At 46.6% G+C, this 54302-nt stretch overlaps 2 protein-coding genes across 5 annotated transcripts; one reads left to right on the forward strand and one right to left on the reverse strand.

Moving 5' to 3' along the window:
- Positions 1-5902: 5902 nt before the first annotated feature.
- On the forward strand, positions 5903-35809 carry LOC115316337 (UDP-xylose and UDP-N-acetylglucosamine transporter). Of its 4 annotated transcripts, none has more exons than XM_029975731.4 (12): positions 5912-6176; positions 8587-8653; positions 9078-9166; positions 9792-9905; positions 11690-11792; positions 13260-13309; positions 15148-15229; positions 16071-16122; positions 16413-16522; positions 26586-26661; positions 31661-31733; positions 35030-35809. In XM_029975731.4, the coding sequence occupies exons 3-12, from the start codon at positions 9090-9092 to the stop codon at positions 35265-35267; spliced, it is 975 nt and encodes a 324-aa protein (XP_029831591.3). In that variant the 5' UTR covers positions 5912-6176; positions 8587-8653; positions 9078-9089; the 3' UTR covers positions 35268-35809. The 4 variants fall into 4 exon arrangements, with proteins under 4 accessions (XP_029831590.3, XP_029831592.3, XP_029831591.3 ...); XM_040214626.3 differs by having other exon boundaries at positions 5912-6049; XM_029975730.4 differs by lacking the exon at positions 8587-8653 and having other exon boundaries at positions 5903-6176.
- A 1885-nt stretch (positions 35810-37694) lies between these two features.
- LOC115317108 lies at positions 37695-53415 on the reverse strand. Its single transcript, XM_029976658.4, has 9 exons — positions 53234-53415; positions 52272-52356; positions 51375-52166; positions 47497-47765; positions 45916-46015; positions 44602-44771; positions 43580-43709; positions 39722-39934; positions 37695-37979 (listed from the first exon to the last, which is right to left on the reverse strand). The coding sequence occupies exons 2-9, from the start codon at positions 52290-52292 to the stop codon at positions 37842-37844; spliced, it is 1833 nt and encodes a 610-aa protein (XP_029832518.3). The 5' UTR covers positions 52293-52356; positions 53234-53415; the 3' UTR covers positions 37695-37841.
- Between the last annotated feature and the right edge of the window lie 887 nt (positions 53416-54302).

Here is a 54302-nt window from a genome sequence, read left to right on the forward strand (position 1 = left end):
TTTTCCCATAGGAATGCACAGGAGCACCGCAAAAGTAGACTGGTTGCTGTCTGCTTCAATTTGCGTCACGGAAGTCGCATAGACACTAGCGCCAGTTGAACCTCTAGCGTACATTATAATAACTCTATGGTTCAGACCCAGTTCCTCAAAATCTTTCACCGGCTCCAGAGTCAGTTCAGCGTCCGTGCAGAAGCAGACGACAAGAGCAGACGGCGATAGAAGACGACACTCCTCGTCCGTCTCTGCTCGCGGTGCCATTTTTCGCGGCTCTTGCTCAAATGTCTGCGATGTTTAACAATAACGCCGATACGGACGTTGCATTTCCTCCCAATTATGATAATTACGTACCCGCGGTGGAAGCGGGATTGAGATCATAAGGAGTTTGATTGATTATGATATTCTGAAAGCGTTTTAGGCACCTGCTCGTGTAGGTTTGGCTCCCTGTGGTAAGTGTTGAAATACTGGATCACGTAAATTGTTTGTTTTTGATGCTATGTGGGGATGCACAGTGTTGATATTCTTACTTACAGACACGAGAAAGGTATTGCACTCTTGATTGTCCCCGCCTTCAGTTATTCTTGGATGCGTACTGACGACTCCGATACATTGCAGAGGTCTGGGATTTAGTACATTGGCCCTCGCATGCCCCGTAGCTGAGGATAATACTACGTGCTTTGTCCGCTGGTATCTGGACGCCCAATAACGTGCCTGGGAAAAACGACGCCGAGAATCGGGATTGGCTTGGTAGTTCCATGCAGTGCTTTCTTGAGAATCAGCATAAACGCTGTAGCTTGACGCCATAGTTTCGGTCGATAACTGTCTTGGCCAAAACGCTATCGTCAGGCCTTCGTCTTCGAGGTGACCGCTACCGACAGCGCGCTGCCGCCAGTGACTCCCGACGCAAAAACATCCCGATGCCGCGAATATATCGTAGAAATGCGACACTCGAGAGACTAGGAATGAATCTAGTATTGCTAAATGAATGTGAAGGACACGAACGGTTATGGAAATGAGAGAAACCGAACGGCCGTTAAAAATGCAGACAGAAACACATTTCGTGCAGAAAACGTTTTTAGTACGCGAATAAAAAATAATCACAGAAAAGGTTCCGTTATTATACTTTAAAGCTAAGGAAACACGAATTGTCTCATCAACCCACGAACAAATAAATATAGCATACAACTTGGCGTTTAGAAACAAGAGCCAACAGATGCAGACGACACCCAGCGCTTCCGCTCGGAAAGCCGATCACAGCGCCAGTCCTAGCGCGGCGGCTGCACTGGTTCTGCGCCTCCGCTGCACGACTCCTGCACTCCTCTGAACTCGGACAGAACTAGTTCAGAACTTTCTGGCCAAATCGAACAGACCTATTGAGTAACAGTCTAATTGGTTAAATATTGATTTTCAAGGTAAGGCGTATGTATTCATCCGTCTTAGATTATTTCTAGAGCGCAGCTCTTAGGCGCAAGTTTCCGGGTTGAGCGGCGTCGCCATCGACGTTGCCGTCGGCGTAACCGCGCGTTGCATTATGGGACGTTTCCTATAATGACGTCACGCGTGACGTCACGTGTAATGTCACGAGAGTTATCCTTGTGAGGGTTACGGGGGTTACCCCTACGAGGTTCACGAGGGTTACCCTCACAAGGGTTACCCCGCGAGGGTCACGAGAGCTACCCTCACGAGGATTACGAGGGTTACTCTCACGAGGGTCACAAGGGTAGCGTCAGTGCGGTGACTTCACGAGGGTAAAATTTTCCTGCTAAATTTAGCGGAAAAATTTTCTTGCTAATTTTTGGGGGGAAGACAAAGGGCCATACCCTCCTCTCCGTACCTTCCCCTCCTCCTCCTCAAGAGCTGCGCTCTAATTCGGCCTTACAGAAAATTGTAAACGCCTTTCATTTTTTTACCTAACTTTTAATTTAGTAATTTATATGCTTATATGCTGATGTGAAAACTTGAAATAAATGTTAGTAAGCAGGAGACAATAGAGTGACCGCTCCGAAGCAGCGCGTTACCGCTGCTGTTATACACGCGGTGCGTTCATGAATTTTCTGAACCACCGAACACTCGACGACAGCTGAAAATAGGCTGGAACTTTCCAAAGAGTACAGATTAAAGAGAAGCTGAAGAAGTTCTTTAAAAAAAAACGAATGAGAGGTGAATTTTAGAGCATTTTTACCCCGTAAATCCAAATATCACGTTCGTTTTTTGTTTTTTTTTTCGAAGATGTAACTGAACAGGATAAAATACGAATAACATCCGACCAGTCGTTACGTCATAAAAGGATCTTTCGGCGGCCAAGCGCGCGTGTCCCTCGAGTGGTTAGCGCGTGCAATTGCAGCACTGACAACACTCGTGATGTCTCTTCTCTTTGTTTTTTTTTTGTTTTTTTTTTAACAGCAAGAGTGGGCGTGCACAGCTTTGGTAGGCACTGAAGCTGCGCGAGAGCGGAGATTCCGAAAACTTCTTTTATGACGTAACGCTCCAGGAAGGAGGGGCTTCAGAGGTACTTTGAAAATTATTTTCTGCAGCCTCCGTGCTCCAAATTAAAAAAATAATCTCGATGTTCGTGATCCTGGAGGCCAAATACATACGATTTAAGGGTTTTTACTCGAATACAGAACCACTTCAGCTTCCCTTTAAAAAAAGAAAGAGACGTGCCGAGTGGGGTTTGAACTCCGCTCGTCTTCGTGCCGTCCACGTGCCTTACCAACGCCGTCACGCAAGCGGCAATATTTATTTAGTTTTTGGAGCGCAGCTCTCAAGAAGGGAACACATGATCGCCAAAAACGGGCGCCGCGTGGCAGTTTTCATGGCAATTTGCGCGCGTGCTATGACGTGGCGGCTTGGCGTAGGTCCCCATCACAGCGTCCTGGGCTGCAATTGCTATGGGAATCAGCGCACGGCGCCTGTTTTTGCCGCTCATGGGTTCCTTGCTTAAAGGCCGACGACCAGACTCGAGATTCTGCAAGGCAGAAGATCCTTCTCATCATGGGGGAGGAGGAAACAGGCGACGGTGGACAGGGTGAAAGGGGGAAAGGAGGAAGAGAGGGAGACGTGGAAAGCGCGAACTGGTCGTCGGCCTTTAAAGAGCCACTGAAAAGAAGAATAAAAAATGAAAGCCGTTTACAACGTCCTGTAACGCCGATTTAGAGCGCAGCTCTTGAGGAGGAGGTGGGGAGGGTACTGAGGGGAAGGTATGCCCCTTCTCCTCATTCGTACCCTCTCCTCCCCTCCTCATTCTTTCACGCGCGAAACGCGCATCGCCACGCGACGTTTCAGCGCGGTGCCGAAACGTTACGTGACGTTTCGGCACGGTACCCGACGTTTCGGCGCGGTGCATTATGGGACGTTTCCCGTAATGCACCGCGTGGTTACGCCGACGCCGCTCAAGCCGGAAACAGGCGCCTAAGAGCTGTGCTCTAAAATATTTTTGTTTTTAAACAGTCTGGTTGGGACAAGCGTAACGAGAAATAAATTTTATGTGAAAAAAAAAAATGTTTAGAACAATATTTACGGCGCGAGACTCGATAGTCGGTAGTCACCTCCTTTCCACTTGTTTGCTCTCTCGGCATTTCGAGTGCGTGGAGGAAGGGTGGGTCGGCTTGGCCATCACGTTGAGGTGGAGAGAGTGTATGACCATCTCGTTGAGGTGGAAAGAGTGTATGACCATTCCGTGGCGTCATGGAGTTTTTGAAGTAAATTTCGCGCCATCAATATTGTTCTAACAAATATTTTTTTTCGCATAAATTTTATTTTTTGAGACGCGAGTCCACACTAAACTGTTTAAAACTGTTTGTTTTGCCCTGAATTACGCGTCCGGGTCGTTACGCACCGTAATCTGTGACTCCAAGCCGGCCATTCTCAGCTTCAGCTCAGGTCGCGTCTCTCGATCGGCAATAAAGCTCCTAACATTCAAATTATCCATCATTCCTCCAATCACACACCCAATCACATTAATCTGGTCTCCGGCTCACGAGGGGGTCGGCGCTAACGAGGCGGCCCACGCCGCGGCCTGAGATGCGACTCGCTGGGCCGGGTCGGCGTAGCCATTCCGATTGCTAACGAGCCGAGGGATCTCCCATGGTATAAGGTACCACTTCGTGGTTTCCATGACATTACACAGCACTACAGATTACAGTGCCAGATATACCCACCACCACATAAGTCACTCATACAGACGCCAACAAGTATTATGGCGCCAACTTCAGACGAATACCCTCCCTAACCCCGCGATACTCAGACACCACCTCCCGAACCTATACAAGGCCCGATGCACCAAGTGCTACGATCCAACAAAGGACGCCGACGAACACAACAAGGCCACGATCGAACATATATTCTGGTCCTGTTCCGGCCGATCCCCCACCCTCTTCCCTCACAAGACACTTGACACAACGAGACATTCAGTGGACGGCCCTGCTGCTCAGCTCCCACTGCGTTATCCAACTCGCTGCGGTCACAAGAGCCGAGCAAGTCGCCGCCCGGTCCAGTCCGCCCGGCCACTCTGCAGGGGAGGCACCACGCCGGCCGTAAGAGAAGGAACCCAACGTTCTGAATCTTGTTAGGCTTTTATAAAGTTTATTGTTTCTCTCTTTCTTTTCCGCGTTTCGCGGCGTTGCCGTTGGCGTAACCAACCCGCTAAATTTAGCGGGAAATTTTATTGGTCTTAAAGTCACGTGACGTCGATTTTCCTGCTAAATCTAGCGTAGAAACTGAATTTGTTCATGGGTGACGTGACACAATGTCTTGTAACGTCATTTTCCCCGCTAAATTTAATGGGTAAACTGAATTGGTGTTGAGGCCATGTGACGTCAATTTCTCCCTAAATTTAGCAGGTTGAGTTTCCCCGCTAAGTTCAGCGGGGAAATTGACCTCAGTGACCTCAACACCAATTCAATTTCCCCGCTAAATTTAGCGGGGAAAATGACGTCACATGACTTCCTGTCACATCACTCATGAACAAATTCAGCGGGAGGTGTAGAGGAGGAGGAGGGTCATACGTTCCCCTCCGCACCCTCCCCTCCCCCTCCTCAACAGCTACTTTCTAGTTTCGCATTACAAATATTTGTAAACGTCTTTTTTTTTTTTTTTTTTTTTTTTTTTACAGCGGAGCTGTTAAGGGCTAGTTTCCTCAGTTTCGTGTCCGGTACCAACAAATGTCGACACCAACCTCTGGACAGCTACCGCCATGTATGAGCGACGGCGGCAACCAGACAATTAGTCTGGTTGCCGCCATCGCTCATAGATGGCGGCAACCTTTCCAGCGCAGCTATCATAAAGGAATGGATAGTTGAGGCGAGTCGGTGGGAATTCATCGCAGGAAATAGCGCGCAAAACAGACGAGGACGAAAAAGAAACACAAGGGACGAGCGTACAGCTTCGTTGATCTTCCTTCTCCACCAAAGTAAAGAACTATTTTTTTTTAGTTATATTTGTTTATTTATATTCCAACCCTCGAGACAGCGACATATCCCCCATCTCGCCCCTTATTAGCCAAGAACTTTGGGGACTCCTAGTTTACAGCTTCTGTTTTCCGCGCCATTGGCCGTTTAATACTACTACAGTTGCCTAGATTTCATATGTTCTCTAGATGGTGATAATCGCTGCAATTTCGCGATGAAAGTACGGGCCTCAGCGGACGCTTATATTTCAATAGTAACCACTCGTGCCGATTTTCATCTAGCGTCAAAATACTAAAGCAGTAAAATCGAAACTAAAACTAAAGCATACAATTTTTAGTAATAAATGTATAAATATTATTCTAATTGTTATATTCCATTATATATATTTGTTATGTTTAGATATATGCCTTTAAGAGTCATTCGAGGGGGTTAAAAATAAAAATGAACGAAAAAAAAAAGGATCTATACAGTTTAGCCGGTCTAGCTTCTAGCCCGGCAACATTGTTTCCCATATACACGTTTGTTTTGCCGCGTTTGCCGCGTTCGCTTGTCGCATGCTAATTCATTTCTGGGTCTCCAGCTAATTCAAAGACAAAGGACATTACCTGGAATGACAGAGCACAATCAGCGTGAGGAAAGAAAGGGTGCGTTGCAGTTTCTAAGGTCTGCGTCGCATCGTAGCGAGCAGCAATAGTGCTGATGTGTCGCCCGTGACGTCGTCTTCGCCGTGGTCAGCTGTGATCCGCTCGTTTGGAACCGACTCCCAAACTCGTACGTGAATGGCTCATTTATGTATTTTTATTTATTTATTTGTCCGCTAGCGCTCGTATCTATGACGTTTGAATTGGTTTGAGTTTTGTCATTTCCTATGAAAGCTTGTAATCGATGTTTTTGGTGCGACTGTTTTTGACGCCACGTAAAACGTTTGCCTGTGTCGCTTTTTGATTTCATTTTAAACGGAATATTTGGTTCTTATTGGAAGTGTGTAAGCGCTGAACGGAAAGACGAGCGCGATTGTGCCGTTTCGAAGAACGCTGGCGTTGCACAAGCACGCGCATGCAGTGGACGCGTGTGTTCCAAAAGACGCTCTCTCTGCATTCATCCTCTAACTTCAAGAACAACTATGGCTTCCTTGAATTAATTTAAACTTTTTCTTCCTGGAAATATCTGGTTGTGTTGCTTGAGTGCCCACCCTTATGCAGGAGCTTTTGTCTTCCCGGCTGTGTTTCACTTGTGTCGTTTATACGCTGCGAAAGCAGGAGAAACCAAAGCGCATATTTCCACAATGCCATACGGATCTCGCAGGTTACATCAATAAAACAACAAATAAGCAATCTTTTTGTGACAACTTTAAGTTTTTAGATGTCTCTCGTAATCGAATTATTTTTCTGCTTCGGTTGCGCGTGGTGTCATTCCTGTTAAAAGATTTGAAGGCGAGTATAGCTTTACTCTTTGGAGTATAAAGTAAGTAATAAACCTTATCCCTATTCCAGTCTAAAAGTTACAGTCACGATGTTCACCTTTCACCAGCTCGCATTAATTTTATCCTTATGTTTCTTTTATGTGAACCATCACAGAAAATGCATCCTTCCAAATGAAATATCTGAAAAAATGACAGCGAGTAGTTTAGTAGATGCACAGTCTCAAACAAAAGAAAAGCGAACGACGGCACGACAGCCCCTGGCGCTTGAAGGGCCACTGAGTGGTCGTCAGAGGAAGCTCTAGCAGAGCATGTGGTGCGTTTCAAGAGTGGTGACGATGCCCAGTGGCCTGCCCTTTCAGTAAATAGAATTTGCACCGATTTGCTTGAGCTTATCACAACCTGAGGCCTTTGTCATGTTGACAGTGTGGCACAGGCAGTTCAAATTCACCGTGATGATACACAAAAATAATCTTTTATCAGTCGCACACTTCTGTGCAAATCGTGATGTTACTGTAACGTCATCTAGGGCCGATCTTGGGCATTCGAAACACGCATGCCGCATCGTGAACTTCGCACTTAGCACCGGATGTGGTGAAAGACTGAAGAAAATTGCTTTGTATCTCATTTCTCAAAATGGCCGGCCACTTGGCACAATCGCTACTCTCGAAGCACGTCTCAAGCTGCGTGAGAGACAAACAACCGTCGAGGGACGTGAAGAGGATGAGACGCTGTCGCTCCGTCCTTCACACTTTTTTTTTTTTTTGTTAGGGACTGTATCTATAGGAAGGCATTCAGACCTGACCACTAAAAGGGCATTGCAAGAGCTTGAGCTGCAAAAATGTTAGGTCTGAACTCCTAGACTCTTCTCAGTACTTTGCAGAACATCGAAGAGCAACTCCCAAATGAACGCAGGGTCTTCGGACCACGATTTAGGGACCCCCGCCTTAGCTGTTCAACTCAGTGCATTAGTTGTACTGACGAAAATGATCCCCGGAGAAGAGGGACAAAGGGACAAACACAAATCTCCAAACACAGCTAGGTGACTGGTGTGCTACCGAAAAAATTTGCCTGGTCCGGGTATCGAACCTGGGACCTCTCCATTTCCAGTAAAGTGCTCTACCAACTGAGCTAACCAGGTGTTAGACGTCAGTAGAGCAAACGGGTTTTATCAGCTGCCACCAGTCTAACACCAACAAGGCTGAAAGGCTTGCACTTTAAGGCTATAATTATAATGCAATTAAATGCAAAGGTGCAAGCGAGCTGGACAAGAATTACGAAAATAATCCCTGGAGAAGAGAGACAAAGGACAAACGCAAATCTCCAAACACAACTAGGTGACAGGTGGGCGACCAAAAAAATCCGCCTGGTCCGGGTATCGAACCCGGGACCTCTCCATTTCCAGTGGAGTGCTGTGTCCCTCTTGTTCCCCTTCTCCAGGGATCATTTTCGTCATTCTTGTCCAGCTTGCTTGCACCTTTGCATTTAATTGCATTATAATTAGTTGTAATGGTTTGCTTAATGAGACGTTCTGGCCTCTTCAACTGGCCTTGGACTGAATTGTCTGCTAGTTCGGCCCATATCAAATCTTTTATTGGGCGTCTCAGGACCAGTGTTGCAAGAGGCTGTTTGGTTCCACTCCTTTGAATAAGATTGTTCTCTGCTAAGGTCTGTACCTTTTGGTGATTGTTGTTTCTGAGATTTGTGGAAGCAAATAGTTTCCAATGGAAAAAAAAAAGCAAGTGGAAATTTTGTTTGCAGAACAGGTACTCAAGCAAATACAAACAGCTGGAGATAATTTTGTTTTTGTCATACTTGTAAACAAAAGGTATGTGACATTCTTTTAATTTTGCATATTCGCTCCTTTGAGATTTCTTAAATTATTTCGTCTTTTGAGTCGGATCTTTTCGTGTGATTACTAGACACGTTCAATCGCTTATCCTAGTCAAGCTGTCTTTATGTGTTTGTGCCACAAGTGCTGAATAGTTAGAAGCTACAAAAGCAATGAAAGAAGATGCAAGTTTTCCCGAGCTGTGCCATTCAGCACTTGAAGTGGTCCTCCACAATGTGCTGGTGTTAGGGGAAACTGTCTTTCCCTTGCAGTGTCAACTTGAACTCGCTCTGGTGAGAAATATAAAAGTGCTTCCTTATGCGATTTTCACTAGAAAACTCTACAGTGGTAAAATAAACAATATAACCACGTATGAATAAATAAAGTTGATGCTTATTAAAATGTAATGTTCCACTTTCAGACTGCAAGAAAAATGCGAGTGGCCATTGCAACACTGTTTGTTTTTCTTGGTTGCTGCACAAATGTTGTCTTTCTGGAGCTCCTCGTAAAGTAAGTTGTCTTTTCCTACGTACGCTGGCTCACTTTCCTTGAACGGCAAACATCCTTTGGCATCGCTTTGATTGGGCATGAAATTTTTTCGCTATTTGAGGCACAAGCTATGAGCTCAAGAACGTTGATTCAAGAAACTCTTAAAACTCTGAAGTTATTAACACCCAAAAGTGAATTTACGCTGGCACTATCAAAAAAACTAAATATGTCTACTGTCTCATGACAGACATTTCTAAAATGTATGTCATGAGCCAAATAATATTCCTTAGTAAGCATGGGGCCGGCAACTGACGGCCAGCGGGCTGCATGCGGCCCGCAAGGCAGTTTCATGCGGCCCCTGGCACGACACCTTTGCCACTTCCTCCCAAGCTTGAGGACCACACGGCAGTTTTGACCTCAAATGGGGATTGTCCGGCAGCCCATTCTTGCCGGCAGCCCATTCTAGGGCAGAGAAGGTCTTCACCTCCTTTCTGCCTCTTCTTCGCCTGCCCCCGCCCGCCAATTTGCGACTTGTTGTCCCGCCCCCTCCGTGACGACTCGGCCTGCTGATGAAAGAGGTTGCAAATTTTGTCTGCCTACTGATGCTCAGTGCTTTGGTTGATTTTTTTTTTTTCTTAACCACCAGGGAACATCCAGGATGCAGCAACCTGATCACATTTTCTCACTTTCTCTTCATCTCTGTGGAAGGCTTTATATTCTCGACAAACTTTGGCAAGAGGCGCCCCGTGGTGCCCCTCAAGTGAGTTTCATGCCCTTGACTTTGTCTTCGCTGTTTTTTTTGTTTTGTTTTCATTGTATTTAACTGTTTTCAGAGTTTCACACAAATACTATATTAGTAGGGCTGTGTGGATGCTTAGATAACCTTTGATTTGTGGTAACATATTGTTTGAAATTCACTTTGAGCCACTGCTCTTATTAAACTGGTATGGTATTTTATAGTATCAGAGTTGCCCACAAGTTTGCATTGTTTCTTAACATTAGAAAGGTACAATTTTCTTTGTTTCTCTATACTAAGCAAACAGACAATTTTTTTTGTTTCAAGCAAACATACCGCAAGCGAGCTTTAGTAAACTTGCTGGACACAAATATGTCCAAAATATATTTTTCTGAATTATATTGCCTCGTGGCATCAGCGACACATAGGTGAATTAATTAACCGATTAAAGAGTTTCCTCTACTTCCAACACTTACTTGCACTGACAAAAGACTACTCAGGTCACTGAGTTTTATATTTGCCTTTACTTGAAAGATTTTATTATTTGCTTGGACTTTCCCTTGTATGTAAGTCCATGTGCAGACCTTTGTTATTGTTGTACTTTCAAGTTATTTTGAATTTGATTTCTTAGCCCTTGAAAGAATTTGTCATTTTCTTTAGCTTTGCTTTGAACTCAGAATCAGGTATTTGTAGAACCAAATTTTTGTTTGGCAAAAAAGGTACTTTTAATGGAAGAGAATCCTCTCCTAAAAACTGCTGGACTTTTTTTTCTTGCTACATTTAAAATGTTTTTTTTTTTTTTTTTTTCTGTTTTTTTTGGGCATGATATTTTTTCATGTGCACATACCGTCAAGTTCCGAGAAAATGCCCGTCCCCGAGAGATCGCCCATCCCATTTTACTGGCTAAAAATCTGTAACATAAAAATTCTGAAACATCGCCCACCCCCCGATTTCCGTTGGATGTCACGCGATGTCCGACGTGAATTGCATCAACCGCGCGATTTGCTGTACCGGAACGTCTGACAAGTGAGCTCATTGTGGGTTACCGCGTTTTTGTTCGCAGTCTGCGCATGCGATATCGGCTCCCGTAACACGCAAGTTGTCCCGGCGTATATGTTGCACCGTGAAATGCGAGTCTGCGGTATCGGTTCCCGTGACATGAAAGTCTGTAGCCTATTCCCGTGTTTTTGTCCACGATCTCGATTTTACACGAATTGGCCCCGCGTGTATATTGCATTGTGAAATATGATTCTGCTGAATTCGTGATCTGCGTTATTGGTCCCATAACATACGGGTTTGTAGCGGTAGCGGATTCCTGCATTTTTGTCCGCGATCTGTACTCGCAATGTCGGTTCCCGTGACAGGCAAGTTTGTAGCGGGTTCCCGCATGGTTATTGCACCATGAAACTTGAATCTACTGCGTCTGGGATTTGTGGTATTCGTTTCTGTGAGATGCCAGTTCTCAACAGGTTTCCGCTGGTCCTTCACACCGTGAAACGCGAATCTGCTGCGTCCGCAACCTGCGATATCCTTTCCCGTGACACAGGAGTTTGTTGCGAATTCCCGCGTGTTTATTGCATCGTGAAACGCGAATTCGCGGTGTCTGCTATCTGCAGTATCAGTTCCCGCGTCACATGGTTTGTAGCCAGTGCCAGGGTGTTTATCAATAATTTTTGATAAAGTTTTGCTGTGGCGTCCCCAAAGATAGCCCATTCCATGTTTTTTCACCATTTATCTCTTCATTTTGGGAGGGCATTCTTTGGGAACTTTACGGTAAGTCAATTTGTCTTGCTTCTTTTCTCTCACAGGCATTATGTAATGTTGGTCGTCATGTTCTTCCTCGTGAGCATCGCAAACAACAATGCTCTTTCCTACGACATATCCATGCCCCTGCACATGATATTCAAGTCTGTAAGTGGACGTCTCCTTGCACAGTCCAACAGCATGTTCACTTTACTTGCACGTACGTAGGGCGTTTGGATTTGAATTCAAATTATCCAAATACAGAAAAAAATTCATGGATCTCACCAATCTAGCTCGGGTCACTTTTCAGTATGTGTAGTCCCTCTCTTTTGTGACGCTGGTTTGGCATGATCACTCCAGCAGCTTTTTGATTCCACATAAAATACGTTCTTCTGGCTCACTCACTCTCCAACACCCACTTTCCTACACCTTAGTAACTCCCTCATTGCTGGTGAATGTTTTCCTTTTCAAGAACTCTTTCAAGAGTCCAAAGACACGAAAATCCAACAGGGCAAAGCCCACTTCTATTTCTGCGTCGTTTCCGCCATGCGAGCCGCAGCATGTGTCGAGCACGGTCACGTAAGAACCCGGCGTTACGTCGCATGGCGTCACGCTGTCACTCTGCCCAGATTTAAGTATGCTATTGTCACGGATGGTAAAGAATCGTCGAGCGTAAAACTGAAAATAAAGATATAATCGGCAAACTTGTGCCAGAAAGGGAACAAACAATTTAGCATCGAGAGAGCAGCAACAAGCGTCGAAGGCAGCGGCAGCGAGCGTTGAGGTGTCGGCGTGGCAACTAGCTAGCGCGAGAGTCTTAGGGAGAGTGAATTGGTAAGGCCATGCTAGGCTCGTCATCTAGTACACTCAATATCTCAAACATTCAGCCTAGAATGTTTGAGTGTCAAACATTTGAGGTAAGAGTAGACATGAATCTTCTAGAAATGTGGAGTAGCATTTTTTCATGCACGCAGCGCTATATAGCTGATGGTTTGTGTACGGGACGTTTGGGCGGTGGACTAAAGAAGTGCCTCAAATAAATGCGTAGCAGTTATAGGGCCAGCTCTTGGCGCTTTCGCTTCCGTGCTGAGATGTAGCCCTGATGACGTCACGTGCCCCATGACACTGTGACATCATCACAAATACAGAGCATTTGTAAGTCCTCCGTCACGTCACGTGACACTGCAGCATCGTGGTGCCACGTGACACATTGTGAATTGCAGTTGGGATACCGTGTGACGCCCTAACACAATGCCAAAGGCGCTCAAATACGTAGCATTTACAGGTCCCCGTGACCCCATGACGTCAGGTGACAACGTGACATAACAAGGACATGTTATGTCTTTGCTATGTTACAGTGCTACGCATTTAGAGTGCCCTTTGGATGTACCAAAAAGACGGGCAGTTTTTTTGTTTTAAAGTTTTGTTTAGAGAGCAGAAGTGCCATGGGTGATGTCAATAAAATCAGCCCAGGTAGGTGGTGCATCGATAAGTTACGCCGTTGTTCGAAGCCCATTTTCCTTTAACGTCAGCCTTGCTACTGTATTTTGCAACAGTCGTGTGAAACATGCTCCCATTGTTGGTGCAGCTTTTTTGCCGTACGGGTCCTTTCAACCTGACGTATTTCTGTTGCAGGGGTCTCTCATTGCAAGCATGTTGTTAGGGATTATTTTACTCAAAAAAAGGTGAGTTTGACATGCTTCATTGAAAACGCCATCTTGGAGTTCATGACTGTACTCCGTTTCACCTTACGACGGGTCACAGCGGATGCTACGAGCCGTCCCAGGCAATCCAGCGCTGCGGAATGTGTTGTGCGACTACACACCTTGTGCATTGCTGCTCTCCTCTTGCGAGTTACGTGACACTCACGCGACGTTGGATTGGTTTTGATGGCTTATAGCGTCATCTGCGGTCCATCGTAATGTGAAACGAAGTAGGGTCCAGGGCTGTTGGAAAATTGTCTGTCATTGATAGCACGGAACAAACCTGTTGGCTAACTGTTCCGACCCTCTCTGCCCACATCTTGACAGCAAGATTCTTCTGTTCTTCTACATTGGGATTTTGTTTCTTGGTAGGGAATCCCTTTACCTCGCTTTATTGTGCGCGAAACGGAAGTTTAATTTAAACTTGTCTTTTCTGGGCTGCACAGTAGGAACTTTGCCAGTTCGTCTGGGAACCTCTGGATGAGGCTCACGTGAGGTGCAGAACTTGACACTCCAACTTTGAACTCGGTTTCCGGTCGTCAAGATCCAGTCCAGCCAATCACACCTCCCCTGATCTCCATATCTGAACACTTGTCAATTGATGTGCAGAACTGTATCTTTCGAGGTGTCCTTTTTCCCAAACACCACGGCCGATTGGAACAAGCTCCCTCAAAATGTTGTCGGCCTGGAAACACTGAATGCTTTTAGTCGCACACTTTTGAAGCACATGCTTGTTGAATACAGTCAAACCCATTTATAACAAACTATAAAACGCCCAGTTTCATTCGATATACACAATTCATTAAAGCAAAACCCGCTCACGGCAAATTTTTGCAATTTGTTTGTTATACACAGAGGTTGCTTAATATACTTTTAGTTACGTTGAAGGTGGTGGCAACGTCCAATTTTTTTTTTTTTTTTCACCACATTCAACACGACGAATGTTATTGTCCGACAAAGATTTTCACTATACGCGGAACCAGTGACGCTGGTTTCCTAAGAAGTGTGTTTACGTGTCGGTTTTTCTTTTTATTTGTACATTTTCTTAAATAAACCATTCAGTTGACAGTTCCGCTGCGTCCTGTCTAGATCTTTCTTTGTTTTGCCAGTATTGTTTCAGCCAGTTATGCAGTAATGATGTCCACTCTGTCCAAGAGCTGAAGAGCGTGCCGCCGCTTTGTCGTGATCTTGAACTGTGAGCCGTACCAGATTGCAGAACAAAATGGCAAGTTGCAGGAGACCTGTGGAGGCGAAGTTTTTGATGCCGAGGCTCGGTCTGCAAAGCATTGGCTGCTTGCGCGCCCAAAATTTGACTGTTCCAAAACGACCAGTATTGACGTAGTTGATTGGCTGAAAAGCGTCACAGTTGTTACGAAATCTGAAACCTGATCGGGCGCTACGGCGCTAGGGCTTGACTAAGCGTAGCTAAGTGGAGGCTTCGTGCCGGACGAGTAGCAACATCCGTCTGCAATGCAAGGAAGCCAACCGCCAGAAGTGCTGGAGCTCGCATGTTTGCCGGTGGTCGTAGGCACTGGAAACTCAATATATCCATCGTGTAGTTCGTTATGCGTGATAGGTATATTTTGCACGCATTTTGATCAAACATTTTCGTACATTCGATATAGGGGCTGATTCTCTCTACCCGAGTCCGTTGTGATCGGGTTTGACTTCAGTGGGTTTCCTTGCTGTTCTTCCTTTTCTTTCCGTTCATTCTTTATTTTGCCAACTGACTGTTGGCAGTGTAAACAAATAAATTAATAAAATAAATGGTACAAAGAGGTACTTTCCTTGCTCACAATCGATTATGCCCATATCTCTAGGTACTCCATGTCCAAGTATGTTGCAGTTCTCATGATCACCGCTGGCATCGTGGCCTGTACAATGGCATCTGTTCAAGTTGAGGTTAGTTGAAAGCAGTTCTCGTGTTTTGGTAATTTTTGAAGTTCTGGTCCGTCTGCACCGTGCATGCCGGCCACCGTGCATGCCGGCCACCCAAAGCGGAATTTACCGTTCTATGCATGGTTTCACCTGGTGTGATTTTAAACCATTTGTGCAGTACCACGTGAGCATCGCCCTCATATCTCTTTTCCTGTGCCCGACTATGACACTTGTGCGACATCACACGTGTCTTTTTGTTAAATTGGTCAGTGGGAATTGACTTGAAAAGGGCCGTGAAGCAATGTTGAGCTTGAATGTCGCTCACTTTACACTAGCATAGTCACGCAAGTGTGACATGCGTATATTCAAATGCAATGCCACCGTGCCAGAAGGTGCTTTGTTGTAGTTCAGTTTGAGGATTGGAGCGTCCTTTTTCTTTCAGATTCTCCTTAGCAAAGCTTGCTGATGTAGTCGCGGGGATTCTTCGAGGGTGACGGTAGTCGAATGTGGCTAATGGCCCGGACGCGAGCACTGCGTGAGCACTCAACTTGCACTCGATTACGATAAATATTGTGGCGGACACTTGGGTGGGGCTCTTGTCCGATCGCTGTGGTAGTGCGCAGAAGTCAAGGGGTAGAAGCACATCCCCAGGCGCGTTAACCAACATGCACATAGAAAGAACGGCTGTATTGTCGCTGCGTCACACCAAAAATTTCTCAAAAGAGGACTGCAGCAATAATAGAAACTTGTTGTGTATGCTGCGTTAAAATAGTGTGTCCTGTCCTTAAAAACAAAAGTGCTAATTTTCCCGAATCTCGGATATAGCCCTTTATGACAGATCTATTTTTGTTGTCTCCGACTCCAGGAAAAGCCAGGAGTGCCATCCGAAATGGGGAGCTTCTACAACAAATGCAAAGGTATGTAAGGAGTGCTACACGGTTGACACGGGCAAGTGATGGACGGTCTTTCCTGTTTTTCCTCTTAAATGTGAAAGGTTGTGATCAAGGCTACTACTCCAATGGGAGGTTCTCTTTCGGGACTCTATTCCAAGTGGTAAAACGTGGTGCCCGCCAATGTTCTTTCAAAATAAACAGGGAAGAAGCACCGACATTGTCTTCTCGCTGACAGTGTCGCCTCGTGCCAACGTGCCATGAGGGTGGGGGGTGTTAACCTCTTGGCCTTTTCTTTCACCCTTGTCCACTCACAGGCATAGCCCTGCTGACGTTCTCCCTCCTGCTGTCTGCACGCATGGGCATCTACCAGGAATCCCTGGCCTCTCGCTACGGGAAGCATCCCCGAGAATCTCTATTCTATGCCGTGAGTTGCCTCAAGTTCCGCAGAATTTGCTTCTTTTGTTTTTTTTACAAACTTTGTGTTGGTGCATTTTGTAAAGCGATGCGGCTTATATGGTTCCTTTCCTACGAGTATAAACATTAGAGTATAAACGTTAACAGCGCGTATTATCCACGAGGGCCATATTTCTCGTTCGATTTGTTGGTGAGAATATTGCGAGTGGCTACTGCTTGTCACATTATCACAATACGCATATGTGAGCTTATCGGTGCTGTCTCGCCGCTCCGACCGTGTGGATACATACATACCAACTTTTCTACGAAAACGGCCATTTATAGATCCATTAAGTGCTCTGGGGGCGGCATCATTTGGGCGCGTCCAGACATTTCAACGGGTTCGGCAGGGTAAAAGAGGAAGGTGGTGCACCCAGTCCCAATAGCAGACGACAAACTGTCCGTTCTCAACATTTGGGCAGTGCCCGTGGGCTGCACGTTGACTGTACCGAGCAACAGGACGCTCGTTGCTGCCGCTACGAAGTGGTTTGCATTTCTAGAACATTTATGAATACTCTAGGATCAGTTTGTAGCTGGGTGAAGAATAAAAATCACGTTGATTTAAATCGTAATTTCAGTCGCGCCAGTTTTACTTGGATGATTTAAATCGGACCTTTCTCGTGAAAATGATTTCCAAATTATATTTTTCTTTACCGTTTGTCTAGCATTTGATGTTCTCTATGTGCTTTTGTTTTGTAATGAAATTAAATATAGTTATCAAGCGAGAAAAGCTTATACTAGCAGGCTGAACACGTGCACAAAGCAACACTCTTTTGGGGATACCTGAGCTTTCTTTTTTTCTAGCTTCCACTTAGCTACGTAATGTCCTATTGCAAGCAATCGGAATGCGAAAGAAAAGAAACTAAAAAAAGTGAAGCCCAAAAAGTTTTCGGTCACGCCGTATTACCACAACACTTCACATCGCCTCAGGGCAGTCGCCAGAAGGTACGACGTCGATGTCGTATTTTCGTGCCAGTTTAAGCTGGGTTCTATGTGTCGTCTCGTAAATGAACCCCCGCCGATCCAGTCCGGATGCTCCAAGAAGCACGGGACTAGCTTTGTTCCCTGTGCGACGGGGCACGTTTACACCATACCGTTGTCTTGCAGCGCACAGTATATCGGTCAGACAGGGCGCTGCGTTAACGACAGGTTACGCGAACATGAGAGAGAGGTCAATGGGAGGGATTCACTACACCCGATTGCCGTCCACAATAGGGCCTGCTCCTCATGTTGCCCTGGATTCTCTTCGGCAAGAATCCTAGGTTCTAACCGAGGTCGCTACGGCCGAGAGATAATCGAGTCTTTCGTGATAATGCACGCATCCCGAAATATCTCGGCGCCGTCTCTTTCCCTTTCCACGAAGGACGTGGCCTACCTTCGCCCGCAGTTGATGGCCTTGACAGGGACCCCGCGGGCCTAGGTCGCCCGTCCGGTGATTTCGTTTCAAGCGGCCTCGCCTCTTTGCGGCTTCTCTCCTGGCCTTTCTTCTTCCCCGCGAGTAATTTTCCTGTCTGTGTCGCCTTTATGCCTTTATGCTCTCCCTACCACCCCTCACCTTTCCATGTTCCCGCCTTTCGCCCTTCCCCTTTCCGTCTCTGGTTTCTTGGGCTCGGGTGCCGGTGCTAATAAAGCTATTTGTGTTGAAAGTCGAAAGAAGTGTTGTTCTGTCCGTCCCTATGTTTATTCTTTCTGTTTTTATTCAAAGCTTTTTCATTAGCTAGAAACATATCAAGCTCATTTTGTATAGCGGGGTTTACATGAATGAAAGGTTGTTAATTAAACGTTGCCTTAAAAGTTTAAATTTCTAGTGATTATTTCTTCCTCGCTGTTTTTAGTAATTGGAAATATTGATCAATCAATCTTCTGCATTTAGAAATACAGCTAGTGATACATGAACATTGTGAAAAACGGTGTAAAAGAGACAAGGACAAAAAGGGAGGACTATACGGGACAAGTGCTGCCTGTTTAGTCACTTTTTAATCACTTTTTTCTAGCTACTGTGATATAAATCAAATTAATCTGGTTTACATAAAAGTTTTTAATCACTTTTTTTTTTTTTTTTTCGTTTTGGTTTTTAGTGTTTTGTTGATTTATTTCAGTAAATGATCAGCTAGTGCAGGGGTGGCCAGACAGACGTGTAGAAAGTGCCACCGAAAGAAACCATTTTAAGCCAAGAGCCAGCAAAAAGGGAGCGTTGCACTTCAAAACAAGTTATGTCTTCTCAGTTGGTGGCCATTGCAAATTCCACTCATGACTCGGTTCTTCGGTATGTTTCATTATTGTGAGTCTCCATTCGTAAAACAAGCACCGTGTTCGATGCACGTAGGGGGGCACAAAACTGACAAAACACGGACTGCTTTTTTTTTCTGTCTTTCCATTTGATCCTGCCGGAAGGGGGTGCGGCGTTTACCAGGGAGCCACGAGCCGCACTGGCACCGCTGAAGAGCCACATAAGTCTCGCGAGCCACGGTTCGGCCATTACTGAGCTGCGTATCTTCATTCAGTTGCCCATAATTTGATGCCATCTATATAAATTAATTTTGTTTGTAATTTTAAAAGAAACATCAGGCAAATAAAAGTGTATGACAGGCTGAACACGAGAAAAATTCAGCGCTCTTCTGCGCTAATCGGAGAGGTGAGCTTTGTTTTTTTATCTTCCACTTCTTTCAATAATTACGTGGCATCTTGTGCAAGCATACCAGAATGCGAAGGAAACAAAAAAAAAGACTTGCATGCGGTGCACGCACGCACACAGGCGGACAGAGAGATGGGCAGACAGATCTGATTGTACATGTAAGGTTGATTTTGGGTCGGTCAGTACTATATATATACATTTTGTCTTACACAAGCTTGCCGCTTTTTCATGAAATTATGTGACTACTTTGCACACTTTAAAACCAAAAGAAAAAGCCACTGTTGTTAAACAACTCGCAAACTGTGCTCGAGTTCAAAACCATAATTTAACGGTCATCGTTTTTTTGTTTTTGTTTTTTACTTTTTGTACTTTTTATGAGGCTGAGAGACCTTTCATACTTTGTTTGGAACTGGCCTCAGAATCAATGACAACAGTGGCACCGTGGGCATGAAGCTAATAGGAAACATTTTGGCGGAAAGGAAACGTTTTCTCAGCATTTTCATATACATAACTTTCGGAGATATTCTTGGTTTGTTTTGCTGAAGTATTGCAGCAAATAAAGCTTTCTCAGTAACCAAACAATTCAAGCTATTTTTTTTCTAGTATAACGTCAACCACTGTAGGGCAGGATCGCGGGCGCAGAGATGCGCTCCAATATGAAAACGAAACATTGTGGTTAGTATCAAGAAAAAAAGTTTGGAATCATTCTGGACTTTACAATGTAATTAAATTTATAAGTGAATTTTTCTTTTAGGCTGTCTTAAAGGGAAACTCTGGTCGAAAACAAAACCAAAATAAATGAATGGTGTCGCTTTAGTGGCACAAAATATGATCGCAGCCGAAATATTATGTCAAAGTGAAGCCAAATACTCTGCTAAAACCAATTTTAGAGATGTGACCAGCTGCTCTTTAGTGGGCGGCAAGTGGGTTAGCTTTTAGTCAAGGAACAACCAATTGGTGCAGCACCCTCATGACGTCACGTCGCTGTGGAGCTGCGGTTAATTGGTTGTACCACATACCCCAGCCCAACGGTGATGTCATGTTGCTGCCGTACGGCTGATGATCACTGTTGCCATCCTTTAGCAGATAGTTTCGGTATTTTCGTAGACACCTGAAACCAAACTTTGTGTCGTGATATTTATAAAACTACACGGAACATGGATTTAGGGACCCTGCTTTATCTGAAAACGGTTGTAATCCCAAAGTCAAAAATATTTACCGGAGTTGTAATTGATTGGGCGGATGGATGAATCCATTTCGCATGCTCAAAAAGACTAGTGAAAGACAGATTACTTCTTTTAGGTGAAATGATTTAAATATTATACAGTAATTTCTCATTATAAAGAAATCACTTTTTTTTTAATTATCACTTTTATAGAAGTTCAACGTGTTACCGAACGAAATGCACATAATTTTAACCGGATTATTTAAAGTATTGGTGGCCGACCACGCTTATTACAAAGGCCACATGCCAAAAGCACGCAAGCCTACACAGAGGCACACTGGAGACCCTTGCGTTCTCTCCCCCCTCTCCGCCGAGGCAAACAGCGGACTGGAAAAACTGAGTAAATGGGTGACGAAGGGCAGGCGTGCACAGCTGGCAGAGCACCGCTTCCAATGCCGATGCACCGACGCAGGCAGGGAGCAGCGGGAGTAGCGTCAGTGTTCTGACACTATTCACGAGTTCTGTCGGAATCAGGTCAAGTAAGCAATTGAGCCTGAAGGAGATCATCCATTCAGGAGCCCCCGACGGGGGCGCCTGCGCAGGTGTGCCTGTGGCATACTGCATGCTCACATGCGTCGTATGGGGGATTGGGAGTGTTTACCGAAAGTCGTTTAGATCTGCAAGGTTGAGGAAAATGGCCAGCTAAAGTCCAAAATCGCCAAAGAATTCGACATACGGCATCAGCTGTTCGACACTGTCCACCAATTTGCAGAACAAGCAACGCATATTGGACGGGTTCACGAAGTTTCTCATGCAGGAGAAAGCACAACACGACCCAAAAGTGAAAGATGGCCGACTGCTTCGCGCACGTCGAATTTTCTCTCGCGAGCATGCTTGCCAAGCCGACGCACGATTTACATAACTGCAACAATCTCTACAGGAGTTTGCGAAAACATGTTGGCAAAGCCACCAAGGATAACTTTGATTCGTTCGCGGTTGTCGATCTGGACTTTCCAGTCGTTGCTCCTGCCACGAATGCTGCGATCGTAAATCTTGTGTGCGGCCAGGGGAAACACGAAGCGACGTCGGAGAGGCACCTTGGGAAACGCCAATGACTACAGAGATGCGAAACATCCTACGACTTCTTCGAAACAGTGTGGAATGCAGTGGTGGTGACAGTGTTCTTGCAATGCCTGGAGCAGTTTGAGGAGAACTGATGCCCGGATGAAATTATTAGCAAACTCCACTTAATTATTTCTTTAGCCAGTAAAGCTGTGGCGGGATGTTCATAACCAAGGTTTGTTTGATTAAAAAATTTCGAAAACACCTAAGCACTTCTCATGAGTTGTGAACGCGAAAGCATTTTCGGTGCCAAGAGGAGCAGAAGCGGCCGCAGCACTGCCAGGGAGTGCGGCGGTGCGTGCACAGACCGCCCTGGTTCGCTGGTGACTGCTGCGCCGCTGGTTGAGGCAGCGGCGGGAGTGCGAAGCTCGTCGCAGCACCGGGACTGCGTGACGATGCATTTGCATTGCTGCGCTTGTCTTTGTGTTTTACCTCTGAGGCGCGTCCGCTTTGACCAGATACTTTGACGTGGCAAAGTATCTGATATGACGCGTTGCAGCCAATGAGACTAGGTGCCGGTTTGCTCAGCCAGTGGGAATTCAGGTGTCGTTTTTCGTGGTTACAGATGACGCCAGCTTCGCTCCTTGGGACAGTTATTGCTTTCGCATTAATATTTGGTCAGAGTGGTTCCGCAGTGTTCCCGTCCACCTTCAAAGCTGCTTGCACTGCTTTTATCGATTTATCACCTACTGTAAACGACTTACTTTTCACGGGCTCAAATTTTCGCAAATTGGACCAAAGCTGAAAATTTGAAATTATTCGCGGGTTCTAATTTTCACGAATCGAGTGTAGCTTCCGTAGCGTTCACATATTGCACGAATTGTTCTTAAGACGTATTTTTCGCGAATCGTAAGCGATTCGTGCGAAAATTAGGTTCTCGCAAAAAATTTAGTCGTTTACCGTATATCGAATTTTTTAGCCGTCCCGTTGACTTTGTTATAATGAGGGGTTACTGTAAATGTATCTCCGATTTATATTTGATGTAAGCTTAAAGAAGAAACTGATTTATGTAAACTTTTTATTATTTTTTTTATTATTTTTTTATTGAGATGTACCAGTTATTTTGCATTAATTTCATCAAAAACAATTCCGGCGTTTTGTTTTGCAGTCACCTACTTCCTACCGGGAACACCATATGTAAAGAAAGGCGATTTCCACGTCCGAAAGGAGGCTAGCCAAACACTTGCAGGAGCACACTTATAATTGTTTACGTGTAGGAATGCAATTCCTACTCGCAGCGCATTCTTACAAGCAGCATGCCTCGCTGTCCATGGCGCAGAGGACAGGGGCCAGTGCGCCCGCTCCTGCACGAGTGAGGACAGCGGGCAGCGCGCCCCGCTTTTTTGGGCATAACGTAGCTCAAAGCAGAGCAGCAGAGCATAGTACACGTGAGGAGCGGGAACTTTTCACTCCCCCTTCCGCCCCTCCCTCCGGGCCTCCGGCCACGCCTGACACGTGACCCGAGAGGGGGGAGAGAGGGGCTGCTGAGCGCGCTCCATCCTCCCTTTTGCCAGCGGGCGGGCCGCAGCACCATGGAGAGGGCTTCTCTGTGGGGTGATGTTCCTTGGAACTATGGCGCATCGGAGCCAATGGGAATTTACCCCTAAATTTGCTGCAACAGACTACAGGCTTCGCTCCATGGGACAGGGGAATTTAGGTGCCGTTTGGCGCGGCTTCAAAAGCTGATAACACCAGTTCGATCCATGGGACAGTTAATGCTTTCACATTAAAAGAAAGTGAACCATCTAAGTTGCCATACTCAAACGTTGATTGCCCAGTGATTCCAAGCGTCATTGAAGTTTTTGTTAGATTCACTTTTTGTACTGTCCAAATCTTTTTTCATGAAGTACAGAGTGTATGCCATACTGGTCCGGAAGTATTATTGACGCATACAAAGTGGGACAAAATGTCTTTGGAGGGCATCTCTCCCACGAAATCGGCACTGCATACCCGCGAGTGTGGGATGGTATTTCACTCGATCCCATCGGCACTAACATATGTGGGCGTTACTGGCACATAAACAAACATAGTGCGCAAAGCAGCAGTGTAGAATATGTCAGCCGTGCCGATACAGTAACAGACGTGATCGGGAGACCAAATTTCTTACGTCGTCTATTGCACAGGTCCATCGTTGTCGCTTGGCGCAGCATGGCCTATGTTGCTTTTTGCGCCATTAAACACCTAATAATCAATCAATAATCAAATCCATCGTTGTCGCTGTCCCCAAATCATTGGTGAGTTAAAAAAGCCATAAAACTTTGTCCCCACGATACATAACACTTAACTATTGGAGCACATAACGACGCAGCTGTTGCTGTGAACCCAGGGCAACCGCACCACTCTGACTTCAATGCATACCAATGTGCACAGCATGCTTTCATTTTGTGCGTCACACTGGGTGTATAGGTCTTCATATCCAAGGCTAGCAAGCAATAAATTCTCAAATTTGTTGTTCAATAAAAAAAAAAATTGTGCAGTTGTTTTATATTTGGTGAGCGTGTTTTCTTTTCTTTTTTATCTAGACTTCCCACGTGTTTGCTAAAGGCCTAAATCAGTACAAACTCTATCTTGCAAAAAGCTACTGCTACCGCATTCACTTTTCGCCTGAGATGACAGACCATGACACTGTTTACGGGGTTATACTCACTCTTTTTTTCTTGCGAGGCAGGTGACAGCAAGATTGTGCCGGGTTAGATTCTTTATCGGATATAGCATTGTACATTAACTTGCACATCTAAATCCGCGCAGTTGTGCTTGAAATTCTCGAAATGATGCGATTTTTCAACTGCGCTCGTATGCCAGCCGGATGTGATACTGCCCAGTTTACGGAGCGGGCAATGCCACCGGGGCATTTCCCTCTCAACTCTTTTCAGTGGAATGGTCTATGGGGGGTGCGATTTATAGACCGGAAACTATGGTATACTGTGTTGCCTGTGCCTGCTTCCTGCACCCAAAATCATGCTACAGTATAGACCACTCACAACGTAACTGCTTATAGTGCAGGACCGGGTATAACACGGCTTTTTTAAACCACCGGTTCGCCTCCCATAGAACTTCATGTAATTACATACCGCTTAAAATGCAGGCGCGCGAAGGGAAATACCAGTTATAGTGCGGTTTCTGGAACAGCCCGCCGACCGTGCCGATCGACCGGCGCAGCGAGCGCGCTTCCCTGTGCGACACTAGATAACGGCGCTAGCCGCAAGCGGCACTCGCGGGGCAACGAGGTTGCTCGAAGAAGCGAAGAGAGAGGCTTCAGTTGCCATAGCGACGGAGGGACGCACGCACGTGTCGTTCACGTGCGTGCGTCCCTCCGCTGCGTTGGAAACAACTGCAACGACAGACCAATCGCAAGTCGAGGAGAAGTGTTCGCGCGCGTTGCATGCCGGTTGCGGGCCGGCTTCTTCTATTCGCAAGCATGGCATCGGTTTTGATCGTCGACGTAGACCGTAGACAGCGTGGTGGAAGCTCATCGTTCCGCGTAAAAGCGCTATCCTTGACTTTGAATTTTCGTCGTGTGTCGCTATCATAACCCAGCACGTACTAGAAGGGAAGATCCACCTACTCGTGCGGCGATGTCGTGGCAGCACTCTCAAGACGGCAGAAACACCCGTGTCGTTGTGTTTGTTTACTTCGAGTACAGTGGTGCTTTCTAAGCATTTGTGTTTTCGAACATCGCCTGGATTTCTTATTTGGAGCAATTCATGCCTGTGCTCAAGTTGAAGGTATTACTGGCGCGCACCGTATAAAGGATGCGAATTTTCACGCGTTTTCATCACCGGAGAAAAGTGATTAGGGTTAGCAATCCTGAACGCTCGCAACGTCCGTCCGCAACCCGCAACGCCATTAAAAGGCTGCGCCAGGCAAAAGTCGCTCATTTCTTTCAAAATGTGTGACACACTTGAGAGAGAAGTGTACTAGTCTGGTGAAATAAAGACTTTCCTCATACTAAGCTTTATTTTTCATCTAACATAAAATAAATTCTTTTACATAGGTAAGTTGTCTCATGGCATGTATTTTGGCCTGAAAAATTGATGTTTTCATTATAGCGCGGTACCGCTTATAGTGTGGATTGTCGCGACTCCCGCGACTTACGTTATATGCGGTCTACACTGTACTTGGTGATCTTCCTCACTAGACAACTTGAGACGTCAGTGGCACACAGTTATACTTGAATGGTAATTCAACCACAGTAATTGAATTACCACAATTTAACATCATTTTTTAGTCTTTTGTAATTGTGATTCGTTGCTTTTGACTAAAAGTAATTGTAGTTGCAATTAAATTACTTTTTAGCCTCAATAATTGTCGAATGTGAGTTGCAATTACTTTTCTCATAATTTTGGCACGCTGGAACTTTGTTCTGCGAGTCACTGAGAGGCAAAAATAGATTGAGCAGCCGTCTCTAATGTTCCTCTCTGCCAAGTCATGGGGCTTTGGAAACACTGAGACTGCATGAGGGCGCCGATCGTGGATGCACAGCTGAGCCTCTGTCCAAGCCACAGCACGTGCACAGGGGCACGGGAGCTGCCGCATATTAAGCGAGAGTGTCTTCCATTGTCAGGAGGGAGAGAAAGATTCAAACCAATGTGATTGTGACGCCATTACCTTATCAAGACTCGTGTTGGCCAAGGATAATTAAGAGCTTGAGCCTCCGCTAGACATTTTCAGTGCTTACCAAGGCTGTCCCTTTTTACTTTGAACTGTGCCAATTATAAGTACGTTAATTAACTCGGTGGTGTTGTAAGATGATGAAACGACTCGTATCATACTCTGAACTCGGCTCTCGTGCCATTTAATGAAGTCGGTGAAACTCACACTATGTCATAAATGTAACACTATGTCATCAATGTATAACACCATAATATACTGTATCCCAAACAGCCGTGTAATGAAAAAGAAATGCTCTTCAGTGCAGAGAGTAGTCATTGCAAAGCAATCGAATTAGTTTCTGAAGTAATGCATAATTGTAAATAATTAGTTTTGTGCACTAGGAACTCTAATTGTAATTTAACTACTTTGGGAACAAAGTAGCTGTCGTTGTAATTAAATTACATTTCCAAAGTAATTTGTGGTACCCAAGTATGCATGTTGTGTTGTGCTGTTGTGCAGCACGCGCTGCCACTGCCTGGCTTCTTGCTGCTGGTGCCGAACATCTACAGTCACGCCGTGTCCTTTACCCAGTCAGGTGAGCCGTGCCCCACCCACCTTACTTCCACTTTTGGACAGGTTAACTCTATGACACATCATAAAAAACAAAAGGTCAGACAAGCTGACCACTTTACAGACTAGTCTTTTTTCGTGCTCTTAACCCGATTGGAATGACTTTGGAGGCAAACTGTTATGTACTTCAGGGTTGGGTCTTACCGTAATACTTTGTTAACTTATAACAAGTGGCCGGAATGACAGCGGCCTTCCGTCCTCGCGGTTCCAGAGTCGCCCCCCCCCCCCCCTTGACAAGAGTTTCTTAACCTTCTTCGGTGCAGCCGTTACGGAGCGGGTCGGTGGTGGCATCTAGTGAGGGCGTACAAATACACAGCCCTCCTCCCTTCTAATTAAAGGCTATGGGAATCTTAGGGGCTTGCAGACAGTTTGTGTGGGTCGTCTCGTACAGAACGTCCTTGCATCTCCACTGTCCTTGGTTTGCTCGTTACATAGCCTTGGTCCTTGTTAGGTCGCAGTTGTTCCCCAGGACTTGATACCAAAGTGATCAAGTGTGGCTTGAATAGGTCATTGTGGCGGAGCACTTGCCCTTGCGGAGTTGATACAGTCACAATGGATGTTCCGCTGGTGTTTTCAACCTCACCCAACCACCATCGAGGTCTCTTGCCGAAATTGCGAACTGCTACCTTGGTCCCTTTCTTGTAGCGTAGTCCCTTTTCCTTTTTTTCTTGCTCAGCCCGTTGCCTAGATTCTGTTGGCAATTGCTCCAGAATTGCCTCTTCACCCCTCCTGGGAATACAAAGGTCCAGTCTTGCTTTCATTAGATAAGCCAGCATCTGTTTTGCTTGAGACGTTCCGGTTGGACAGGCTGCTCGGCGATACATGAGCAACCATTGAGCAAGTCTGAGCTTTGAGGTCTCTTCTCTCTGTTTTCTTGAGGCCATCTATTCTGCCAAGCCATTAGATGCTGGATAAAAAGGGGCAGTTTGGAGATGCTTGATTCCATTTCGTTGGAACGGCTGATTGGTGAATGGAGTTTCATTGTCTGTTACAATGTACTTTGGTAGTCCGAACCTTGTAAAAAGGTCACGTAGGTGCTCTACAGTTTGCTCGGATGTGGCACTTGCCTTAATGAGAACTTCAAGCCATTTTGACTTCGCATCTACGAACACCAGTAGCATCTTTCCCTCAAATGGTACTGCAAAGTCGAGATACAGACGCTCCCAGCATTCCTTTGGCTCGGACCAGGGTACCGGTTCTGCTTTTGGTGGCGTTGGGGAGTTCTGGAGGCACTGTGAACATTGTTGTGAACAGTGCTCTACTTCTGCTTCCATGTTCGGCCACCGCACAAGAGATCTCGCCGTGCCTTTCATGACCACCATTCCCTGGTGAGTTTCATGCAGCAGGTCTAAGGTGTGTTGGCGAGCAGGCGTTGGCACGACCACCCGGTTTTTCCAAAACAGGAGATTCCGATGCACGCCTAGCTCATTACGTCTGTTCCAAAATGGTTGAAGTTACTTGTCTGGAGGCTTTTGTGGCCATCCTTCCTCCACCCACTGTAGCACTTGGCTTAAGTCCTTGTCACTGCTTGTGGGTTGTTGCAGTTGCTTGACTAAAACCGCCAGCTTTTCGAAGCTCGAGATTGAGTTGACCAGCTCCGGAGGATCTGTATGTGCCGTCTTAAAGGGAAGCCTGCTCATGGCACCGGCGTTTCCATTAAGAGACGTCCTGGTTGTGCTCGATGCTGTACCTGTAAGCTCCAAGAGTAAGAGCCCAGCGTTGGATGTGCGAAGCTGTCATGGCTGGAATTGCCTTGTATTCCCGAAAAATCCCCAAAGTGGCTTGTGGTCAGAGATGAGCACAAGACTTTAACACAGCTGGTAGTCTCTTTACCGTTTGACATCAAAAATACTAGCCAGTGCTTCCTTTTCCAACTGTGAGTAATTTCGCTCAGCCAGTGTCAGAGTTCGGGACGCGAACGCGAGTGGTGACTCCACGCCGTCCTTTCGATGCGAGAACACAGCGCCCACACCATACGGTGAAGCATCGCATGCCAGAACAAGCTCCAACCTGGTTTGGAGACCTCTTCAACTTTCTGGCGTATTTCCAGTACCCTTCAATCGGTAGCAGTTTCTCCCAGTTGAGTGGAGTTTACTTGCCGTGGAAGTAGGTCAAATGCTGCCATCCAGTCTCTTCAGAAGTGTCTGTTGACTTTTGGTCCCACCGAGGCTTACGTCCACTGTCAAAGTTCCTTGCACAGGAATGGGTCCACGGATGCACTTGAGCTTGATGTCTGTTTCAGCTGGTCTAAGCAGACTTTTCTGATGGCTCAGGTATGTATCCTCAGAGATCAGCGAGCCAGGGGATTTTGAATCTAGCTCCATCTCAAGTGGAAGTCCATTGACCATGAGTGTTACCATGATTGGTTTCGAAGTTGACTTTGCTTACAATGCATGCAAGTAGTACTCGGATGGTTCACCGCCTGGTTCCAGTGCGTTCACTTGTTTCGTGAACTGCTTCTTTGGCAAGTTGTTGTTTGTCTTCGACAAACAACGACTTGCCAGGTGCCCAACTTTTTCGCACTTGTAGCACTTTGTGTTGATGTGCAGGCAGTCCAGGGGCTTGAGATCCGGGGAACCACAACGAATGCAGGCACTTGCTTTGTCTTGTGGTCCTGGCTTCTTTTTAGCTGTGGCCTTTGGATCCTTCCATTTTTGGCCTTTAGGTCCCTGTTGACCATTTTTCTTCCTGTGGAACTTGAGATGATTGGTGGTACCTGCTTGGTTTCTCGAAGTGGGTGCACCCACATGGCCTCTTTGCATCTCGGTCGCGTTGCATTCCGCTGCTTCCGCCAACCTCGAGATTTCGACAGCCTTCTCCAAAGTTAGGTTTTTCTCCACCAACAGTCTTTGCTGCACAGTCTTGTCCCGTATCCCACACACGAGGCGGTCCCTCAGCATGCAGTTGAGAGCTGCTCCGAAGCTGCAGTGTTTTGCCATTTGCCAAAGTTCGGCGACGAACGTAGCGACGCTCTCGTTCTCGAGCAGTACTCGTGTGTTGGAGCGAAAACTCTCGGCGATTTTGGACGGTGGAGCGCTGCAGTGACTGTTCAAGGTAGCCATAAGGGGGGGGGGGGGGGCTCCGTGTACTTCCTCTCTTTTGGCTTTGCAGATGCTGGCAGACACCGGAGTGTCGCGTAGTTACTGGTCCTGACGGTTGATAGGAAGATCTATTACTTCTCATCGTCTTCGATGCCATTTGCATTGAAGAATGCGTCAACCCTTTCCGTGTAGAATAACCTAAGTTCCTTGTTGTTGTATTCATCTGCTTGCCAAAAGTCGCCATGTCCATATTTCCGGAATTCACGCACAGCGTAGCTTTGTAGAATTCCTACCGGGTTATCCCATGGTGCTGTTGCTTGGCGGCTTCTGCAGCTTGTCGTCGAACCGTTTCTCGTTGCCAATTGTTATAAACTTCGGGGTTGGGTTTTAAGTTTTAACATAGTACTTTAATAACTAATCACACGCGACCAGATTGACAGCAGCCTTCCATCCTCGCGGTTCGAGAGTCTGCCCCCTCTGACGAGAGTTTTTTTAGCCTTCCTCTGCGCAGTCATTACGGAGTGGGTCGGTGGCGCCATTTAGTGAGGGCGTACAAATACACTGCACAAACATATCTATCAGCCTCCGATACCGCAGCAGGAACATCCGGGGGGCGATCGCTCCCCAGACGTTTGAAATATTTAACGTAAACAATATGGGGGAGAGAGAAAAAGTGCCTTCCCCCAAGCATCTGCACGACTCGTGTAGATGCTTGGTCTTCAACCGTTCTGTAGGCACGAGAGAATCACCACATGGCCCACAGGAATTTATGGATAAACTGAAGAATTCACCCACGCTATTGAATCTGGCACTCGGCGCCAATAGCGAGCACCCGAATTTTCTTGGCAGTTTTAATTGTGTCAATTGTTAGCCGACATTCTTTTATCTCCATATTAATGGGCAACGGCATCGCGTAGTGCTAGTAAAAAGGGCTATCGAGGGAACAGGTGCACGCTTAGTGCTTTTCTTGTGCAAGCACTCGCATAAGAAAAGCACTCTCCTGAAACCAGGTGTTCGTGCCTTTTGCGGCACCACACGCAACTCTTCTCGAGATGGACCGGAGGGCATTTTCGTTGCAATCGCCGCAACTCATATTGACAGATTTTTTCTTTACGATTTTCAACAATTATTTTTTAGGTGATGTATCATAAAATTTGGGGCAATTGCTCACTTAAAATTCGGAGATAATCTCGAGAAAAAATGTTACGTCCAAAAACGTAAAAGCAGAGAAGGGCACCTGGTGACGTAGGCCCTCATCCGAGCCGAGAAGGGTGGGCCAGCGAGATGGCCTGGCAGAACCCCTAAATTTTAAAGCAGCTGCGCAACTCTCGTCAAACCTGCTTTGCACTGGCATTCTCACATTGAGCTTCACTGCCTCGCACCGGCACGCTTGAAAAATGCAGCTGACGCAGAGAAACAGCGCCGTTAGGTCAGTAGGCACGAAAGTTCCCTTGGGTCGGCACTTTGTGTGTCCCTTGCCTATATTTCAAATGTTTCAAACACAAGGGATGGGCACAGGTTCGCTATTTTACGGTACTATATGCTCTGGGACGGAGCCTGACACTACTTTATTAGAAATATGTTAAGGCAAACTCCGAATTATACTATTGCATTGGATGTTACAGAAATGCTGAGTCAATTTTTAAAGTTCTTTACAGCGAATTGTAATCTTTTACGGAATGAAAGGGAAAAATCCTCAACAAAAAATACGCAGACTCTCAATCAAATGACAATCACTCAGATAATTTGTAGGCTGAGCAAAATACCTGCGAGTACAACTGGAAGATTTTCAGAAAAGCGGTTTGCTGGTATACATTACAGCCACCCCCATTGAGGCTGGTTCACACACTTCTGTTTGGTTGCCACCAAGCGCCTCTTGCGATTGCGAGGCAAGGGCAGTGACTAGCAGCGTTTTGCTTTCAGAACCACTGGCGTACCCTCTGTTTGCCCTCATCCCCAAGGCTTGGGCATACCTGTTCTGCAACACCGTCATGCAGTATCCTTTTCTGTCGACCGGTCGATTCTGAACACTGCGCTCAGTTTGGCTTACTTATTGTACATACTGGTGCCATACCGATAGGCATAAGGCTTGGATTAAGGAACTTTTATAAAACGGAAATTGAAAGTGGTCCCACGCACAAGCTGGGGCTGGAGCCCCATGCTAGGGTACATTTTCACGTCCTTATTGCGCAATATGTTTGTAGGTTCCTGCTACTCTCTTCCCAGGGTCACATTTGTGACTCTGGGTTGGTGTACTTGTGTTGCGTATGTTTCACCAGCCGTGTGCCACATTATCTTTCTATTTCCACACTTTGAAAAATGAAACTGCTATAGGCTACAGCCTCTATCAATTTCATTTTTCAAAGTGTGCACAGATTATTTAGTGCAGATTCCAGTTAACGCCAAGAGCATGCTCTTGGCGTTAACTGGAATCTGTGCATTAAAATTTGATGGGGCTACGAAAGTAACGATCGCTGTGCCATTTGCGCCAAACTGCGCCCGTTACGTTTCACGAAAATATGGGTAATTTGCGCCAACATTGCGCAGAGAGCTAGTTTTGTGTCATCAGAACAGAAAAATTGTAGAGCCTTTCCACTTCCCGTGAAAATGGAAGACCAGCGAAGCTGTTATTTTTATGACGTCTAGGACAATGCATAGAGGACGACGTCTAGGATGACCTCAAGGACGACCTAAAGGACGACCTCGAGGACGACTTCGAGGATGACGTCTAGGACGACCTCGAGGACGACTTCTGGGACGGCCTCGAGGACAATGCCTGGAGGACGACTTCTAGGATGACTTCTAGGTTGACCTCAAGGACAACCTCAAGGACAACTTCTCGGACGACCTCGAGGATGACGTCTAGGACGACTTCTAGGACGGCCTCGAGGACGATGCCTAGAGATAACAAGGGATCAGGACCTCGCTATCTAATAATGCCGAGGAAGGCTTTCTCACGCTGGTTGCCCTCTTTCTAATTTTAATTTATTCATACTTGCCACGACCAATAGGGAGTTTTCTGTTAACATCCGTGGACGCATTTTTTCTCCCAGATCTTGGCGCATAACGGCTTCGCTTTAAAACTAATAGTTTGGTCATAGCTACACTGCCAGATTTCTACGGTAAGCTTACACAAATTTGCAACACTTTTATGTATTGCTCCGAATAACGTGCAATTTGATATGATCTTCGTATTGAACTTGACACAGTGCTCCAAAGTTTTGGGATATTTCTCAATGTTTGTGGTCTTTTCAGGTGGTTCATTTAGCTCTGTTGAGTGCGCTTCTCACCGTGCACCGGTGTACAAAAAAGCTGTACCCACGGTGTAGAATTCGCGATTTTGTCTGTGTGGTTTTGCCGCAGCACAGCCTTGTGTGGAGGTTTAAAACTCTCTTCTGGGGTGAAATGGTACATGGCCACACTTTGTGTATTAAAAATTTAATAAAAGTTAGTGAATGCTAATTGACAATATATACATGGCAGTAAAACTTGTACAATAAAATTGTGGATAGACTGGAACATTCTAACATCTGTTTCAGTTTTTTTTTTTTTTTATAGAATTGGAGGTTTAAGGTAGGTTACTTAGAACTTGGGTATTGGAAAACGGTTGATAAATCACAGTGATTAGGTGTAGCTGGGCTGCACCATAAGGTTAGTTTTCATGCTTAGTTAAAACCTCTAAATAGGCCCCCCCAACTGTTTGTGGACACATTCAATAAAATTTAAATTAAATTTTAATTGACTTAGCAGTAGAATGAAAGCTTGGAACTACCAATAATGAGTTCAGCTGTATTTTATAGCGAAGCTGTTATGCGCTAGGATCTGGGAAATGTGTCCACGGATGTTGACAGAAAACTCCCCATTGGTCGTGGCAAGTATGAATAAATAAAAATAAAAAGGGGGCAACCAGTATGAGTCAGCCTTCCTTGACATTATTAGTGAGGTCCGGATCTCTTATCATTTCTAGGCATCGTCCTTGAGGTCATCCTAGACGTCGTCCTAGAGGTTGTCTTAGAAGTCGTCCTTGAGGTCGTCGGAGAGGTTGTCCTAGAAGTCGACCTCTAGGCATTGTCCTAGACGTCATAAAAACAACAGCTTCGCTGGTCCTCCATCTTCATGTGAAGTGGAAGGGCTCTACAATTTTTTATGACATATTTATTCTCTACATGCTGACTTCACCATCATAAATATCCACTAGTAATGTGCCATTGATGCACAGAACTAAATTACCTTTGAAATTTAATTATGTGCTTCGCAGTAGATGCTAGCAAGTTGCACAGAAATGGAAGGGCAAATTCGAAGCACTGATTTTTTATTTGCACAGATTAAGGGGGGACACTACCCAAGAGGGTTAACTTTTAAACCTATGGCTTAATATGAATGAAATTTAGATTATATACTGGAAGTTGCAAGGCAGAATGCAGTGCAAAGTTTCATCAGTGTACATGAGCTGTAAAATAACTTGTAGTCATTTTTATCAGGAACACACCGACTTTGTTTAGGAAAACTATCGTTGGGAACCTAATGTAATACCAAACATTTTTCTACTCCAGATCTGCAGCAGAATGCCTGGAGAGTGCAGCTGTGAAAATTTCCAAAAAGTAATTTACTTTATGCTAGCATCGCAGTGAAAAATCAAATAAATTTTTTTGCCTTTTATGTCATCCACAAAATCTTAACATCTTTTATAAAAGACATCCACAAAGTAAAAAAACAATTCCATAGTTTCACTGCCCATAAAATTCCACTTAGGAAAAACAATAAGTGAGTCTTTCCTCTTGTCCCATTAACAAACGAGAGTTTTTCTAAAATGAAATTTATGCCAAAATGTGGAACGGAGAAAAATGTGTTCAAAGTGTCCTAACCCCTACCTTTGCTTTAGCTTCAATGGACCGAAAATTATTTATAAAAAATTAACTATGTGGTGTAAACTAATGAAACTTTCTGGAAACACTCTCCAGGTGCTGGTGGATGTAAATATGACATTTTTCAAAATCAACATTTTTTGCAGAAAAGTTTTTTTTTGGGTAGTGTCCCCCCTTAACGCATAAATTTTGAAATGGTATTCGCAGTGCAATGAAGTCTGCTTGTGCTCCAACAGTTTTTTTGCCCCTTTAAAAGGTGTTTGAAAATGTCTAACTAATGCATCACTGCATGCTTTTTAAAAGTACTACAAGTGTAGGATGTGAAAATTTACCGAATGCAGCTCCGTATAACAAGTGGCATTGTGCAGCCCGTTCACTTATCCCGCTCGTTTATTCGGCCCACGAGAGACCTTGATTGCACCCCCAGATATGTGTGCATCCGGTCGGTGTACGTACTGACCACCGAATGCTCCTCCCTGACGGTGACGCTGGTCATCACGTTGCGCAAGTTTGTGTCGCTGCTGCTGTCGCTCTACTACTTTCAAAACCCCTTCACGGCCGTCCACTGGTTCGGCACCGCCCTGGTGTTCACCGGCACCCTCGTGTTCACCGAAGTGTTCCCCCGCCTGCGTGCAGCCGTCCGGCCGCCCCTCAAAGCCGACTGATCCCACCCCGCCGTTTCTAGGACCGGGACAATGAGTGCTCTATACAAGCTTCGCAAAAGATCCAGGTGCTGCGCCACAACGGAGTCCGACGACCGGACCTGCTCCAAGCCGTGCCCATCGACTTGCATGGAGGGTGGAGTGAGCGTCGTGTTTTTGGCTACGGCGACGTGGCTGCGGGCGAGGTGTCGGCATTGCACCGCTTTCTGCAACGTGGCGACACCTCATCTGTAGTCGTCGACGAAATGAGAGGGAGGGGGGGGGGGGGGGGGGGGGCACTTCTTTCAAATGTGAAACTCCTTGTCATTTTAATCCTGTCAGTCACCATGACTAAACATATTTAATTTCGAGTTACGTCACACCGTTCCAGACAGCACAGCTCCAAGCTCGCGGCTTTTGGATGTGCTTGTGCAAACCAAACGTGCTGAACCACTCCCGTGCCTCGGGCAGTGCCGCCCGCAACTCATGAAATGCAGTGTGGTGCGCAGGTCATGCCGTGTCAACTTCGCTTCTCAACTGAATAAAAATCTCGGTAGTAAGCTTTACGCAGTTGCTCATTTCGCCGGTTGGGGCATGGGGACGAGAGTATGGACTTGTGCCCGCGTCCACACCAGCACTGAGCACGACTCTTTGTGTAGACCGACACACTGTTTACAAACAAGCTCGCGTTTGCCCACACCAGGTGTGGGCACTGCGCATGCGCAGAAACCGAATTCGCGCGAAGTGAAGCGTCTGTACATCTGCAGTGCCGTCGACAGCGCCACCGCAGCTGCACAACGTCAGGGCGGCGTGTTGGTCTATAGGGCATGTTGTGCGGCAAGTAAATAGTAGAAGGGGAATGATGTAGGGCTAGTGGGTTGTTTCAGGGGGGCATCTCAACTGCTTCTTTTTCGAGTGGAGATGCGAAGAGTGAAAAATGGGCAGAAAACTATAAGGGGGAAAAGGGGAAGCGGGAAAGAGCAAATACTTTTGAAAGATGCTAGACAGCATTTTTTTTGTGACCATCTCCCAATATCTTTGAAGAATGGGTCATGTGCCTAGTGCTAAAGTCGGTTCTAACTTCTTACTAGGTACATCTGTTGCATGCTCTGGTTATTTTAGGTCAAATGTACTGATAAACATTCTTTACGAAGAAAGCAAAAAGAGAAAAGAAAACGTTCAGCCTTTCCACTCTCGTGAGGAAGGAAGACCTGCGGAGCTGTACTCGATACACTTTGTGCTTCTTCCTCGTCGTCGTTTGTTTTTCGCGCCGTTTCCTACAATGAATTCCCACCATCGAGCCCAACTATCCATTCTTCTATTATAGCTGGAAAGGTTGCCGCCATCTACAAGTGACGGCAGAAACCATACTGGTTGTGTGCTTGCTGCCATCGCTTATAGATGGCGGTAGCTGTCCAGGTAGGTTTGTGTCGACGTACCGGACACAATCCTGGGGAACCTAGCCCTTAACAGCTTTGCTGTAAAAAGTTGCAACAGCCGCATGTTTGGTTGACAGACACCTTGGGAGGACTTTCCTTTGAAGCATTCACTGGCAGCCATAGCTGTGTGCGCGACTGCTGAGCGCGTTGACAGCAAGCATGCAGTTCTTTTGCAATGTGAACTACAAACCATCAAGGTTGCCGGTCGTAGCAGCCTATTAGCGAGAGCTCGTTCTGAGCATATATGACGTCCAGTGAATATCCCATATATGGAAGTACAACTATTTGCCCCACCTACGTGTTTGTGCGTCATGGTCAGTTACTGTCCTTCATGTTTCATTTTTGCTATAAATATTTTTCTTTATATATTTCAGGGGCAAGGAAGGAACATTTTATATTTAGTACTCCATTGCTTTATTTTCTAACAATTGCCATAACCATGTCTATAAAGAATTTTTTTTTGTATTTTATTTCTTGTGGTTTAAACTTTTTAACTCGTTTATTTTCCTGGTCTTTTTTTTTGTGCTGTTTTGGTTATTGCATTTAAAGAAGGCAAGTCTTCCCAAATCATATGTCAATTAAAGTATCTGCTGCTACTTAAACTTTGGGCTGCAAGGACTCATTCACTACGGTGACTATAGCAGAACCTCCACATTCGCAGACACACTCAGTGTACCAGAGTCAAATCATGGCATCATGGTCACGGTGTCTTGGCGCCTCCGTGGCATGCAGACCTGCAGGATGTTGGATAATAGCATCGTCCAACACCCGACTTCCGGCGGCAAGCTTTCCGAAAGGGCCACGCACATCTCGTGTCATGAAATGATCAGCCTTTATTTGTACGATTTCACAGCAGAAATTGAGCTACGGGCCAACTGTCATTCCGCACCGCACGAGGAGCAAAGTCGGCTCCTTAAAGTATCATTGCTTAGGATGGACTGCGCTCGGCAAAGTGCCATGACCCCCCAAACAGCCAGGGTTGGTCGGACAGCGTGGACGGAGGTCTCAAACAGACGTTCAAATGAAAGAACTGTGTATTTCGCGGATGACTATGTTCCCTGGTCGACGCGTGACTCCGGGCACTTTTCCGGGGCCGCCAGCGCCGTATTGCACTTGAGCCGCACATGGTTGGCTGGACCACGTGTTGCGTCTACCGCCGTCAGATGCCGTAGATGCGACGCGTGTTGACGCGCACTGCCTTGAGGACGTCTTCCACGGAAATGTTCTTGAGGGAGGACACCTTGAGGGCTACGTGGATGGCCATGCCTGGGTGAGACTGGCGCATGGCTCCGGACTCCTGCAACAGGCAAAACCACTGGTTCCCAGCGCTACGGCGTGTGAAGTGCCCTGCTGTTTGCTTTTACCCGCCGGAGGCTATCGGGAGTAAACACTATTCGGTTCAAGCTAGGCAATACATATTTACGCACCGCAGAAACACACATCTAGATAGAAACACACATCTAGATAGATAGAGAATAGAGACTTCATTGTACTGTCCGTTTTTTTATTTTTCCTTCGTCTCAGGGTTATTATGGATACCATTCACCAGCTCGCCTGTGTTTTTTACCTTTCTTCACTAATTAGAATAAAGGAGCGAAACGTGCAACAGCTCTGTACAGGACAGGTGTGCTCTACAAATACTCCCAACTTGCGACTCACTTTGAGGTTCTAATTGGCTCGCAGGGCCATAGCTTTTGCAGTCTTCCAAGTTATGCCGAAACTAAGGTGACTCATTGTCCTTCTGTTTGAGGAGATGCCATTCTTTGAAGTACCCAATGTCAACAACATGCGCCCTCGAGAAAAATTTTAAAAAATGGCTTGTAACAATATACTGCCATAGCACAGTCGATGCCAAGAGCTCGTGCCTGGAGATGCGCTTTGACGCACTCCGGAACAAAAACAAAAAAGGAACAAAAGTGTCGCAAACAAATTGGTTGGATGTCATCGCCGTAACCGAAGTGCACATGAGGGCACTCTAAGTGAAGTTGGCTGCTGCTACACGATAATAATCTTATTAACATTAATTTTGGCCAGGAAGAGCCGTGGTGCCCCAGAAAGGCAAGCACTAACCCACACCATATAGACTCAAGGTGCCACATGCATAGTCTGTTGGAGGTTCAGCAAAGCAAGACAAGGCCCTTCCCCAAAGCTCCTTGTTCGCCAGGATTGCTGGTTTCCTTCCCTGCTCTATTCCTCTCTAGCATTCACTCTCCGTAAAGGGATACGGAATCGCTCCTTAAAGGGATACCGAATAGAAATTTCGAGCTCACAAAACTGGAGTGATAGGCGGGACGCTGCAGAACCCAAAAGCACCATTCCGACATCTCTAACGTATTTTTGGAAATGGACGAGGCTGACGAGACATGTCACGTCACGATTCTCGTTCCCTCTCCTCCTCACTTCGTCCCGTCAAGCTGGTAAAACCAAACTGAGGAGAAAAGCGATGTTGCTTCCCCTCATTCTCAACTGTTCCAGGAGGATCATGACATCCCATTCCTCACTTAATTGTGCCCTTCTTTTCCTAAAATACAGCCACTTGCTTGACATATCGGTGTATGAGGGAGGTCTGAGTTTGTAGCGACCCGTTCAATGATTCTGCGGCCTTATTTTGCAAAATCCAAATTTCGGCTCAGTGGAGCTTGCCCCGCCTTTCAAGACTCTAGTGGCAGTACAACATGAAAGAGCTGTTATTAGTAGTCTGGTGAAAAGTGCTGAATTGGAACAGTAAGCTAAACAGTAAGCTTTGGTGTGCACAAATACCCTTTAAAAGTCAAAGGCAAAAAAGAAATGCCCATGTCGCATTTGCATTATAGCAACAGACAAAATGAAAATGGCAGGGCATCTCTTTCGAACAACCGAGCCTCCAGCATTCGCTCGTTGCCTTCTGCCGTGCCTCGAGGCCGCGTGTGCTTGCTCGAGGCTCGTGCAAGATGCTGAAGCGCGGGAAGCTCGCGCGGCGGTGAGACAATCAAAACTCCTCCCTGCCATTTTCGTCTCGTCGGCGACTCTAAAAGCGACAGGCAGCGTGCAAGAACTCACCGCCCGGGGCAGGAAGTAGGGGGCGTCTGTCTCAAGCAGCAGTCGGTCCAGGGGAATCCTACGCGCCACCTCCTGGAGGGGCCCCGCGTCGGCAAAACCCACCAGCGGGGTGAGCCCCAGGCAGAGGCCCGGGAAGGTCTCCAGCCAGTCCACTGCCTCCGCCCAGTCCCCCGTGAAGCAGTGCCGGTGGACGGGGTACTCCCGTGGGATGTTCTGCGAGGTCGGGCCCCCTTCAGACGACAGACCCTTCTCACCATGGGGGTAGCAAGCTTCTGGACCCACCAGAAATGAAGCCAGAAGTGTGGAGGGACACGCCCCCAACGATGACCAAAACCACGCCTGTTTTGGTCGTCATAGGGGGAGTGTCTCTCCACGCTTCTGGATTCACCTCTGGTGGTGTCGTGTCGCCTCCAGAAGCTTCCTACCTCTATGCTTCTCACGGTTCGGTGCTATGTCATGGCTCGACGAGCAGTTTCACTTTTGGCGAGCTAATGGCAGTCATGAAACTGTTTTTCGTCGGGCACTTTCACGCGTCGACGGCGGACAAGAACTGGTCCTTCGGTCGCCTCGTAATTCTTTCTAGATTTATTTCGCTTTCGACGGCGCAAACGCGAGAATTGACTAATACAAAATGGCAACCCGTAAGCCCCTCTATTAAATTTCCACCATCAAATTGCTTTATAGTAGGGGTGTGCGAATAATCGAAATTTTGAATACAAATAGAATATTTTCCTTATTCGAAACATTTGATTCGAAAATTGCATATAACGGCGAATATTTGCACAAACTATGAATATTCTAGCAAGTAATGAATAATCTGCTTGCCACGCATTCCCCTATGGATATGTTTATTCATTGAGAAAGGTGTATGCTGCGTGCGTTATCAGTCTGCTTTGTTTCTATCTGTCCGATGGGAGCAAGACAGGATCAGTTTCAGTTTCTTTTTCACCAAGCCCTTTGTTCTGTGGCGTTTTTATAGCAATATGTGATGTAATCGAGCGTTCTATAAATTGATGCAATAAAATAAACCTCAAGAGTGAAATATAAATATAAAATAAATCTCGAGAATGTTTTCTAATATAAATGTTTGAAAATTAAAAAAAAGAGAAAAAGCTAGGTGCGAGCAGAACATTTGCGTCGCCATTGGCAACAACTCCTGCCACTCCTGCGCAGTTAAAACTAGGGATGTCGCGAACCTGCCCAGGTTCAAGTTCGACTAAGTTCGACAAAAGTTTGACTGAAGTTCTACTTTAGTGCAAGAAAATTAAGAAAAAAAAACTAGTTGATTCACCTGGCGGAGGAAAAGTGCAATATTTGTTGAGTTTATTGGCATCACTGGTTCACTAACTGATGAAAGCGATAAAAGCGCATATTTTCGCTTTTATATGGTGTAAACACTGGTAAACATTTTATAAAATATAAAATAAACTACTTTCTAAACTTTTTGTTTCCCAAAATTCGAAATATTCGTGTAGCAGCCGGGCAACACTGCCCATAAGTCAAACTTCTTCGAACTTTAGTGAAATTTTGCAGGCTTCCCGATTAAAGGGTCTTTCTACTGGTGGAAATGTCACGGCGCAGTTAATTTTCCTATATGGTAATTTGTAATGAGTGCATTACTAGAAGCATCTTTACCCTGCTGCAGCCCAATACAAGACACATATTCGCTATTCGATTCAATATTCGAAGCCCGTTTTTTATGTCTTATTCGTATTCGATTCGTATTCGAAAATTTCAATATTCGTACACCCCTATTTTTTGTAGCCAAACTTGTGCCGAGAGATTGATTGGACCATACTCCGAAATAAACGACAACGCAGCCGTGGTATGTAATTTGTGTGTAGTGTTAAACAGACTTCTCAAACGTATGGGCCTCAAATGTCATCTGCTTGGTAGTATATCTTCAACTTCTCCTTTCATCAGCCTCAAGTAGGCCACCATTAGTTTGCCATAGATGCCATACATTGAGATGATGATAATGATCACAATCACCAGACTGAATTTTGAAAAGGGCTTGTTGTTATGTAAAAGGCTATACTCATTATCAACTACTCTGTGGTACATTGTCGAGGCTGGTGTAGCTTCCGCAGTGCTCCAACGCCATCTGAGCTATAGTTACGAGAGCGAGTGGGAATGAGACGCAAAAATTCCAAGGATACCTGAGCACTTCTTACAAGTTGTGAATGCGAAAGCATGAATGTCGTTCTTCCACTCCCTTAGTTCGTCTGCGGCGTAGTGGTGTGGACGGCCACGTTTCACAACTGCCAAGGGAGAGACCGACGGCATTTGTGCTTGTGGTTGCGCGGCGCTGAGCTCGGCCGAGCAGCCCCTCCGGAGTCTGCCCAAGCGGGCTCTGCGGCCAGGCCCACACCTCTTACCAGCGGCCGGGCCGCTGCGTGCACTGCGCCGCCATGGAGAGGGCTTCTCCGGTGGCGTTCCTTGGAACCACGCCGTGCGAGAGCCAATGGGAGCCTTGTTCCTTGAAACTATGACACGCGCCAGCCAATGGGAGCCTATCCATCAGATTTCTGCTACAGACGACAGGACAGGGGAAGGTGCCGTTTGGTGTGGCTTCAAAAGCTGATGACGTCGGCTCGCTCCACGGGATGGTTAATGCTCTCGCATTAAAACAGTCACTGGCTCTCGCGGCAGTACGGGCTGCAGCACTGAGGAAGTTACACTGGCCTCAACAATGCCGCACAAAATAGTTAATGCCGAGCATAGTATACTTTCTTGTAAAACAACCTCTGGTGTTTGGCTGAAAATGTTGCCACAGCCTCAACGCTGCGCAGAGGTAGCATATTTGCAGGTCTGACTGGAGAGCCTCAGAGTTGAGAACCATCAAAACGTGCGTTTCTACCAAAACTGCCAAAAGAAAGAAGAAAAAAAACGTTCAGCCTTTCCACTCTCGTGAAGAAGGAAGACCAGCGGAGCTGTACTCGATACACTGCTGCAACGCGCACGCGCCCATTTCCCGCTTCTTCTTGTCCGACACGCCGCCGATCGTGTATACGTCTCCGGCGACCCAGAGTCGGTCGCACACGGCGCACGTGACGCCAAACGGGTAATCCACGAACTCCCTCCGGAACATCGCCGTCGCGCCTGGGAACTGCTCAGCCGGCGTGAAGAGCGGTCGTCGCCGGGCCTCGCGCTTGCACTTGGCCTCCGTGGCACGATCGGCGTCCGTGGCGTTGGCCCGCCGGCGCCCTTTACATCGCTGGTTCTGTTCTCGGCGGCGGCTTTCCAGGCGAGCAATGTGCTCTTCTTTGGCAAGGGAATCTGAAGCGCTCGACGCAATGGAAGTCGAGGCAGCAGCGGCTTTGCAGCGATTACGGACCCATTCGCGCTGCTGCATACGTCGCCGCTCCTTCCGCAGCCAGTCTTCTTTCACCAAGAAGGCGCGCGGCCGACTCATCCTAAGTCCAAACTGAAACTGATAAGAGCGTAGGAAACAGCGCGCAAAACAGACGAGGACGAAGAAACACACGTGATGAGCGCTGCGCTCGTTACGTATGCTTCTTTGCCGTCGTCCGTTTTTCACACTGTTTCTTACCATGAATTCCTACTAACGCGCCGCCCAACTATCCATTGTTCAACGATAGCTGGAAAGGTTGGCGTCATCTACAAGCGATGGCGGCAACCATACTGGTTGTGTGCTTGCCGCCGTCGCTTATAGATGGCAATACCTGTCCAGAGGCGTTTTTGTTGACAAGTGTCTTGTACCGGACACGATCTTCGGGAACCTAGCCCTTAATAGCTCTGCTGTAGAAAAACCTTCAAAGCACATTTTACAAACTGTTTTTTGTTGCGTTTTGTTTTTTCTACAAGGAATGACAGCGCGAGTGGAAAAGAACGCACCTCCTTGAGGATATTGAGTGTGTCCTGTGTGGCTTCCCTCGAGTGGATGACCAAGGGCAGCTTGCGTTCCAGGGCCAGTGTGATCTGCCTCTGGAACACCGACTTCTGCATCTCCCGCTGGCAGAAGTTCCTGGCAACGAGAAGTTTACGCCCCCCCACATCAGTCTTTACAAAAAGACATCAGGATGGCAACACGGACCATTACCTTAGGTTGAGCAATACCCCCCCCCCCCCCCCCGTGATTCACTCAATGTATGTAGAGTTAAACGGAGGCAAACTAAATAAAAATGGGCCAAGAAGAGACCAGCATGAGTAAACTTGTTGATGGGGATCAGTGAGGGTCAGCGAGAGAAAACGGATGCACAAATTCTTTCACCATCAACCAATGCAATATCTCAGATTAGGCCTCGTGCAATTTGAATTACCAGTTTAAAGGGGCAGCGCCACTATTTTCATACTTTCATAAATATCACTTCGAATTAATCCTCTACGTTCATAACCTGCGAGACATACGTTCATTTTCCTCGCCGCGCATAGCAGTCGCAGAAAACATTTAGAGAAAAACTAGTAGCGTTCATCTTTTCAACTTGCAGCTGGAACATGCGGCCAAGTGATTTGGCACCCATTAGCATATGCTGTCAACGTTCACGGCCATGCACCAGAGTAGGCAAAGTACACGGCAAATGCAGAGCATGTACAACCTATGAGGCACATTTGAATGTCGTCACAGCGGGTATTCCCCGCGACTATATCAGGCTCGTAGCCAGAACTTTTCTGGGTGAGGGGGGCTTTCACTAGCTGAAGCTAGCGGCCCCCCCACCACTAGCTTCCAGCACGCACTCTTTGCCTTTCGCCATGCATTGGCTGTGTGCATGTGCTAAAGCGTTGTCGGAGGTAGGATGCTCACTGCTGCTCCCCTCCTGATGTTCCCATCTTGTTGGCAACTGTAGTCGTTCGTACATGCCAAATGCACGTGCACCCACAAGAGACGCCTGCATGACCTTGGATGCGACGGCACTTACTTGCGGGAGTAGTCGAGGCCAATCTCCCCGAGCGCCACCACCCGCGGGTGCTCCAGCGCCTTGATGAGGTGCTCGTCCGTCTCCTCGTCGTAGTCGCGCACCATGTGCGGGTGGCACCCGAAGGCTGCCCAGACGCCGTCCTCGCGCAACAGGTCCTCCCACACCGTCCGCTGTCAGAAGAGGTGGCGTCACACAAACTGGCCCCGATTTTACGCGCAGTTCACCGACGCATCCTACGGAAACCCGTAGGAAGAAACGCTTTAATGGCGATGGCTATCATTGGCAAGCTTTCGCGGCGGATCCCGTATGCATTTCATGTACGTCGTGGCTCAGTAAATTTAGCGGGGAAATTTGCTGCCAAACGTAGCGGGAATTTAGTGTTGCGTCACATTACGGTGTCATGTGGGGAGGGAGAGGAAAATGTCACTCGCCTTCCCCCCGCCCCCGCCGTCACCCCCCCAACTCCCATATAGTTCCGATGCTTCTGGTTGCGTCGTGTCGTGGCATCGCACAATGTGACAGCGTAACATGAGCACAGTCCTCTATATTTGGCGTTGCAACTCCACTAAATGTAAACATGGCAGTGTAACTGCGTGCAGTAGCGTGCAGCGTCTCTGCCGTCGTCGCAGTGCATTTGCATGACGCAACAAGGAACAGGGAGCTCGCTTTTTTTCTTGCTTTTGCTCCTGGTCGGGAGAAAGGGTTCAGGTCCGGTTCAGATACGGAGTAAAAGAAGAGTGGTCCATACCAGTTCCTATTTGCATGTTAATAAAAAGAACTAGCCAAGCTGTCAACCGTTAATTGTTTGCAACAAAACCAAGAAGCCTAGCTGTTTTGGGCTCCGGAGGTTATGCAGTTCACGACATAGGAATCGCAATGCTAGACCCGACCAAAGCGCAGGTGCGGAAATTTCCCAGTCATGAATAGAGGAAAGTTTTCTCGAGCTAGAAAAACCTTGGTTTTCCAGTCTTTTGGCAGAGTTCCGCGGCTTTGTCACATTTAATCGGTGTGGTTCACTCGTCTGCATATTTTGACTATATATTTTTCTCGTGCACACAAAACTAACGCTCAGTACTTTTGGCTACATTCCGTTCCATTCAGGTCTGCAGAAAAGTAACCTTATTTTTTTTCGGTTTTTGGTTTGATATTTTAGAATTCACGACAAGACAATCAGCATTGAGTTAAGGTATGATTTGCAAGCGCATTCTCCAATTATGCAGACCTAGCCATTGTGCAAGCTACATCAGACTGATATCCGTGGGTCGGCCAGTTCAGGTTTGAAAACGAGGCCGCACAAAGCAAAGGGCCACGTACGTCGCCGAAGGTGAGGGGGTTGCAGAAGATGGCCACGCATCCCTCGTAGCAGCTGGGAAAGGTGTCTTGGTTGAGCAGACGGAACTTGGCAAAGGTGCCCCTGGAACAGCAGCAAACCAATGAAGGTGGTGGCACAAAAATATTGACGTTGAAATGTTCTTTCGTTCGCAGAACTAAAGTTTGGCTTTAAACCTTTGCCTGCATTTTTCAAAACAAGCAGCACTTGTTGTGTGTTTGCCTGGTAAAAGTGATCCAAAAGACTGAGGTTCACAGGAGTGCCCTCTTGCGAAGCGTTGTTCGGTGCTCTTGTTGGCTCACCAGAAGCTCCTTGATGCGCTTGTGTCTGCCTTAAGAGTAGCAACAAATGCCTAAATGTGTGAGGTGCACGCCCCGTGCGGTTCTCGGTAGCACATGGTGTCAATGCATTTGCTCGTGGCACGTCTTTCGCATGTTTGCGCAACAAAGATCGTCAGTACTTGGAAACACGAAGCATGAATTTTCTCAAGGGGCTTCAGGCTCACCGGGTCTGTAGCTTTAAACTTCAGTAAAGTTATGCTGAAATGGTTCTCGATTCCTGTAGGTAGATCTGGCCAAGCATGCTGGTCATCCACGGCACTAACCGCAGCACAGCCACAACACTGTTTTTCCACGAAACCTACCGAATCTGTCGTTGATCTTGTTCGGTTTTCCCCCAGTGAATCCCCTCACCACGGCAACCGGTCGACCGGCTGGCAGGCACACGTAGACGAGGGTCGTAACCTTTCTGCTTAGCCTCGCACGTCGTCGTGTACAATGCAAACTTGTGGGCAGCTCTGATACTATAAAGTAGTTTAAAGGGGCCCTGCAAGGACTTTTTTATTGGTTTTTAATTTGCACCGAACCTGAGCGCACTAAACGTAGTAACTTAATTAAACTTTTTTTTTTCTCGAATTTCGCTTTATTTTAAAAGTTAAAGGCAAATTAAAATTACAAAAACAAGCAAACAATAACCTCCTTCATGACGTCTTTGGCCGCTTGAGTGGCCGTGAACTAAAGGAGGGGTAGTGAGCTCAGCGAGCGCTCACGGCTGCCGCACTCCGCGTGTGTTGTGTGGTAGCCGTGTGGTAGCCTCATGGCTACCACACAACACACGCATGCTCAATTACGGTACTCGGTGTAGTTTAGGTTTTGAAAGGTGACCGAAATTGGTGTTATGGCGCAGGCTTGGCGCAGATTACCCTTATTTTGGCAAAATGTAGCAGGATGTAGAAGGGTTAGCTCTTTGGCGCAGTTTGGCGCAATTGGCACAGCAATCACATCACTGAAAGAAGCTTCTAGCGGCTCTGACCAATAGTAAGCCCACGACCAAATACCTCACATTTTGCGCGCTTTCGGCAGAGTGGGTCACCCCTATAGGTGGAAGAGGTTTCCGCGTCGTCCGATTAAAATATGACACACTGATATTTAGTTACTCTCTCCGTGCCCGCTGGCTTGCCCGAAGCCCAAGAGATGTGGAAACCGCAAAAAAGCTAGACGCTTAAATATGATTGCAGGGCCCCTTTAAACACATTCCATGTAAATAAATTCCCTCACATCACTCACTTGAAGGAAAGCTTGCGGAAGAGGAAGTCTAGGTGACAGTGGGTGTCCACCATCCCCACCGAGGAGCTCAGAGCGTAGGGCCAACGCTTGCTGGCCAAGGGCGACGCCGGCGTCGGCAGCCGGGGACAGAAGTCGAGGCGCCGCCGCGGCCAGTCGGGCACCACCGCTGGTGGGCTGCAGCCGGGTGAAGGGACCGGCCGGAACACTACCTCTGCCACGTCTTCGTATCGGCTGCCCACGATTCCGAGCGAGAGGGGAGCGCTGTGCTCCTGCACGGTACCAGAACGCTTGCTCGAACCACAGGCTTCTACCCACAGCTTAAGCCACCACGTGTTCTTAGCAGCAAGTTACACCTCCCCTGAGTTACTCCTAGCAGTGACTTATACCCCCGAGTTACACCTCATTTGAGTGACAGCCCCCGGCATTTCCGGTGCTGTGCGAAATATACAAACCTACGATACACTCCCCAAGGAACACCCACTGATATTTTAAATGCACAGCATTTATAGGGCCAGTCAGAATTTTTTCGTCTATGGCACGCAGCTTCAATGATGTCACAATGTCATGTGACATTGTGATGTCACATGACTGATGTCATGCAACACTGTGGTGTCACATGATGTCATGTAACGTGATAAATGTGAAAGTGACATCACAGCGTCACGTAGCACTGCGACGTCATTATATATCCACAAAAACCCTCGCAATATGCCCTTCAGTGGCCTCCTTAAGTGCGGTCCAAACCGACACGTATTCCAAACATGTGCGCCAAAACCCGTGTGATTCTCGTTTCTGGTTCTGACATCACTGCTCCGTTTTTTCATGTTTTCTTGCACATTTAGAGTTCAAATATTTCAACTTTTCCAGGTGCCCGTGTTGTGACATACAGTGAAACCCGTTTAGAACGAACCCACGTACAGCGAATTATTGTCTTTATCGAACTCGCGGAAAATTTAAATAAATAGGCATGTAAAAATTACTTTTTATAACGAACAACATTTTGGCTATATCGAACTTTTCCCCCCAGGAATGCTTCTAAAAACATGCAAACAATAGTCTTCTAGCCCATCTTTTCCCCCCCCCAAAAAAACGTACGACAGAAAGAAAATTGCAAAAGCTCAAGTTGCAAACAAAATTGATCGAAGAGAAGCGATTCAGAAGGGGAGAAAGCTAAAAAATACTCTGCATGCACGCACAGAAAAAATACATTTTCATCCCACGAAGAGAGGCGATTTAGAAGGGGAGATAAGCTAAAAAAACAAACTCTGCGATTTAGAAGGGGAGATAAGCTAAAAAAACAAACTCTGCATGCATGCAAAAAAAAAAAAAATAATACTTTCTGGCGCGTGTTTACAAGGCGGAAGCGAAGAGATGAGAGCGAAAAAGAAGCTCTCACCTTACTACGAACGCATCGTGGAAGTTCGTTGCATATGGTTTGTGCTATATCGAACTGATCGTAGCGTTTCCTGCTGTTCGTTATAAACAGGTTTGACTGTAGGCGCCCGTATTGGGGGGGGGTAGCTAGTCACGGAGCGCGCTTCCTTCCCGCCTGTGATCACGTGCTCTTTGCATGCTTGACGAACAAACGCTGTCTCTGACACTGGCTATGCTGATGTCGCCAACACGGGGTTGGCCAGGCGCACTGCTGCCGGCTTCTCGCATTGATTCTTCTGCGCTTAACCTTTCCAAGCCATGTCTCTCTCGTCGCAAATTTATGTTGGTATCCGCCTTTGTGCGCAGCAGTTTCAGTGCAACGACATAAGAATTCGCCTGTTGTTTTGTCCACAACTGTTTAATGTCTCCATGCTTGGTCGAGCCAAGCACGTAGACAAGGTGCCCGTCGATACCGGAGGAAGGTTTGCCGGCACAGCTTTTTTGTTCATCAAGTTGCATCGCAAACTCGTGTCGCTGTGATGGTTTCTGTAGGATGACGTGAAAATGCTGTACTCGCCACATGCTCTCCGTCTACACCTCGGCTGGCTTTATTAAATGAAAGATGCCTACTGAAACGACTCCCCCTAAACAGTTTTCACTCATCTGTGAAATGTGGCGTTCGTGCCAAGTATCGTAATTTGAGATTAGTCGCGTAATAAACCAGGTAAGCAATGGTTGCTTTGCCCTATCATTGTCGCACATTGAGGCTTCGTGGGACAAAGTTACAATCATGCCCTGCCATCACCCTCTTTGTTTCGACACGAAGTAGAAAGTTTTAGAGTGAAACTTTTTAGGCTAGATTTTCAGATTAAGTGAAGCCACAGAAAGAGTAACCGCAAGTTAGTGGAGCTAGCACCATTTACTCCACTAACTCTTACTAACAAGCTAACTCTAACACTAACTCCACTAAACACTTGGTTTAGCACAAGTGGTTTGGCACCACTGGCACTGAACCAACATTGTTTCACGTAGCAACACAATGTGGAACAATTTGTGATACATTTTTTCGTCCCTCTTCTCAGTTTCCTGCGAAGTAGTGAAGGTACCACATAGCTCTGTATCTTCTCGGCGATCCTGAATTTCACAAAAAAGGAGGGTGTGCGTGTTCAGATTAATGTCAACACACACTCGGTATCTTGTGATGTCCCGGGGTTTAAAGGGATGGTTGATTGGATCTGTCTCCTTCACTGGTCTAAGCACACACTTAAAATTTTGTAAAACCAAATTTTTTTTTTCTTTTTAGGTTTTATTTTTTCTGTTGTTTTAGAATAGTAAAAGGAGGAAAGGAGGGGGGGGGGGGAACTAAGGAGGGATACAACTGGCTCTGCAGCACTCAGCTCCGAAAGGAAGTTGAAGATTGCCCCAGAAAATACTAATTAATTAAGGTGCAGAGAATGTGCACGGCATCCGCTGGATTTCAACCAAATGCATTGGTTGGAAGCAAGAGGTGAGCTACCATTTCATTAGCTGATGGGACAATAATGTCACATGATCATAGTATAACTTTTATCTGGCAACTTTCTTAAATTCAAGGTGTTAAACTCCTTAGTAGGAACTCTTCTGGTCAACAAGGAGGAAGCAGTTTATATAAAAATTCTACAAGTCACACTGTTTTGTTACTATGGTAGCTTTTTGCCACCCTTTATCTCAACAACACAGGCAGAAAGAGCCCTTGGAAGTATGGATTAATCGATGCAAAGAACAGTGAGCACCATATTTGCTGCATTGAAGATAACCGAGTCTTAATTCCCGCTTTAACCGTTCTTTGACGCTTTCAATTGTATTGTATGCCATGCACCCACAGTCGCCTCGTGGCAGAATGCACTATCTGCAAAACTGCAGCGATAGATATGGTGGCTGGCTACCTGGTCAAGCCAGGTACAAGTCAAGTTTCCAAAGGAATCCATCATTCATTTAACGTGAGTGCACAAGCATTAATATTTCTTTCAAACCGTGTGAACGTAGACCTCCACATTATACTAGAGAATTTTAATTTCTGTACCCGTGATTTTTAATATATGAGAAAATGATAGAGCTTGACCATAGAACCATGGCATGGAACACTGAGTGCCTGTCTATATTAGTATGGTAGTGTTACAACAGTCATGATAAATGTAATCACAGCGAATGATATTAACCCATTTTTTTCCCGAAGCGCGGTATAAAATTGCTGTCCCAGGATCTGTGATGAGCTTTGATAAGTGTGGGTTTACCGACCTCCCATAGATGGTCCATGTGACAAGTGTATGCTTTGTCACTTTTTACACCTCAAAAGTCGCACCAAATAATTTTGCGCTGCCATATGCTCACTGGCTAGTACAAGCAATGAGAATATAAGACATTCCCCTGAAATAATTTTTCAAATATTTTAGGCACTACACGGATTAAAGAAGAAGCTCAGCCCAAAAGCTCGATTTAACTTAGACAATGAACAATCCACATACCAGATCATCCTGGCAGCGTATCCGGTAGGTGCTGGGGCCGCTCCACTGCAAGCAGTCACCAGCCCTCCCAGCATACATTGCGCTCGAAGCCGGAGATGCCAGCCTGCTGAGCTGCAGCAAGCTCATGTCAGGGGTGCATCGACTGCGCTTGGCAGACGGCGTACCATCCTCCACTCCACGCTTCATCGGGCCAAGGTACCGCTGCGCTTCGTAGCAGCTGACTGGCGTCTTGTCCAACAGGTTGGCCGGCAAGTCAGCCACGCACGAATGAATAGCTAGTGAATGAGCGTCCGGTAACTGTGCTGCAGGCGAGTTATCGCAGGACGAGTCCACGGTGAACTGGCCCCCGTCTGGCAGGTGGCAGTCTTGCGCAAACAAGTTTACCTTCTCTAGGTTTTCGTGCAGCTCGCAGAGGGTGCTCACCCCGTCTGAAGAGGCGCTCTCGTCTTCCGAGGTCAGGTCCTTCTCGACGTCACGGGCAAGGCAGGATCGGACAAGATTGTCGGAGGGCACCATCGAATAGACGTTGGCTCCACCGTCGCCGGAGGTCTGAATTTCACAAGCGGAAAGCCGCTCGCCTGGTTGGCTGCTGCCGTTGCTGCTTTGCCCGAAGCCAGGGTTAGCGCCGAAAAGACTTGCTGCGATTCTGGTATGGGGCTGCCGGGGACAGACACCCTGAGGCCGGGATGGCTCCGAGGCCAGAGTGCGAGGAGCTGCGGCAGTGGGAAGGGCGACTGGACACGGGTGTGGAGCATCGCTGCTGGTCCTTTTCTTGCCCAAGATTAATTGTCCCTGTGCAGAGATGCAGACGTGCTTGTTAGATGTGTGCTACTGTGCCGAGGAAGATTATGGCTTGTTCACACAGAGCCTCCAACAGTCATCCAGCTTCAGACTTACGGGAGATTTGACGGAAGCCATTCAGCCCCAGCTGCTGCTCTGGCATCCGGCAGGTCAGGTGGACAATGAAGACCACTTGGTGGACCTGCATGAACAGGACTTCCTTTTGCTAGCTATGGGTTCTAATGAAGCAGGTGCTGCATACCAGAGACACCCTACTGCATTTAATAGAAAAGGTATAGTACTCTACAAACAGAAGAGAATGAACGCCTTGGTGAAGTAGGGAAAAGAATACATAGCTTGCAAGTGTTGCCACCGCTGGGTACTGACGGTTATTTCTACTTACTGGTTTCTTCGAACTAGAACATCTGCGATGTGAAACTAACACAGCAAACCAAACGTTCGCGGAGCATAAAATGCTGGCAGGGCCGCGAATGACGTCCATGCAAGCTATGTATAGGTGGTGGTAATCACTGGACGCCATATTTGAGGTCACCGCTCACAGCGCGTGCTCGGGGGTAGTTCTTATTTATGATCTCCCAAAAGAAGACAATTTGGATAGTGTGCAATGTGCATGCTGGAAGCGTGGCGTCAGCACATGCTCAGCAGCAGTCAGCGCTGCAGCTATGGCCGTCATTGAATACCACCTCTACGAACTGGTTAAGCAAGATTTTCTTTATCTGCAATTCGTAGTCTGGCGTTTATAGAGTGCTGCAGAGTGTAAATGACATGGACGGTGCATACTAGGGTGTAAGGCGATATAGAAGAGCGAGTCTAGTGGCAAAATGAATGATCAAGACCTGACGCTACAATCGACGATGGCTTGGACTCATCCAACTTTGTATCACTCAAGGAGTATGGTGGGCGAACTGAGATAAGGTTACGATTAATACACGACACCGAGAGGCACATATAAAACAAAGACAACTTCCCGCGCCTTGTCCAAACACGTTCATCAGTGGTCTAGTTTTTTTTGCGCTAGAAGAAAAAAGACAGTGCTTTTAATGACAAAGGAAACTTACCAATGAGACGCAACACCAACAGCAAATGTTCTGCAGGATGAAAGTGCGAAAGGATAGAAACGCGGACGGCACTAACACGCAGCGTTCCGAAATTAACTGCGTTCTCGCGCGCTGTCGTCACATGTCAATCACAATCAGTCACGCAGTCACGTGCGCACTGACCCAGTGTTTTGAGCTGATTTGCACGAAAGTGGGAAGGTTGATCGATCTCTTGATCTTCAGGTGCAGGACAGTATTCTCCCGGACAAAATTGCACAGTGTAAAATAGTCGAAGGTGTTAAAAAAAAAAAAAAGAATCACTTGGGTCAATCACATTGTTTAACTTGGCCCAATGCGGTGAGAACGCACAATATCAGATCTGTGACTATTTTGTTGGGACGAGGGGGCTTTCTGAGTTAGCCGGATTCCGTTACCATTTTCACAGGGAAGTACAAAATGAAGCATTAGTAGTTTCACATTGTTGCAAGAATGGCAATTAAGATGCATGCAACATAATGAAACCTGAGACACGGAACAAGGACGCACACAACACCGTCTCAGACGGTGATGTGTGTGCCACATGTGTGTCTTTGTGTGTCCTTCTTGTTCCGTGTCTCCGGTTTTATTCTGTTGTTTAATATTCACCAGCCCGCCTGTGCCCTAACTCTTATGCTTTTCTCACATACTCCACTCTTTTCACTTTAGCAGAGCGAACGCTGGAGAGGATCGAGGCGAGTGGAAAGGGTGAAAGAACCAATCACTGCGAGCAGAGAGCTTTGTAGGAAGGACTTGTCAGCTGCTAGATGGAATGGTTATGTAGGATATAATCGTGTCAGTCTTCTTCGTGGCTTTTGTACACAAATCCACGTACAAGAAGAAAAAAGAGAGAGAGAGAAAAGACTATTATTATTTATTTAGTAGTTTTGGATGTAGTTTACAAAAATATTACTGAAATCGAAATAAAATCGTAGAGAAAATGCCGAAACACCGATCATTTGCTCACAACTATACTCATGCAATTTTGCAAACAAAAAAAAAAAAAAAAAATTGGGGGGGGGGGGGGGGGGGCTGTCGTACGATTGGTGTACTG

Source organism: Ixodes scapularis, unplaced genomic scaffold (assembly GCF_016920785.2).
Source record: "Ixodes scapularis isolate PalLabHiFi unplaced genomic scaffold, ASM1692078v2 PGA_scaffold2__306_contigs__length_199485367, whole genome shotgun sequence".
In the NCBI taxonomy this organism is placed as follows: domain Eukaryota; kingdom Metazoa; phylum Arthropoda; class Arachnida; order Ixodida; family Ixodidae; genus Ixodes; species Ixodes scapularis.

Coding starts and splice junctions, on each gene's coding strand:
- LOC115316337 (XM_029975730.4), top strand. CDS start 9,090: ATGCGAGTGGCCATTGCAACACTGTTTGTTTTTCTTGGTTGCTGCACA. Junction 16,123..16,412: donor CTTCTACAACAAATGCAAAG/GTATGTAAGGAG, acceptor GTCCACTCACAG/GCATAGCCCTGCTGACGTTC. Junction 31,734..35,029: donor TTCTGCAACACCGTCATGCA/GTATCCTTTTCT, acceptor TTGCACCCCCAG/ATATGTGTGCATCCGGTCGG.
- LOC115317108 (XM_029976658.4), bottom strand. CDS start 52,292: ATGGCTTCCGTCAAATCTCCC. Junction 52,167..52,271: donor TGGCTTCCGTCAAATCTCCC/GTAAGTCTGAAG, acceptor ATCTCTGCACAG/GGACAATTAATCTTGGGCAA. Junction 37,980..39,721: donor CCTACTTCCTGCCCCGGGCG/GTGAGTTCTTGC, acceptor TGCCTGTTGCAG/GAGTCCGGAGCCATGCGCCA.